The sequence below is a fragment of the Arachis hypogaea genome, chromosome 6 (genome assembly GCF_003086295.3).
Source record: "Arachis hypogaea cultivar Tifrunner chromosome 6, arahy.Tifrunner.gnm2.J5K5, whole genome shotgun sequence".
Lineage (NCBI taxonomy): Eukaryota > Viridiplantae > Streptophyta > Magnoliopsida > Fabales > Fabaceae > Arachis > Arachis hypogaea.
This window is the reverse complement of record NC_092041.1, coordinates 68,752,698-68,824,786: the sequence shown is the minus strand read 5'-3', so window position 1 is coordinate 68,824,786 and position 72,089 is coordinate 68,752,698. Positions and strand designations below refer to the sequence as shown.

The 72,089-nt window shown below is 35.2% G+C and overlaps 2 protein-coding genes, 1 long non-coding RNA gene and 2 other non-coding genes across 16 annotated transcripts; 4 read left to right on the top strand and 1 right to left on the bottom strand.

The window, feature by feature from the left end:
* The first annotated feature begins 17,185 nt into the window (after positions 1–17,185).
* Positions 17,186–17,293, top strand: LOC112700079 (small nucleolar RNA R71). The gene has a single exon (XR_003153001.1). It is a non-coding gene; the product is annotated as a small nucleolar RNA R71 (small nucleolar RNA).
* Positions 17,294–23,727: 6,434 nt separating this feature from the next.
* On the top strand, positions 23,728–23,831 carry LOC112700305 (small nucleolar RNA R71). The gene has a single exon (XR_003153215.1). It is a non-coding gene; the product is annotated as a small nucleolar RNA R71 (small nucleolar RNA).
* A 6,716-nt stretch (positions 23,832–30,547) lies between these two features.
* LOC140173464 (uncharacterized) lies at positions 30,548–44,219 on the bottom strand. The gene is made up of 2 exons (XR_011862353.1): positions 43,909–44,219; positions 30,548–30,903 (listed from the first exon to the last, which is right to left on the bottom strand). It is a non-coding gene; the product is annotated as an uncharacterized lncRNA (long non-coding RNA).
* LOC112696672 (GDSL esterase/lipase At5g03610) lies at positions 41,003–47,779 on the top strand. The gene is made up of 4 exons (XM_025749499.3): positions 41,003–41,275; positions 41,365–41,577; positions 43,901–44,172; positions 47,075–47,779. Exons 1-4 carry the CDS (start codon positions 41,206–41,208, stop codon positions 47,585–47,587), a joined length of 1,068 nt encoding a protein of 355 aa, XP_025605284.1. The 5' UTR covers positions 41,003–41,205; the 3' UTR covers positions 47,588–47,779.
* A 748-nt stretch (positions 47,780–48,527) lies between these two features.
* On the top strand, positions 48,528–54,235 carry LOC112696674 (LRR receptor kinase SERL2-like). 12 transcript variants are annotated; one of them, XM_072197048.1, is made up of 12 exons: positions 48,528–48,927; positions 49,335–49,403; positions 49,944–50,076; positions 50,214–50,285; positions 50,479–50,576; positions 50,691–50,728; positions 50,818–50,985; positions 51,326–51,388; positions 51,765–51,849; positions 53,235–53,337; positions 53,438–53,527; positions 53,789–54,176. In XM_072197048.1, the coding sequence occupies exons 1-8, from the start codon at positions 48,918–48,920 to the stop codon at positions 51,356–51,358; spliced, it is 621 nt and encodes a 206-aa protein (XP_072053149.1). In that variant the 5' UTR covers positions 48,528–48,917; the 3' UTR covers positions 51,359–51,388; positions 51,765–51,849; positions 53,235–53,337; positions 53,438–53,527; positions 53,789–54,176. The 12 variants fall into 12 exon arrangements, with proteins under 12 accessions (XP_072053149.1, XP_072053151.1, XP_072053153.1 ...); XM_072197050.1 differs by having other exon boundaries at positions 50,818–50,998; XM_072197052.1 differs by lacking the exon at positions 53,789–54,176 and adding an exon at positions 51,131–51,154 and having other exon boundaries at positions 50,818–50,998; positions 53,438–53,660.
* The last annotated feature ends 17,854 nt before the right edge of the window (positions 54,236–72,089 follow it).

Genomic DNA, 72,089 nt, shown 5'->3' with positions numbered 1-72,089 from the left:
CTTAGAGTTGGACTGTGGGGGCTTTGGTTGACTCTGCAGTGAGAGAAGCTTTTCATGCTTTCTCTCCCTTGTTACAAAAGGAGAACCTTGTGTCTTATAGTTTGCAATGTCTGCAAACCACAAAGCTTCCTGAACAGCAAACAATTGCTCATCCAGAAAGGTTTCAGAGATCTCAGTAGGAGGGAGGGATGCTCCTGCTACTGGTTCTATCTGGGACAGGTGATCAGCTACTTGATTCTCTGTTCCTTTTCTGTCTCTTATTTCTATATCAAACTCTTGCAGAAGCAACACCCATCTTATGAGCCTGGGCTTTGAATCCTGCTTTGTGAGTAGATATTTAAGAGCAGCATGGTCAGTGTACACAATCACTTTTGATCCTACTAAGTAGGATCTAAACTTGTCAATGGCATAAACCACTGCAAGTAATTCTTTTTCTGTGGTTGTGTAATTTTTCTGGGCATCATTTAAAACACTGCTAGCATAATAAATGACATGCAGAAGCTTGTTGTGCCTCTGTCCTAATACTGCACCAATGGTATGGTCACTGGCATCACACATTAGTTCAAAGGGTAATGTCCAATCTGGTGCAGAAATAACTGGTGCTGTGACCAGCTTAGCTTTCAGGGTTTCAAACGCCTGCAGACACTTTGTGTCAAACACAAATGGCGTGTTAGCAGCTAGCAGATTGCTCAGAGGTTTTGCAATTTTTGAAAAATCCTTTATAAACCTCCTATAGAATCCTGCATGCCCCAGAAAGCTTCTGATTGCCTTAACATTGGCAGGTGGTGGTAATTTTTCAATTACTTCAACTTTAGCTTGATCCACCTCTATTCCCTTGTTTGAAATTTTATGCCCAAGGACAATCCCTTCAGTTACCATAAAGTGACATTTTTCCCACTTTAAAACTAGGTTGGTCTCTTGGCATCTTTTCAGAACAAGTGCTAAATGGTTAAGGCAGGAGCTGAATGAGTCTCCAAATACTGAAAAGTCATCCATGAAGACTTCCAGAAACTTCTCTACCATATCAGAGAAGATAGAGAGCATGCACCTTTGAAAGGTTGCAGGTGCATTGCACAAGCCAAATGGCATCCTTCTGTATGCAAATACTCCAGATGGGCATGTGAATGCCGTTTTCTCTTGATCCTGGGGATCTACTGCAATTTGATTATAACCTGAATATCCATCCAGGAAGCAGTAGTATTCATGACCTGCTAGTCTTTCTAGCATCTGGTCTATGAATGGTAAAGGAAAATGATCATTTCTGGTGGCTGTATTGAGCCTTCTATAATCAATACACATACGCCACCCTGTAACTGTTCTTGTAGGAACCAGTTCATTTTTTTCATTATGAACCACTGTCATGCCTCCCTTCTTAGGGACGACTTGTACAGGGCTTACCCAGGGGCTGTCAGAAATAGGATAAATAATCCCAGCTTCTAGTAATTTAGTGACCTCCTTCTGCACAACTTCCTTCATGGCTGGATTCAGCCGCCTTTGTGGTTGGACCACTGGCTTGGCGTCACCCTCCAATAGGATCTTGTGCATGCATCTGGCTGGGCTAATCCCCTTAAGATCACTGATGGACCACCCAAGAGCCGTCTTGTGTGTCCTTAGCACTTGAATTAGTGCTTCCTCTTCCTGTGGCTCTAAGGTAGAGCTTATGATTACAGGAAAGGTATCACCTTCTCCTAGAAATGCATATTTCAGGGATGGTGGTAATGGTTTGAGCTCAGGTTTAGGAGGTTTCTCCTCTTCCTGAGGGATTTTCAGAGGTTCTATTATTCTCTCTGATTCCTCCAAATCAGGCTGAACATCTTTAAAGATGTCTTCTAGCTCTGATTCGAGACTCTCAGCCATACTGACCTCTCTTACCAGAGAGTCAATGATATCAATACTCATGCAGTCATCTGGGGTGTCTGGATATTGCATGGCTTTGGCAACATTCAACTTGAACTCCTCCTCATTGACTCTCAAGGTTACTTCCCCTTTTTGGACGTCAATGAGGGTTCGGCCAGTTGCTAGGAAAGGTCTTCCTAGAATGAGAGTTGCACTCTTGTGCTCCTCCATTTCCAGCACCACAAAGTCAGTAGGAAAGGCAAATGGCCCAACCTTGACAATCATGTCCTCAATCACGCCTGATGGGTATTTAATGGAGCCATCAGCAAGTTGAAGACATATCCTAGTTGGTTTTATTTCTTCAGTTAAACCAAGCCTTCTGATAGTAGATGCAGGTATTAGGTTGATACTTGCCCCAAGATCACATAAAGCTTGCTTGGTACAAGTACCCTCTAATGTGCATGGTATCATAAAGCTCCCAGGATCTTTAAGCTTCTCAGGTAAGCTTTTCAGAATGACTGCACTGCATTCTTCAGTGAGGTAAACTTTTTCAGTTTCCCTCCAATCCTTCTTATGACTTAAGATCTCTTTCATGAACTTAGCATAAGAGGGTATTTGCTCAAGTGCTTCTGCAAACGGAATCTTTATTTCAAGAGTCCTGAGATAGTCTGCAAAGCGGGCAAATTGCTTATCCTGTTCCGCTTGGCGGAGTTTTTGAGGATAAGGCATTTTGGCTTTGTATTCCTCAACCTTAGTTGCTGCAGGTTTATTACCTACAGGAGTGGGTTGGGAAGCCTTTTTAGAAGGGTTGTCATCAGCACTTGTATGTGACTGATCCCCCACTGGCATTTGAATGCCAGGGGTGGAAGCTGGAGTGGCGTTAGACGCCACCTCCTTGTTTGTTACTGGCGTTTGAACGCCAGAACCATGTTCCCTTTGGGCGTTCAACGCCGGATTCATGCTTGTTTCTGGCGTTGAACGCCAGGAATTAGCATGGTCTGGGCGTTCAGCGCCAGCATCATTCCTCTCTGGGCTCTGATTGTCCTCAGAGGGATTTTGAGTAAACATCTGTTCATTTCTTGGCTTCCTGCTGCTTTGAAGTGAGGTATTTAATGTTTTCCCACTTCTTAATTGAACTGCTTGGCATTCTTCTGCTATTTGTTTTGACAGTTGCTTTTCTGTCTGCTTTAATTGCACTTCTATATTCCTGTTAGCCATTCTTGTTTCCTGTAATATTTCTTTGAATTCGGCTAGCTGCTGAGTTAGAAAGTCTAATTGCTGATTAATTTCATTAGCCTGATCCACCGGACTGAGTTCAGCAGTTACTGTTTTAGCTTCTTCTTTCATGGAAGATTCACTGCTTAGATACAGATGCTGATTTCTGGCAACTGTGTCAATAAGCTCTTGAGCTTCTTCAATTGTTTTTCTTATATGTATAGATCCACCAGCTGAGTGGTCTAGAGAAATCTGAGCTTTTTCTGTAAGCCCATAGTAAAAGATGTCTAATTGCACCCATTCTGAAAACATTTCAGAGGGGCATTTTCTTAGCATCTCTCTGTATCTCTCCCAGGCATCATAAAAGGATTCATTATCTCCTTGTTTGAAGCCTTGGATGCTTAGCCTTAGCTGTGTCATCCGTTTTGGAGGGAAATAATGATTCAGGAATTTTTCTCACAGCTGTTTCCATGTTTTTATGCTGTTCTTAGGCTGGTTATTTAACCACCTCTTAGCTTGATCTTTTACAGCAAATGGAAACAGTAATAATCTGTAGACATCCTGATCTACTTTCTTATCATGTACTGTATCAGCAATTTGCAGAAATTGTGCCAGAAATTCTGTAGGTTCTTCATGTGGAAGACCAGAGTACTGGCAGTTTTGTTGCACCATGATAATGAGCTGAGGATTCAGCTCAAAGCTACTAACTCCAATGGAGGGTATACAGATACTACTTCCATATGAGCAGTAGTGGGGTTAGCATATGACCCCAGAGTCCTCTTGGACTGTTCATTCCTACTTGCTTCCATATTGGATTACAAGAGATAATTTATATGTTGATTTTATTTATTTTATAAAAGTGGAATAAATAAAAACAAAATATATAAAAAGAAGTTAAAAATAATTTTTTCTTCTTTTTTTTTTTGAAAATTTTTCGAAAAAATTGAAATTAAAATCTGAAATTTATATCAAAAAAATTTCGAAAAAGTAGTTCAAAATTAGTTAGAAAATATAAATTTTTTTTTTTAATTTTGAATTTTATGATGAAAGAGAAAAACACACAAAAGGCACAAGACTTAAAATTTTTAGATCTAATGCTCCTTATTTTCGAAAATTTTTGGAGGAAAAACACCAAGGAACACCAAACTTAAAAATTTTAAGATCAAGACACAAGAAAAACTCAAGAACACCTTGAAGATTCACAAGAACACCAAAAACAAAAGGAAGAACACCAAACTTAAAATTTTTAGAAAACCAAGACAAATTTTCAAAAATTAAAGAAAACTTAACAAGAAAACACCAAACTTAAAGTTTGGCACAAGATTCAATAAAAGAAAAATTATTTTTGAAAAAGATTCCAAAGAAGATACCCAATTATGAAGAACAACTACTAAAGCTCCAGCAAAATGGGCAGCAACTTCAGAGTTGATTTTAAAAATGTATTATATTTATGGATATAAGTAAAAATTTTTGAAAGTTACTGTTTTGAAAAAGCACAAAAAAACAAGAAAAGACACAAAACAAGAAAAACTCAAGATCAAACAAGCAAAATAAACAAGAACAACTTGAAGATCAATGAAGAACACAGACACTAAAACGAAAATTTTAAATAAAAATATAAAATATAAAATTGACACCAAACTTAAGATAAGACACTAGACTCAAAGAGATATTAAAAATTAATAAAGAAAAATAATATTTTTGAAAAGAAAATAAAAGACTCTGACCCAATTACCAAAATCTTCCTAATCTAAGAAATAAAATAAACCTTTAGTTGTTCAAACTCGAACAATCCCTGGCAACGGCGCCAAAAACTTGGTGCACGAATTTGCAATCCGCACAACTAACCAGCAAGTGCACTGGGTCGTCCAAGTAATACCTTACGTGAGTAAGGGTCGAATCCCACGGAGATTGTTGGTTTGAAGCAAGCTATGTTTATCTTATTATTCTTAGTTAGGATACTAACAACAGTGTTTTTCAAGTTCAGTGAAGAAAGGAAAAAGGGCATAAAATAAATACTTATTATGCAGTAATGGAGAATGTGTTGGAGTTTTGGAGATGCTTTGTCTGATTTATTCCTGTAATGTAATATTCCATCCATGGAAAAGTGCAAAGTTCCCTCCATGGCAAGCTGTATGTAGGGTGTCACCGTTGTCAATGGCTACTTCCCATCCTCTCAGTGAAAACGTTCCTATGCTCTGTCACAGTACGGCTAATCATCTGTCGGTTCTCAATCAGGTTGGAATAGAATCCATTGATTCTTTTGCGTCTGTCACTAACGCCCAGCCTTCAGGAGTTTGAAGCTTGTCACAGTCATTCAATCCCAGAATCCAACTCGGAATACCACGGACAAGGTTTAGACTTTCCGGATTCTCATGAATGCCGCCATCAATCTAGCTTATACCACGAAGATTCTGATTAAAGAATCTAAGAGAAGCTCATTCAATCTGATGTAGAACGGAGGTGGTTGTCAGGCACACGTTCATGGATTGAGGAAGGTGATGAGTGTCACGGATCATCACCTCCTTCATAATTAAGCGCGAATGAACATCTTAGATAGGAACACACACGTTTGAATGGAGAAATAGAAACAATTGCATTAATTCATCGAGACGCTGCAGAGCTCCTCACCCCCAACAATGGAGTTTAGAGACTCATGCCGTCAAAAAGTATGTAATTCAGATCTGAAAATGTCATGAGGTACAAGATAAGTCTCTAAAAGTTGTTTAAATAGTAAACTAGTAACCTAGGTTTATAGAAAATGAGTAAACTAAGATAATTGGTGCAGAAATCCACTTCTGGGGCCCACTTGGTGTGTGCTGGGGCTGAGACTAAAGCTATCCACGAGTAGAGGCCTTTCTTGGCGTTAAACTCCAGGTTATGACGTGTTTTGGGCGTTCAACTCCGGATCATGACGTTTTTCTGGCGTTTAACTCCAGACAGCAGCATGAACTTGGCGTTCAACGCCAAGTTACGTCGTCTATCTTCGCGCAAAGTATGGACTATTATATATTGCTGGAAAGCCCTGGATGTCTACTTTCTAACGCCGTTGAGAGAGCGCCAATTGGACTCCTGTAGCTCCAGAAAATTCATTTCGAGTGCAGGGAGGTCAGGATCCAACAGCATCAGCAGTCCTTTTTCAGCCTAAATCAGATTTTTGCTCAACTCCCTCAATTTCAGCCAGAAAATATCTGAAATCACAGAAAAACACACAAACTCATAGTAAAGTCCAGAAATATGATTTTTGCCTAAAAACTAATAATATTCTACTAAAAACTAATTAAAACATACTAAAATCTACATGAAATTACCCCCAAAAAGCGTATAAAATATCCGCTCATCAAACTCTTTTTGATAATTCAATACAATTGTGGTAGGACTTAACCCCTATTGCCCTAACTATTGTGCTTACACATGTCTCTTGGGAATTGATTTGTTTGAACTAAGCATTTTTATTCACCTTAGGTAGTTGCATTTAGATAGGACTCATATAGTTTAGTTGCATTCAATAAATGTCATACCCCTTAGTTCCTTCTTATTTTAGCATGAGGACATGCTATGGTCTAAGTGTGGGGAGGTTGATAAACCCCAATTTGACGGTTTATCTTGTATTGAATTTAGAGTATTTTGATAACCTTTTGTCACATTTAGCCTATGAATTGGCATGGTTTTGTTATCTCTCCCATATTTATGCTTAAGTGTAAAAACATGCTTTTTAAGCCTTATTTTGATGAATTCTAATTCCTCTTTGATTCCATAGGATGCCTTGATATGTTTGCTAGTAATATCAGGTTAAAATAGGCTAGGCATGGATCAAAGGAAGCAAGGAAGGAAGCATACAAGTGGAGAGAAGCATAAAAAGTCAAAGAAGCAAAGTCAGCCAAGCACGCGCACGCGCACAAGGCGCTTGCGCGCACATCGCAGAATCGGCCAGGGATGCGCACGCATACCGTACGCGCACGCGCCGATGACCGCACATGACTTCATTAATTCAATACGTGCCTGGCGATTTGAGGGGGTTTCTGAACCCATTTTTGGCGCCAATTGCTAGGAGAAAGGAATAAAAGGATGAAGGATTAAGGGAAAGGCATGAGGGAATCATATAGCATAATTAGGATTAGTTTAGAGTTAGTTTTAGAGAGAGAAGCTCTCACTTCTCTCTAAAATTAGGATTAGGTTTAGGTTAATCTTTCTTCTTAGATCTAGGTTTAATTCATGCTTTGATTCACTTTTCCTTTATCAATTCTTAATCTTCTCCTCCTCTTCTTTCTAGTTATGTGCTTTAATAATTGTAATTCTTCATTTTGTTTTGGATAGATTGTTGTTCCTTTGTTTTCTTTCAATAATGCAATTTGAGGTAATTCATGATAATTGTGATTTCCTTGATTGTTGTTGTTAATTCTTTGCAATAAATGTTGTTAGATTCTATTCTTGTTGTCAATTTACTTTGCTTTTCTTTTGTACCTTCCAAGTGTTTGATGAAATGCTTGGTTGGATTTTAGTGTAGGTTTTGTTCCTCTTGGCCTAGGTAGAGTGATTAGTGACTCTTGAGTTATCTAATTCCTTTGTTGATTGATAATTAGAAGTTGCTAATTGATTTGAATGCCTCTAAAGCTAGTCTTTCCTCTAGGAGTTGATTAGGACTTGAGGAATCAAATTGATTCATCCACTTGACTTTCCTCCATGGTTAGAGGTTAACTAAGTGGGAGCAATGCACAATTTGCCATCACAATTGAGGAGGATAACTAGGATAGGACTTCTAGTTCTCATATCTTGCCAAGAGCTTTGTTAGTTGTTAGTTTATTTCCTTTGCCATTTATAATTCTTGTCTATAATCTCAAAAACCCCAAAATAACTCACAACCAATAACAAGACACTTTATTGTAAATCCTAGGGAGAACGACCCGAGGTTCAATACTTCGGTTTATAAATTTTAGGGGTTTCTACTAGTGACAAACAACTTTTTGTATGAAAGGATTATTGTTTGGTTTAGAAACTATACTTTACAACGAGATTTCATTAGCGAAATTCTAAACCGTCAAAAATCCAATCATCAAGAGGCCACAGCCAAACTCTAAGTTTGGTGTTGAATCCCCATATCCAAACTCTAAGTTTGGTGTTGGGAGTCTACAATATTGACCTGATCACCTGTGAGGCTCCATGAGAGCCCACTGTCAAGCTATTGACATTAAAGAAGCGCTTATTGGGAGGCAACCTAATTTTTATTTATCTAATTTTATTATTTTTTCTTTTATAGTTCTTTAATGTTTTATTAGGTTCATGATCATGTGGAGTCATGAAAAAAATACTAAAATTAAAAACAGAATCAAAAACAGCAAAAGAAAAATCACACCCTGGAGGAAGGACTTACTGGCGTTCAAACGCCAGTAAGGAGCATCTCGCTAGCGTTCAACGCCAGAACAGAGCATGGATCTGGCGTTGAACGCCAGAAGCAAGCAGCATCCTTGCGTTTGAATGCCAGGAATATACCCTGAGGAGAGTTGGTACTGAACGCCAAAAACAAGCATGGAACAGGCGTTCAACGCTAGAAACATGCTGCAATTGGGCGTTGAACGCCCAACATAAACATCACTTCGGCGTTTAAATGCCAGAATTGTATACAAAGGCGTTTTACATGCCTAATTAGTGTAGGGATGTAAATCCTTGACACCTCAGGATCTATGGACCCCACAGGATCATCTCAGGATCTGTGGACACCACAGGATCCCCACCTACCTCAACTCACCCTCTCTCCTCTTCTTCACATTCATTCTCTCTTCCCCATAAATACTCTTCCCCAAAAACCCTTCACCAATCAACTCAATCTCTCTTCCCAATTACCCACCTTCACCACTCACATCCTTCCACTCTTCCCCAGAAACCCCACCTACCTTCAAAATTCAAAATCACCTTCCTACCCAACCCACCCAATATGGCCGAACTTTAACCCCTCTCCCTCCACTATAAATATCACTCCATTCTTCTTCATTGTCACACAACATAACCCTCTCTTATCCACCTTGGCCGAAACACAACCTTCTCTCCCTCTCCTCCATATCCTCTTCTTCTTCATCTATTCTTTCTTCTCTTGCACGAGGGCGAGCAATATTTTAAGTTTGGTGTGGTAAAAGCATAGCTTTTTGTTTTTCCATAACCATTAATGGCACCTAAGGCCGAAGAAACCTCTAGAAAAGGGAAAGGGAAGACAAAAGCTTCCACCTCCGAGTCATGGGAGATGGAGAGATTCATCTCTAAAGCTCATCAAGACCAGTTTTATGATGTTGTGGCTAAGAAGGAGGTGACCCCTGAGGTCCCTTTCAAGCTCAAGAGAAATGAGTTTTCGGAGATCCGACATGAAATCCAAAGAAGAAGTTGGGAAGTTCTGACCAACCCCATTCAACAAGTCAGAATCTTGATGGTTCAAGAGTTCTATGCCAATGCATGGATCACTAGAAACCATGATCAAAGTATGAACCCAAATCCAAAGAACTATCTTACAATGGTTCGGGGGAAATACTTAGATTTTAATCCGGAAAATGTGAGGTTGGCATTCAACTTGCCCATGATGCAAGGAGATGCACATCCCTACACAAGAAGGGTCAACTTTGATCAAAGGTTGGACCAAGTCCTTATGGACATATGTGTTGAAGGAGCTCAATGGAAAACAGACTCCAAAAGCAAGCCGATTCAATTAAGAAGACTAGACCTCAAGCCTGTGGCTAGAGGATGGTTGGAGTTCATCCAACGCTCCATCATCCCCACTAGCAACCGATCTGAAGTTACTGTGGATCGGGCCATCATGATTCATAGCATCATGAATGGAGAGGAAGTAGAAGTTCATGAAGTCATCTCCCTTGAATTCTACAAAATAGCCGAAAAGTCCTCTACCTTGGCAAGGCTGGCTTTTCCTCATCTTATTTGCCATCTATGTTACTCAGCTGAAGTCATCATAGAAGGAGACATCCCCATTGAGGAGGACAAGCCCATCACTAAGAAAAGGATGGAGCAAACAAGAGAGCCCACTCATGGAACCCTAGAGACGCATGAGGAAGCTCATCACCAAGAAATCCCGGAGATGCCTCAAGGGATGCACTTTCCTCCCAACAACTATTGGGAACAACTCAACACTTCTCTAGAAGACTTGAGTTACAATATCGATCAATTAAGGGTGGAACATCAAGAACACTCCTTCAATCTCCATGAAATTAGAGAAGATCAAAGAGTAATGAGGGAGGAGCAACAAAGGCAAGGAAGAGACATAGAAGAGCTCAAGGACATCATTAGTTCTTCAAGAAGAAAGCGCCACCATCACTAAGGTAGACTCATTCCTTGTTCTTATTTTTTCTGTTTTTCGTTTTCTATGCTATATGTGTATTTATGTTTTGTGTCTCTACTTCATGATCATTAGTATGTAGTAACTATGTTTTAAGGCTATGAATAATTCCATAAATCCTTCACCTCTCTTAAATGAAAAATGTTTCTAATTCAAAAGAACAAGAAGTACATAAATTTCGAAATTATCCTTGAATTTAGTTTAATTATATTGATGTGGTGACAATACTTTTGTTTTCTGAATGAATGCTTGAACAGTGCATAATTTTGATCTTGTCGTTTATGAATGTTAAAATTGTTGGCTCTTGAAAGAATGATGAACAAAGAGAATGTTATTGACAATCTGAAAAATCATGAAAATTGATTCTTGAAGCAAGAAAAAGCAGTGAAAAAGCAAAAGCTTGGGAAAAAAATTTTGGCAAAAAAAATTAGAAAGAAAAAGAAAAAGCAAGCAGAAAAAGCCAATAGCTCTTAAAACCAAAAGGCAAGGGTAAAAAGGATCCAAGGCTTTGAGCATCAATGGATAGGAGGGCTAGTGCGCGTAAATTGTGATCATCAACAATGACTCCAATGACTTGGTGCTCTCAAACTTGAATCACACTTTGTCACAACTTCGCACAACTAACCAGCAAGTGCACTGGGTCGTCCAAGTAATAAACCTTACGTGAGTAAGGGTCGATCCCACAGAGATTGTTGGTATAAAGCAAGCTATTGTCATCTTGTAAATCTCAGTTAGGCGGATTTTCAATGGTTATAAAGGGTTCAAATTTAATAATAAATAAGGCATAAAATAAGATAGAGATACTTATGTAATTCAATGGTGTGAATTTCAGGAATGGCCGCCAATAATTCTAGCTTATACCACGAAGATTCTGATCAAGGAATCCAAGAGATATACGCTTGTTCTAAGGTAGAACAAAAGTGGTTGTCAATCATGCGTTCATACGGATGGATGATGATGAGTGTCACAGATCATCACATCCATCAGGTTGAAGTGCAACAGATATTTTAGAACAAGAATAAGCTGAATTGAATAGAAAATAGTAGTAATTGCATTAAAACTCGAGGTACAGCAGAGCTCCACACCCTTAATCTATGGTGTGTAGAAACTCCACTGTTGAAAATACATAAGTGATCAAGGTTCAGGTATGGCCGAATGGCCAGCCCCCAAAGTCTAAGAACTAAACGTCCAAAGATGGATGCTAAGATAAAAAATGAAACCAAGATGTCTAATACAATAGTAAAATGTCCTATTTATACTAGACTAGCTACTAGGGTTTATAGAAATAAGTAATTAATGCAGAAATTCACTTCCGGGGCCCACCTGGTGTGTGCTTGGGATGAGCTTGAGCTTTACACGTGCAGAGGCTTCTCTTGGAGCTAAAAGCCAAGTTGTAACGTGTTTTTGGCGTTTAACTCTGGTTTATGACGTGTTTCTGGCGTTTGACTCCAGAATGCAGCATGGAACTAGCGTTGAACGCCAGTTTGCGTCATCTAAACTCGAATAAAGTATGGACTATTATATATTGCTGGAAAGCTCTGGATGTCTACATTCCAACGCCGTTAAGAGCACGCCATTTGAAGTTCTGTAGCTCCAGAAAATCTATTTCGAGTGCAGGGAGGTCAGAATCCAACAGCATCAGCAGTCCTTTGTCAGCCTCCTTATCAGAGTTTTGATCAGGTCCCTCAATTTCAGCCAGAAAATACCTGAAATCACAGAAAAATACGAAAACTCATAGTAAAGTCCAGAAATGTGAATTTAGCATAAAAACTAATAAAAACATCCCTACAAGTAGCTAGATCCTACTAAAAACTTCCAAAAAATAATGCCAAAAGCGTATAAATTATCTGCTCATCACAACACCAAACTTAAATTGTTGCTTGTCCCCAAGCAACTGAAAATCAAATAGGATAAAAAGAAGAGAATATACTATAAATCCCAAAATATCAATGAATATTAGTTCTAATTAGATGAGCGGGACTTGTAGCTTTTTGCTTTTGAACAGTTTTGGCATCTCACTTTTTCCTTTGAAGTTCAGAGTGATTGGCTTCTATAGGAACTTAGAGTTCAGATAGTGTTAATTGATTTACCTAGTTAAGTATGTTTATTCTTGAACACAGCTACTTTTATGAGTCTTAGCCGTGGCCCTAAGCACTTTGTTTTCCAGTATTACCACCGGATACATAAATGCCACAGACACGTGACTGTGTGAACTTTTTCAGATTGTGACTCAGCTTTGCTAAAGTCCCCAGTTAGAGGTGTCCAGAGCTCTTAAGCACACTCTTTTTGCTTTGGATCACGACTTTAACCACTCAGTCTCAAGCTTTTCACTTGGACCTACATGCCACAAGCACATGGTTAGGGACAGCTTGATTTAGCCGCTTAGGCCTGGATTTTATTTCCTTGGGCCCTCCTATCCACTGATGCTCAAAATCTTAGATCCTTTTTACCCTTGCCTTTTGGTTTTAAGGGCTATTGGCTTTTTCTGCTTGCTTTTTCTTTTTCTTATATATATTTATATATATATATGTATATATATTTTCGCAAGCTTTTGTTCTTCACTGCTTTTTCTTGCTTCAAGAATCAATTTTATGATTTTTCAGATCATCAACAACATTTTTCTTTTTCATCATTCTTTCAAGACCCAACAATTTTAACATTCATAAACAACAAGATCAAAAATATACACTGTTCAAGCATTCATTCAGAAAACAAAAAGTATTGTCACCACATCAATATAATTAAACTAATTTCAAGGATAAATTAAAAACTCATGTACTTCTTATTCTTTTGAGTTAGAAACATTTTTCATTTAAGAGAGGTGAAGGATTCATGGAATTATTCGTAGCCTTAAGACATAGTTACTAGACACTAATGATCATGTAGTAAAGACACAAACATAGATAAACATGAAGCTTAAAAACCGAAAAACAAAGAAATAAGAACAAGGAATGAGTCCACCTTAGTGATGGTGGCGCCTTCTTCTTGAAGGACCAATGATGTCCTTGAGCTCTTCTATGTCTCTTCCTTGCCTTTGTTGCTCCTCCCTCATTGCTCTTTGATCTTCTCTAATCTCATGGAGAATGATGGAGTGCTCTTGGTGTTCCACCCTTAGTTGGTACATGTTATAACTCAAGTCTTCTAGAGAAGTGTTGAGTTGTTCCCAATAGTTGCTGGGAGGAAAGTACATCCCTTGAGGCATCTCAAGGATTCCTTGATGATGAGCTTCCTCATGCATCTCTTGAGATCCATAGATGGCCTCTCTTGTTTGCTCCATCCTTTTCTTAGTGATGGGCTTGTCCTCTTCAATGAGGATGTCTCCTTCTATGATAACTCCAGTTGGGTAGCATAGATGGCAAATAAGATGAGGAAAAGCTAGCGTTGCCATGGTGGATGACTTTTCGGCTATTTTGTAGAATTCAAGAGAGATGACTTCATGAACTTCTACTTTATCTCCAATCATGATGCTATGGATCATGATGGCCCGATCCACAGTAACTTCAGATCGGTTGCTAGTGGGGATGATGGAGTGTTGGATGAACTCCAACCATCCTCTAGCCACAGGCTTAAGGTCCAGTCTTCTCAATTGAACTGGCTTGCCTCTTGAGTCTCTTTTCCATTGAGCTCCTTCCACATATATGTCCATAAGGACTTGGTCCGACCTTTGATCAAAGTTGACCCTTCTAGTGTAGGGGCGTGCATCTTCTTGCATCATAGGCAAGTTGAATGCCAACCTCACATTTTCCGGACTGAAATCTAAGTATTTTCCCCGAACCATTGTAAGATAATTCTTTGGATTCGGGTTCATACTTTGATCATGGTTTCTAGTGATCCATGCATTGGCATAGAACTCTTGAACCATTAAGATTCTGACTTGTTGAATGGGGTTGGTAAGAACTTCCCAACCTCTTTTTTGAATCTCATGTCGAATCTCCAGATACTCATTTTTCTTGAGCTTGAAAGGGACCTCAGAGATCACCTTCTTCTTGGCCACAACTTCATAGAAGTGGTCTTGATGGGCTTTAGAGATGAATCTCTCCATCTCCCATGACTCGGAGGTGGAAGCTTTTGTCTTCCCTTTCCCTTTTCTAGAGGTTTCTCCAGCCTTAGGTGCCATAAGTGGTTATGGAAAAACAAAAAAGCTATGCTTTTGCCAGACCAAATTTAGAATATTGCTCGCCCTCGAGCAAAAGAAGAAAGAAGAGAAGAAGAAGAAGATGAGGATATGGAGGAAAGGGAGAGGTGTGTGGTTTCGGCTAAGGTGAGGAAGAGAGGGTTGTGGTGTGTGAAAATGAAGAAGGATAGAGAGGTTTATATAGTGAAAGGAGAGGGAGTTGGTTTGGCCATTTAGGGTGGGTTTGGGTGGGAAAGAGATTTTAAATTACGAAGGTATGTGGGGTTTATGGGGAAGAGTGGATGGATGTGAGTGGTGAAGAGGTGATGGGGAAGAGAGATTTGAGGTGATTGGTGAAGGGTTTTGGGGAAGAGTGTTTTATTGGATTGTGTGAAAAAGAGAGAGAAGGTGAGTTGAGGTAGGTAGGGATCCTGTGGGGTCCACAGATCCTGAGAGGATCTTGTGGGGTTCACAAATCCTGAGGTGTCAAGGATATACATTCCTGCACCAATGAGGTGTATAAAATGCCCTCTGGATGCAATCCTGGCATTTAACGCCAGATTGATGCTTGTTTCTGGCGTTAAACGCCAGTTCTAAGCTTGTTTTGGGCGTTCAACGCCAGTCTGTAGCATGTTTCTGGCGTTGAACGCCAGCTTTCCTCAGGGTGCAATCCTGGTGTTTAAACGCCAGATTGCTGCATGTTTCTGGCTTTCAACGCCAGATCCATGCTTTGTTCTGGCGTTGAACGCCAGCCAGATGCTCCTTACTGGGGTTTAGATGCCAGTAAGCCCTTCCTCCAGGGTGTGCTGTTTCTTCTGCTGTTTTTTATTTTGTTTTTAATTTTAGTATTTGTTTTGTGTCTCCACATGATCATGCACCTAATAAAACATAAAAGAACAATAAAAATAAAAATTGAATTAGATAAATAAAAATTGGGTTGCCTCCCAATAAGCGCTTCTTTAATGTCACTAGCTTGACAGTGGGCTCTCATGGAGCCTCACAGGTGATCAAGTCAATGTTGTGGACTCCCAACACCAAACTTAGAGTTTGAATATGGGGGTTTAACACCAAACTTAGAGTTTGGTTGTGGCCTCCCAATACCAAACTTAGAGTTTGATTGTGGGGGCTTTGTTTAACTCTGTATTGAGAGAAGCTTTTCATGCTTCCTCTCCATGGTTGCAGAAGAAGATCATTGAGCTTTAAACACAAGGTAGTCCCCATTTAATTGAAGAACTAGCTCTCCTCTGTCAACATTAATCACAGCTCCTGCTGTGGCTAGGAAGGGTCTTCCAAGGATGATGCATTCATCCTCCTCCTTCCTAATGTCTAAGATTATGAAATCAGCAGGGATGTAGAGACCTTTAACCTTTGCTAACACGTCCTCTACTAATCCATAAGCTTGTCTTTGTGATCCGTCCGCCATCTCTAATGAGAATGTGGCAGGATGTACTTCAATTATCCCCAGCTTTTCCATTACAGAGAGTGGCATAAGATTTATGCCTGACCCTAGGTCACACAGAGCCTTCTCAAAGGTCATGGTGCCTATGGTACATGGTATTAAGAATTTACCAGGATCTTGTTTCTTTTGAGGTAACGTTTGCTGAACCCATGTATCTAGTTCACTAATGAGCAAGGGAGATTCACCTTCCCAAGTCTCATTACCAAACAACTTGGCATTCAGCTTCATGATGGCTCCTAGATATTGAGCAACTTGCTCTCCAGTTACGTCTTCATCCTCTTCAGAGGAAGAATAGTTTTCAGAGCTCATGAATGGCAGAAGGAGGTTTAAAGGAATCTCTATGACCTCTATATGAGCCTCAGATTCCTTTAGGTCCTCAATAGGGAACTACTTCCTGTCTGGGGGATGTCCCATGAGGTCTTCCTCATTGGGATTCACGTCTTCCCCTTCCTCTTTAGGTTCGGCCATGTTGATTATATCAATGGCCTTGCACTCTCTTTTTGGATTCTCTTCTGTATTGCTGGGAGAGTACTAGGAGGAGTGTCAGTGATTTTCTTACTCAGCTGGCCCACTTGTGCCTCCAAATTTCTGATGGAGGACCTTATTTCACTCATGAAACTTAAAGTGGCCTTAGACAGATCAGATACTATGTTTGCTAAGATAGAGGTGCTCTGCTCAGGATTCTCTGTCTGTTACTAAGAAAATGATGGATAAGGCTTGCTATTGCTGAGCCTATTTCTTCCACCATTATTAAACCCTTGTTGAGGCTTTTGTTGATCCTTCCATGAGAAATTTGGATGATTTCTCCATGATGAATTATAGGTGTTTCTATAAGGTTCACCCATGTAATTTACCTCTGCTATTGCAGGGTTCTCAGGATCATAAGCTTCTTCTTCAGAAGATGCCTCTTTAGTACTGTTTGATGCATTTTGCCATCCATTCAAACTTTGAGAAATCATGTTGACTTGCTGAGTCACATTTTGTTCTGAGCCAATATGGCATTTAGAGCATCAATTTCAAGAACTCCCTTCCTCTGAGGCGTCCCATTATTCACAAAATTCCTCTCAGAAGTGTATATGAACTGGTTATTTGCAACCATGTCAATGAGTTTTTGAGCTTCTGCAGGCGTTTTCTTTAGGTGAATGGATCCACCTGCAGAATGGTCCAGTGACATCTTAGAGAATTCAGATAGACCATAATAGAATATATCCAAAATGGTCCATTCTGAAAGCATGTCAGAAGGACACCTTTTGGTCAACTGTTTGTATCTTTCCCAAACTTCATAGAGGGATTCACCTTCTTTTTGTTTGAAAGTCTAAACATCCACTCTAAGCTTGCTCAACAAGGGATAGAATAATAAAAGGGATAGAATGCTTATGCAGATTCATTGGTGGGAATTTCAGATAAGTGGATGGAGATGCTGTAGAGCCCAAGGACGCCTGCTCTCCTATTGCTTCTACTCAATCCTTCTTACTCCTTTCCATGGCAAGCTTTGTATAGGGGTTCACCATCAACTGTGGCTACTTTCTTCCTCTCGGGAAAATGATCCTATGCGGTTGTCAGTCGCACGGCTAATCGTCTGGAGGCATCACCCATGGCTGATGGCTACATCCCATCCTCGCAGTGAAAACTAATGCTCACGCACTCTGTCACAGTACGGCTAATCACCGGTTGGTTCCCGCTCCTACTGGAATAGAATCCCTCTTTTGCGTCTGTCACTAACGCCCAGCAGGTTACAAGTTTGAAGCACGTCACAGTCATTCATTACCGGAATCCTACTCGGAATACCACAGACAAGGTTAGACTTTCCGGATTCCCAGGATCCTACTCGGAATACCACAGACAAGGTGAGACTTTCCGGATCCTCATAAATGCCGCCATCTATCTAGCTTATACCACGAAGATTCTGTTGGGGAATCTAAGAGATACGCATTCAAGCTCTGTTTCATGTAGAACGGAAGTGGTTGTCAATCACGCGCGTTCATGAGTGAGAATGATAATGAGGGTAATCTGACTCATAACATTCATCATGTTCTTGGGTATGAATGAATATCTTGGAATAAGAATAAGAGAGATTTGAATAAAAGATAATAGAATTTCATTAATACTTGAGGTACAGCAGAGCTCCACACCCTTAATCTATGGTGTGCAGAAACTCCACCGTTGAAAATACATAAGTAAAAGAGGTTCAGGCATGGCCGAATGGCCAGCCCTCTCTAACGTGATCAATGATCTCTTAGGATGAAGGATAAAACAAAACTGAGACCAAAGATGAGACCAAAGATGAAACGTGGTCAAAAGACATCTAATACAATAGTTAAATGTTCTATTTATACTAGACTAGCTCCTAGGGTTTACATGAGTAAGTAATTGATGCATAAATTCACTTCCGGGGCCCACTTGGTGTATGCTTGGGCTGAGCTTGATTAATCCACGAGCTGAGGCATTTCTTGGAGTTGAACTCCGAGTTATGACGTGTTTTGGGCGTTCAACTCCAGATCATGACGTTTTTCTGGCGTTTAACTCCAGACAGCAGCATGTACTTGGCGTTCAACGCCAAGTTACGTCATCATTCTTCGAATAAAGTGTGGACTATTATATATTGGTGGAAAGCCCTGGATGTCTACTTTCCAACTCCATTAAGAGCGCGCCAATTGGAGTTCTGTAGCTCCAGAAAATCCATTTTGAGTGCAGGGAGGTCAGATTCCAACAGCATCAGCAGTCCTTTTGTCAGCCTTCTTCAGAGTTTTGCTCAAATCCCTCAATTTCAGTCAGAATTTACCTGAAATCACAGAAAAACACACAAACTCATAGTAAAGTCCAGAAATGTGAATTTATCATAAAAACTAGTGAAAACATCCCTAAAAGTAGCTTAAACTTACTAAAAACTATATAAAAACAATGCCAAAAAGCGTATAAATTATCCGCTCATCACAACACCAAACTTAAATTGTTGCTTGTCCCCAAGCAACTGAAAATCAATTAGGATAAAAAGAAGAGAATATACTATAAAGTCCAAAATATCAATGAATATTAATTTAACTAGATGAGCGGGACTTGTAGCTTTTTGCTTCTGAACAGTTTTGGCATCTCACTTTCTCCTTTGTAGTTTAGAGTGATTGGCATCTCTAGGAACTTAGAATTTTGGATAGTGTTATTGACTTTCCTAGTTAAGCATGTTGATTCTTGAACACAGCTACTTTATGAGTCTTGGCCTTGGCCCTAAGCACTTTGTCTTCCAGTATTACCACCGGATACACAAATGCCACAGACACATAACTGGGTGAACCTTTTCAGATTGTGACTCAGCTTTGCTAAAGTCCCCAGTTAGTGGTGTCCAGAGCTCTTAAGCACACTCTTTTGCTTTGGATCACGACTTTAACCATTCAGTCTCAAGCTTTTCACTTGGACCTTCATGACACAAGCACATGGTTAGGGACAGCTTGATTTAGCCGCTTAGGCCTGGATTTAATTTCCTTGGGCCCTCCTATCCATTAATGCTCAAAGCCTCGGATCCTTGCCTTAAAATTTTCGCCATACATTTTTTTTTCACTGCTTTTTCTTGCTTCAAGAATCAATTTCATGATGTTTTTCAGATCATCAATAACATTTCTCTTTGTTCATCATTCTTTCAAGAACCAACAATTTTAACACTCATAAACAACAAGATCAAAAATATGCACTGTTCAAGCATTCATTCAGAAAACAAAAATTATTGCCACCACATCAATATAATTAAATTAAATTCACTAATAATTTCGAAAATTATGTACTTCTTGTTCTTTTGAATTAAAACATTTTTCATTTAAGAAAGGTGAAAGACTAATGGATTTTATTCATAGCTTTAAGGCATGGTTACACACTAATGATCATGAAGTAGAGACACAAAACATAGATAAACATAATACTTAAAAACCGAAAACAGAAAGAAAATAAAGAACAAGGAATGAATCCACCTCTAGTGGCGTCTTCTTCTTGAAGGACCAATGATGTTCTTCAATTCTTCTATGTCCCTTCCTTGCCTTTGTTGCTCCTCCCTCATTGCTCTTTGATCTTCTCTTATTTCTTGGAGAGTGAGGGCGTGTTCATGATGTTCCACCCTTAGTTGTTCAACATTATGGCTCAAATCCTCTAAAGAGGTACTGAGTTGCTCCCAATAGTTGTTGGGAGGGAAGTGCATTCCTTGAGGCATTTGTTGATGATGAACTTCCTCATGTTCTTCTTGGGGGCCGTGAGGAACTTCCCTTGTTTGCTCCATCCTCTTCTTTGTGATGGGCTTGTCTTCTTCAATGGAGACATCTCCATCTATGATAACTCCAGCTGAGTAGCATAAATGGCATATAAGATGGGGGAAGGCTAGCCGTGCCATGTATGAAGGCTTGTCAGCTATTTTGTAGAGTTCATTGGAGATGACTTCATGAACTTCCACTTCCTCTCCAATCATGATGCTATGAATCATGATGGCCCGATCCACAGTAACTTCAGATCGGTTGCTTGTAGGGATGATGGATCTTTGGATGAACTCCAACCATCCTCTAGCTACAGGCTTGAGGTCCAGTCTTTTTAGTTGGACCGGTTTGCCTTTGGAGTCTATTCTCCATTGGGCGCCTTCCACACAAATGTCCATTAGGACTTGGTCCAACCTTTGATTAAAGTTGACCCTTCTTGTGTAGGGGCGTTCATCACCTTGCATCATGGGTAGGTAAAACGCCAACCTCACATTTTCCGGGCTAAAATCTAAGTATTTCCCCCGAACCATTGTGATATAGTTCTTTGGATTCGGGTTCATACTTTGATCATGGTTTCTAGTGATCCATGCATTGGCATAGAACTCTTGAACCATCAATATTCCAACTTGTTGCATGGGGTTGGTTATGACTTCCCACCCTCTTCTTTGAATTTCATGTTGGATTTCCGGATAATCATTCTTTTTGAGTTTGAAGGGACCTCGGGGATCACCTTCTTCTTTGCCACAACATCATAGAAGTGGTCTTGATGGCTCTTGGAGATGAATCTCTCCTTCTCCCATGACTCGGAAGTGGAAGCTTTTGCCTTTCCTTTTCCTTTTCTTGAGGATACTCCGGTCTTGGGTGCCATTGATGGTGAATGAAAAATAAAAAGCTTAGGCTTTTTACCACACCAAACTTAAAATTTTGCTCGCCCTCGAGCAAGAAAGAAAAGAAAAGTAGAAGAAGAAGAAGAGACTTGGGAAGAGAGGGAGAGAATTGGTTCGGCTATATGAGAGAAGAAGGGGTTTGTGTTGTGTGAAAATGAAGAAGAAAGGAGAGGTATTTATAGGGAGAGGGAGGGTGGGAGTTCGGCCATTCTGGGTGGGAAAGGGTGGGAAATTGAATTTGAATGTAATGGAGGTAGGTGGGGTTTATGGGGAAGAGTGGGTTGATGTGAATGGTGAATGGGGTAATTGGGAAGAGGAATTGAGGTGATTGGTGAAGGTTTTTGGGAAGTGTGACATTGAAAATGAGATTTGGATTAGGAGAGTGTGATTAGGATTAAAAGAAAAGGTAGGTGGGGATCCTGTGGGGTCCACAGATCCTGAGGTGAAAAGAAATACCATTCCTTCACCATATAGGCGTGTAAATTGCCTTCATGCATCATTCTGGCGTTCAAACGCCCATTGGTGCATGTTCTGGGCGTTAAACGCCCATGTAATGCATGTTTCTGGCGTTGAACGCCAGTTTCATGCTTGTTTCTGGCGTTCAGCGCCAGATTGTCCTCTGTGTGCGCATCCTGGCGTTAAACGCCAGGATGTAGCTTGTTTTGGGCGTTCAGCGCCAGAAAGATGCTCTGTTCTGGCGTTGAACGCCAGCCAGATGCATCTTACTGGCGTTGAACGCCAGTCTGCGCTGCCTCCAGGGTGAAAAATTTTTTCTTCTGTTTTTTTGACTCTGTTTTTAATTTCTTTGATTTTTTTCGTGACTCCTCATGATCATGTACCTAATTCAACACAAAAATTACACTAAAACAAAATAAAATAAAATTAGATTAATAAAATTGGGTTGCCTCCCAACAAGCGCTTCTTTAATGTCAATAGCTTGACAGTGGCTCTCATGGAGCTACGAGGTGATCAGGTCAATTTAGTGTGTTGTCTCCACACCAAACTTAGAGTTTGGATATGGAATTTGAACACCAAACTTAGAGTTTGGTTGTGGCCTCACAACACCAAACTTAGAGTTTGACTGTGTGGGCTCTTCTTGACCTTGAACTGAGAGAAGCTCTTCATGCTTACTCTCTTTTGTCACAGAGGGATGGCCATGTGCTTGAAACACAAGGTAGTCCCCATTCAATTGAAGGACTAACTCTCCTCTGTTGACATCTATCACAGCTTCTGCTGTGGCTAGGAAAGGTCTTCCTAGGATGATGGATTCATCATCTTCCTTCCTAGTGTCTAGGATTATGAAATCAGCAGGGATGTAAAGGCCTTCAACCTTTACTAGCACGTCCTCTACTATTCCATAGGCTTGTCTCAAAGACTTATCTGCCAATTGTAATGAGAACAAGGCAGGTTGTACCTCAATGATCCCCAGCTTCTCCATTACAGAGAGTGGCATCAGATTTATCCCTGATCCCAGATCACATAGAGCTTTTTCAAAGCTCATGGTGCCAATGGTGCAAGGTATTAAGAACTTGCCAAGATCTTGTTTCTTTTGAGGTAAAGTTTTCTGAATCCAAGTATCTAGTTCACTAATGAGCAGGGGAGGTTCACTTTCCCAAATCTCATTACCAAACAGCTTGGCATTCAGCTTCATGATAGCTCCTAAGTATTGAGCAACTTGCTCTCCAGTCACATCTTCATCCTCTTCAGAGGATGAATATTCTTCAGAGCTCATGAATGGCAGAAGGAGATTTAATGGAATCTCTATGGTCTCTAGATGAGCCTCAGATTCCTCTAGATCCTTAATAGGAAACTCCTTCTTGCTTGATGGACGTCCCAGGAGGTCTTCCTCACTGGGATTTTCGTCCTCCTCCTCTTTAGTGCATTCGGCCACTTTGATTAAATCAATGGCTTTGCACTCTCCTTTTGGATTCTCTTCTGTGTTGCTTGGGCGAATACTGGGAGGAGTTTCAATAACTTTCTTACTCAGCTGGCCCACTTGTGCCTCCAAATTTCTAATGGAGGATCTTGTTTCATTCATGAAACTGAAAGTGGCCTTTGACAGATCAGAGACTATATTGGCTAAATTAGAAGTGTTTTGTTCAGAATTCTCTGTCTGTTGCTGAGAAGATGATGGATATGGCTTACTATTGTTCAGCCTATTGCGTCCACCATTATTAAAGCCTTGTTGAGGCTTTTGTTGATCCTTCCAGGAGAAATTTGGATGATTTCTCCATGATGGGTTATAGGTGTTTCCATATGGTTCACCCATGTAATTAACCTCTGCCATGGCAGTGTTCTCAGGATCATAAGCTTCTTCAGAAGCTGCCTCTCTAGTACTGTTGGATGCATGTTGCAATCCATTCAGATTTTGAGAGATCATGTTGACCTGCTGAGTCAACACTTTGTTCTGAGCCAATATGGCATTCAGAGCATCAATTTCAAGAACTCCTTTCTTCTGAGGTACCCCATTATTCACGGAATTCCTCTCAGAGGTATACATGAACTGGTTGTTTGCAACCATGTCAATGAGTTCTTGAGCCTCTTCAGGCGTTTTCTTCAGGTGAATAGATCCACCTGCAGAATGGTCCAGTGACATTTTCGAAAATTCAGAGAGACCATAATAGAATATATCTAACATGGTCCATTCTGAAAACATGTCAGATGGACATCTTTTGGTGAGCTGCTTGTATCTTTCCCAAGCTTCATAGAGGGATTCACCATCTTTTTGTTTGAAGGTTTGAACATCCACTCTCAGCTTGCTCAGCTTTTGAGGAGGAAAGAATTTATCCAAGAAGGCAGTGACCAGCTTATCCCAGGAGTCCAGGCTATCCTTAGGTTGTGAATCCAACCATATTCTAGCTCTGTCTCTTACAGCAAAAGGGAAAAGCATGAGTCTGTAGACTTCAGGATCAACTCCATTTGTCTTTACAGTCTCACAGATCTGCAAGAACTCAGTTAAGAACTGATAAGGATCTTCAGATGGAAGTCCATAAAACTTGCAGTTTTGTTGCATTAATGCAACTAGTTGAGGCTTAAGCTCAAAGTTATTGGCTCCAATGGCAGGAATGGAGATGCTTCTTCCATCAAACTTGGACGTTGGCTTTGTGAAGTCACCAAGCATTCTCCTTGCATTATTATTATTATTTTCGGCTGCCATGTCCTTCTCTTGTTCGAAAATTTCTGAAAGGTTGTTTCTGGATTGTTGTAATTTAGCTTCTCTTAATTTTCTCTTCAGAGTCCTTTCAGGTTCTGGATCAATTTCAACAAGAGTGCCTTTTTCCCTGTTCCTGCTCATATGAAAGAGAAGAAACACGAAAAGAAAGAGGAATCCTCTATGTCACAGTATAGAGATTCCTTTATGTTAGTAGAAGAAGAAAGGGGTTAGAAGAATGGAGATGGGGATTCGGATTTTTGGATGAAGAGAGGTCAAGAGAAGTGTTAGTAATTAAATAATTAAATAGAAGAAGAAAAGAGAAGGAAGATTTCGAAAATAATTTTTGAAAACAGGTTAGTGATTTTCGAAAATTAAAGACAAAATATAATTAAAATTAAAATTTAAAACAAAAAAAAATTTTGAAAAAGAGAGGGAGAATTTTCGAAAATTAGAGAAGGATAAGTAGTTAGGTGGTTTTGAAAAAGATAAGAAACAAACAAAAAGTTAGTTGGTTGATTGAAAAAGATTTGAAGTCAAAATTTGAAAAAAGATAAGAAGATAAGAAGTTAGATAAGATATTTTGAAATCAAATTTTGAAAAAGATAAAATAAAAGATAAAAAGAAATATTTGAAAAAGATATTTGAAAAAGATTTAATTTTTAAAATTACTTAACTAACAAGAAACTACAAGATAGGATTCTAGAATTTAAAGATTGAACCTTTCTTAACAAGAAAGTAACAAACTTCAAATTTTTGAACCAATCACATTAATTGTTAGCTTAATTTTTGAAAATATGATATAAAAGATAAGAAAAAGATTTTTGAAAATTAATTTTTAAAATTTTCGAAAATAAAAAAAAATGAAAAAGATATGATTTTTGAAAAAGATTTTGAAAAGATAAGATTTTTAAAATTGAAATTTTGACTTGACTTGTAAGAAACAACTAATTTTGAAAATTTTTGACCAAGTCAACCCAAAATTTCGAAATTTTGGAGGGAAATAAGGAAAAGATATTTTTTTGATTTTTTGAATTTTTAATTATGAGAGAAAAAAACAACAAAAATATTCAATGCATGAAATTTTTAGATCAAAACAATGAATGCATGCAAGAATGTTATGAATGTCAAGATGAACACCAAGAACACTTTGAAGATCATGATGAACATCAAGAACATAATTTTGAAAAATTTTTTATGCAAAGAAAACATGCAGGACACCAAACTTAGAAATCTTTAATGCATGAAAAATATGAATGCAAAAATGCACATGAAAAACAACAAAGGACACAAAACAAGAAATCATCAAGATCAAACAAGAAGACTTATCAAGAACAACTTGAAGATCATGAAGAACACTATGGATGCATGGGATTTTCGAAAAAAATGCAAGAAAAATTTTAAAAGCATGCAATTGACACCAAACTTAAAAATTAACACAAGACTCAAACAAGAAACACAAAATATTTTTGATTTTTATGATTTTCTAATTTTTTTGTATTTTTATTAATTTTTTGAAAATACTTTTTGGAAAAACGAAAAATAAAAGAAAAATTTTTGAAAAAGATTTTTGAAAAGAAAATTACCTAATCTGAGCAACAAGATGAACCGTCAGTTGTCCATACTCGAACAACCCCCGGCAACGGCGCCAAAAACTTGGTGGACGAAATTGTGATCATATTCATTGTAATTGGATTTTAGAAATTGGCACGAGTGGACACAACTCCGTTCAACTAACCAGCAAGTGTACTGGGTCGCCCAAGTAATAAACCTTACGCGAGTAAGGGTCGATCCCACAGAGATTGTTGGTATGAAGCAAGCTATGGTCACCTTGCAAATCTCAGTTAGGCAGAAAAAAGGGGAATTGTGATTATTGGATTAAATAATAAATAAAAAGGAATAATAAAAGGGATAGAATGCTTATGCAGATTCATTGGTGGGAATTTCAGATAAGTGGATGGAGATGCTGTAGAGCCCAAGGACGCCTGTTCTCCTATTGCTTCTACTCAATCCTTCTTACTCCTTTCCATGGCAAGCTTTGTATAGGGGTTCACCATCAACTGTGGCTACTTTCTTCCTCTCGGGAAAATGATCCTATGCGGTTGTCAGTCGCACGGCTAATCGTCTGGAGGCATCACCCATGGCTGATGGCTACATCCCATCCTCGCAGTGAAAACTAATGCTCACGCACTCTGTCACAGTATGGCTAATCACCGGTTGGTTCCCGCTCCTACTGGAATAGAATCCCTCTTTTGCGTCTGTCACTAACGCCCAGCAGGTTACAAGTTTGAAGCACGTCACAGTCATTCATTACCGGAATCCTACTCGGAATACCACAGACAAGGTTAGACTTTCCGGATTCCCAAGATCCTACTCGGAATACCACAGACAAGGTGAGACTTTCCGGATCCTCATAAATGCCGCCATCTATCTAGCTTATACCACGAAGATTCTGTTGGGGAATCTAAGAGATACGCATTCAAGCTCTGTTTCATGTAGAACGGAAGTGGTTGTCAATCACGCGCGTTCATGAGTGAGAATGATAATGAGGGTAATCTGACTCATAACATTCATCATGTTCTTGGGTACGAATGAATATCTTGGAATAAGAATAAGAGAGATTTGAATAAAAGATAATAGAATTTCATTAATACTTGAGGTACAGCAGAGCTCCACACCCTTAATCTATGGTGTGCAGAAACTCCACCGTTGAAAATACATAAGTAAAAGAGGTTCAGGCATGGCCGAATGGCCAGCCCTCTCTAACGTGATCAATGATCTCTTAGGATGAAGGATAAAACAAAACTGAGACCAAAGATGAGACCAAAGATGAAACGTGGTCAAAAGACATCTAATACAATAGTTAAATGTTCTATTTATACTAGACTAGCTCCTAGGGTTTACATGAGTAAGTAATTGATGCATAAATTCACTTCCGGGGCCCACTTGGTGTATGCTTGGGCTGAGCTTGATTAATCCACGAGCTGAGGCATTTCTTGGAGTTGAACTCCGAGTTATGACGTGTTTTGGGCGTTCAACTCCAGATCATGACGTTTTTCTGGCGTTTAACTCCAGACAGCAGCATGTACTTGGCGTTCAACGCCAAGTTACGTCGTCATTCTTCGAATAAAGTGTGGACTATTATATATTGCTGGAAAGCCCTGGATGTCTACTTTCCAACGCCATTAAGAGCGCGCCAATTGGAGTTCTGTAGCTCCAGAAAATCCATTTTGAGTGCAGGGAGGTCAGATTCCAACAGCATCAGCAGTCCTTTTGTCAGCCTTCTTCATAGTTTTGCTCAAATCCCTCAATTTCAGTCAGAATTTACCTGAAATCACAGAAAAATACACAAACTCATAGTAAAGTCCAGAAATGTGAATTTATCATAAAAACTAGTGAAAACATCCCTAAAAGTAGCTTAAACTTACTAAAAACTATATAAAAACAATGCCAAAAAGCGTATAAATTATCCGCTCATCATTCACCCAGCTATGTGTCTGTGGCATTTATGTATCCGGTGGTAATACTGGAAAACAAAGTGCTTAGGGCCACATCCAAGACTCATAAAAGTAGCTGTGTTCAAGAGTCAACAAACTTAACTAGGAGAATCAATAACATTATCTGAAATTATAAGTTCCTATAGATGCCAATCATTCTAAACTTCAATGGAGAAAGTGAGATGCCAAATCTGTTCAGAAGCAAAAAGCTACAAGTCCCGCTCATCTAATTAGAATTAATATTCATTGATATTTTGGGATTTATAGTATATTCTCTTCTTTTTATCCTAATTGATTGTCAGTTGCTTGGGGACAAGCAACAATTTAAGTTTGGTGTTGTGATGAGCGGATAATTTATACGCTTTTTGGCATTGTTTTTAGATAGTTTTTAGTATAATCTAGCTATTTTTGGGGATGTTTTCATTAGTTTTTATGCTAAATTCATATTTCTGGAATTTACTATGATTTTGTGTGTTTTTCTGTGATTTCAGGTAATTTCTGGCTGAAATTGAGGGACCTGAGCAAAACTCTGATAAAAGGCTGACAAAGGACTGCTCATGCTGTTGGATTCTGACCTCCCTGCACTCGAAATGGATTTTCTGGAGTTACAGAACTTTAAATGGCACGCTCTCAACGGCGTTGGAAAGTAGACATCCAGAGCTTTCCAGCAATATATAATAGTCCATACTTTATTCGTGATTAGATGACGTAAATTGGCGCTCAACGCCAGTTCCATGCTGCATTCTGGAGTCAAACGCCAGAAACACGTCACGAACCAGAGTTGAACGCCAAAAACACGTTACAACTTGGTGTTCAACTCCAAAAGAAGCCTCAGCTCATGTAAAGTTCAAGCTCAGCCCAAGCACACACCAAGTGGGTCCCGGAAGTGGATTTCTGCATCAATTACTTACTTCTGTAAATCTTAGTAGCTAGTCTAGTATAAATAGGACTTTTTACTATTGTATTCAGTGTCTTTTGACCATTCGGTCTTTTGACCATAGGTCCTTCTCGCTATTTTCGAATTCATGTCATATTTTGGGGGCTGGCCATTTGGCCATGCCTGGACCTTCACTTATGTATTTTCAACGGTGGAGTCTCAACATACCATAGATTAAGGGTGTGGAGCTCTGCTGTAACTCGAGTTTCAATGCAATTACTACTATTTTCTATTCAATTCAGTTTATTCCTGTTCTAAGATATTCGTTGCACTTCACCATGATGAATGTGATGATCCGTGACACTCATCATCATTCTCACCTATGAACGCGTGACTGACAACCACTTCCGTTCTACCTTAGACCGAGCGCATATCTCTTGGATTCCTTGACCAGAATCTTCATGGTATAAGCTAGATTGATGGCGGCATTCATGAGAATCCGGAAAGTCTAAACCTTGTCTGTGGTATTCCGAGTTGGATTCAGGGATTGAATGACTGTGACGAGCTTCAAACTCGCGATTGTTGGGCGTGATGACAAACGCAAAAGAATCAAGGGATTCTATTCCAACATGATCGAGAACCGACAGATGATTAGCCATGCCGTGACAAAGCATTTGGACCTTTTTCACTGAGAGGATAGGATGTAGCCATTGACAACGGTGATGCCCTACATACAGCTTGCCATGGAAAGGAGTAAGAAAGATTGGATGAAGGCAGTAGGAAAGCAGAGATTCAGAAGGAGCACAGCATCTTCATACGCCTATCTGAAATTCCCACCAATGATTTACATAAGTATTTCTATCTATATTTTCAGTTTATTTATTATTATTATTCGAAAACTCCATAACCATTTATTATCCGCCTGACTGAGATTTACAAGATGACCATAGCTTGCTTCATACCAACAATCTCTGTTGGATCGACCCTTACTCACGTAAGGTTTATTACTTGGACGACCCAGTGCACTTGCTGGTTAGTTGTGCGAGGTTGTGAAGAAAGTGCTAAGTTATAAACGCGCATACCAAGTTGAAGCCAATATTAAAGATCACAATTTCGTGCACCACTTACCTCTTGTCTGACATTCTCAAAAGGACTTTCATTGGTTGTATGTATCGACTTATTTTCTACGTTGAGAGTGAAGTATGCTCGGTAGCTCCATGTACTTGATCTGTTTGAACTGTTTCTGGCCAACAAAGGTTATTTAGCCAACTTGGTGGTTCATTATTGTTCTCCCCCTGAGTGTCATGTTGGCGGCTAAAGTAAAATTTGGATTCTAAAAAATCACAATCCATGGTCACATGAATACGACAAGTGATTGGATTGTAGCACCTGTACCCCTTTTGGTGTGTAGCATACCCAACGAGAACACATTTTTCTGCACAAGGATCAAGTTTGGTTCTATTGACTTTGGGGATATGGACAAAGACGGAACATTCAAATACTCGAGGTGGTAAGGTTAGAATAAGTGGGATTGGAGTCTGAGTAGTCAAGACTTGTAAGGGTGTTTTGTGGTGGAGAACTTGGGTAGGTAGGCGATTCAATACGTAGGCAGAGGTTACTATAGCTTCTAGCCAAAAGGTTTTTGGAACTTGTGCATCAAAAATCATGGCTCGGGTCATCTCAAGTAACTTATGATTTCGCAGCTTAGCCACACCATTTTGTTGGGGTGTATTTGGGCAGGAAGTTTGATAGATAAGACCATTTTTTATAAAAAAAAAATTGCGCATTGATTGGTTTATAAATTCTCCACCATTATCTGGGCGAAGTACTTGGATTTTCTTGTTTAATTGAGTTTGAATCGTTTGGTGGAATGCAAAGAATTTATCAGGCACTTTCGATTTGTGATTTATAAAATATACCCAAGTCATGCGAGAGAAATCGTCCACAAATAACACAAAATATTAAAAATTATTATGGAAAATAGGAGCTGCACCCCACACATCAGAGTCTATTAGAGAAAAACTGGAATTGACTCTAATGTTGGTTAGAGAAAATGAAACTCTGTGATTTTTTGCACGAGTACAAGTTTTACATTTGAGGGGTTTAGTGCTACTTGTAAAAAGACTAGGAAATAAAAACTTGAGGTACCCAAATGAAGGATGTCCGAGACGCCTGTGCCATAACAAAAGTTGCCTAGTAACAGTTCCGTGAGCAAGCATGACATGACCCTGGTATGCTACTTCATCAACGTAGAAAGGCTTTCTCGCTCAATATCACGCCCAATGATCTCATTCGTAAGAGTGTCCTGTAAAAGACAAAAAGTAGAGTACATGAGTACCACACAATTTAGTTCCTTTGTTACTTGACTAATAGACAATAATTTTGATGATAGTGCAGGGACATAGAGGCAATTTTTTAGTTTCAATTCTTCTGAAAAATTAATGGAGCCTCCTCCTTTAACATCAATTAATTCTCCACTAGCTGTTTCAATATGGGCTTTTGAGGGTGATGAGCGGATAATTTATACGCTTTTTGGCATTGTTTTTAGGTAGTTTTTAGTAAGTTCAAGCTACTTTTAGGGATGTTTTCATTAGTTTTTATGTTAAATTCACATTTCTGGACTTCACTATGAGTTTGTGTGTTTTTCTGTGATTTCAGGTAATTTCTGGCTGAAATTGAGGGACTTGAGCAAAACTCTGAAAAAGGCTGACAAAAGGACTGCTGATGTTGTTGGAATCTGACCTCTCTACACTCAAAATGGATTTTCTGGAGCTACAGAACTCCAAATGATGCGCTCTCAACTGCGTTGGAAAGTAGACATCCAGAGCTTTCCAGAAATATATAATAGTCTATACTTTATTCGGGAATTGACGACATAAAGTGGCGCTCAACGCCAAGTACATGCTGCTGTCTGGAGTCAAACGCCAGAAACACGTCACAACCCGGAGTTGAACGCCAGAAACACGCTATAACTTGGCGTTCAACTCCAAGAAAAGCCTCAGCTCGTGGATAGATCAAGCTCAGCCCAAGCATACACCAAGTGGGCCCCGGAAGTGGATTTATGCATCAATTACTTACTCATGTAAACCCTAGTAGCTAGTTTAGTATAAATAAGACTTTTTACTAGTGTATTAGTAGCCTTTTGACCACGTTTCATCTTTGGTCTCAGTTTTGTTTTATTCTTCATCTTAGGAGGCCATTGATCACGTTTTGGGGAGCTGGCCATTCGGCCATGCCTGAACCTTTCACTTATGTATTTTCAACGGTGGAGTTTCTACACACCATAGATTAAGGGTGTGGAGCTCTGCTGTACCTCAAGTTTCAATACAATTATTATTATTTTCTATTCAATTCTCCTTATTCTTATTCCAAGATATACGTTACACTTCAACTTGATGAATGTGATGATCCGTGACACTCATCATCATTCTCACTTATGAACGCGCGTGACTGACAACCACTTTCATTCTACCTTAGGCCGGGCGCATATCTCTTAGATTCCCCAACAGAATCTTCGTGGTATAAGCTAGATAGATGGCGGCATTCATGGGAATCTAGAAAGTCTAACCTTGTCTGTGGTATTCCGAGTAGGATTCCGGGAATGCGGAAAGTCTAACCTTGTCTGTGGTATTCCGAGTAAGATTCTGGTATTGAATGATTGTGACGAGCTTCAAACTCCTGAAGGCTGGGCGTTAGTGACAGACGCAAAAGAATCAAGGGATTCTATTCCAACCTGATTGAGAACCGACAGATGATTAGCCGTGCTGTGACAGAGCATAGGACCATTTTCACTGAGAGGATGGGATGTAGCCATTGACAACGGTGATGCCCTACATACAGCTTGCCATGGAAAGGAGTAAGAAGGATTGGATGAATGTAATAAGAAAGTAGAGATACAAGAGGAGCACAGCATCTCCATACGCCTATCTGAAATTTCCACTATTGATTTACATAAGTATTTCTATCCTATTTTATTTTTTTTCTGTTCATTATTTATTTTCGAACCTATCATAAATCAATTTAATCTGCCTAACTGAGATTTACAAGGCAACTATAGCTTGTTTCATACCAACAATCTCTATGGGATCGACCCTTACTCACGTAAGGTATTACTTGGATGACCCAGTACACTTGCTGGTTAAGTTGAACGTAGTTGTGATCACATATGCCAAAGAGCCATTAAATAAATCTCATGCAAATACAAAGAGGGCAAATCACAATTTCGTCCACCAGAGGGTATAGTCAAGCTGTTAAAATCATGGAGGTCCTGAGTCATAGTATCGATAGTCCCACAATCGAAAATCTATTAATTTATTTTTTAATTGAATTTTGATTTTAGGTCTCCCTTTCATATTGAGTCATGGCCTGGGCTGAGCAGCCAAGGAGTTAAGTAGTCCTTGCCCTTACCACCGCTGCTGCCTTACCATCGCGACTTGCTTCCTCTCTTCTCACCTCGCCACTACTGTTGGTGACCTCTGGGGTGCTCACAGCGGCAGTTCCCTTACTTTGATTTCTCTATGACTTTGGATTATTTTTCCACCAATCGGGATAACCCACAATCTTAAAACAGTTTTCTTTTATGTGTTTCTTCTTTTTTCTTCCACCAATTACTTTTTTCATCAGAGTTGCCCATAATAGATAATTATCTCCATTTAATTTGAAACCAATTGACAAATTGTCAAATTAGTTTGTGATGATCACATTCCAAGACTGTTGTGTAGCATATTTGTAATTTGTAATGTCAATTTGTCAGAAATAGTTGATTTTGTGTTCTTAGAACCTAACTCTACTCTGATACCATGTTACCATGGTACAAAGAGTTTAGGAAAGAAAAGAAGAATTATTTAAAAAATTATCATTTGTTATATTTTCTCTTGTGATTACAAGATTCTTACCAATATATAGACTAAGAGTATATTAATGAGTATGCTAATTATAAAATAATATCCTAATAAATTACATTGATTTTTTTCTGATTTTATCCTCTAATTATGATATTCTAATACAAACATGTTCATTGAAGTAATTTCGGTATTATCTTATGATCTTTTATTAGTATGCAATTTACCTTTTACATTTATTCAATTAAATAAGATTATAATACATGTTCTTCAAATCTAATATGAGAAGTAATACTATTAAAAAAAAGTAAAAATAACAATTTAAAACAACAATTCATCCTCCTCTTGTTCTTCGTTATTTTGATTATCATGATTACCTAACAAGAATAAAACATTAAATTAGAATATTCTTTCTTATTATCTTTAGTTAGTAAGTAGGAGAAGAAAAAAAAACTCTCATTGAAGTAGTATAAGAAAATATTTATGTGTTTGTAACAAAATTTTGGTGTTGAAATTAAGAAATTTTTGTATTTTTATAGTAATATTTTGGTGTCAAAATTAAGAAATTTCGATATTTTTTTGTTTTTGGTAAGAATTTAATCCAATAAGTATGAACCTACGTCCATTCAACTAAATAAAATTACAACATAATACAAACATGTTCATTCAAGTAATTTCAGTACTATTTTGTGATCTTTTAGTATGCAATTTACTATTTATATCCATTCAATTAAATAAGATTATAATACATGTTTATTCAAGTCTAATATGAGAAGCAATACTCCTAAGAAAAAGTAAGAATAACAATTCAGAATTTCTCCTCTTTCTCTTTGGCTGTGTTTTTGTATAGTTAAATTTCGGTGTCAAAATTAAAAAATTTCAGTGTTATTGTTAAGAAATTTCGTATTATTTTCTAATAAGTTAAACTCCTCATCCTCTTCTTCGTTATCATCATCATCTTCTTCTTTTCTTGTCTCTCATAATTTTTTATTTTACCCTCTTAACAAAAATAAAAATAAAAAAAATCAAACAAAAAAATATATACATATTGCTGCAAAAAATTACCAAAAAATAAAAAAAAAGAAAAAAACACAATAGCTGCATGCAGAGAAGAAGAATGAATGCAAAGAAGAGGAAGGAGTGCAAAGAAAAAAAGAATGCAAAGAAGAAGCGCGCAATGCCGTTGGGAGTTGGAGGGTGTTTACACGCTCTCATTAATGAAACTAATTTTTATTAGGTTTGAACCAATTTGATTGAATTTAATTGTCAAAAAAGTTGGATATATAGCGAAATTGTATAATTTTATACATTAATTAACTTCTAAATTTAACTTATATTTATACTTATTATAATATTTTTAAATTTTAAAAATTATTTTACCAAATGTAATTATTATTTATTCGTACTTATTAAAAATTATTGTTAATTTAATTTATCAACTATAAATGATGCAACTTTTAAAAATTAGTTTTTATAAACTATTTTTAAAAAATAAAAATTTTATCAAAGCAAGCGGCGGTATAAAATTGCTTTACATTTAATAATACACTAAAATTAAATTTTAAAAATAATAATTACATCTAAATGATTTTGGCTCAGTTAATTCACAAAAATTATTAAAAAATAACAAAATTTATTATTTTTAATTAATAATTAGTTAATAATATTTAAAAATATAAATTAAAAATATATTATTAATTAGCTAAAAATACTGAAAGCAAAAACAATACCTTCTGTTAATGCTTAAATTTTTCTCGTAATTCGCAACTCTTAATCAAAAGGAGTTGATTTTATGTCAAATAATGAAATAAAGAAGTCACCAAAAAAATAATGAAATGAAGCAGTCCACGCCCTCGTACCCTTGAAAATTGCGGTGTCCGAAAATTGATCGGACGCGTTCAATTTGTGAATTAGATTCGTATCTAAATTTGGATAACATATTTGATAGGATCGATTAATAGATCTGGAAACAAAATTTGCAAATTCAATCCGCTTATTTGATAGATCCAATGTGGCAAAATTTTTTCCGGGACAGACTTTATATTTCTTTTGTCTTATTTTTAATGCTTGTTTTTCTGTTTTTTATTTTTTCACCAATGCTTATAAACATATCTAAAAACATGCTTGAAATAACGAATTATTAGAGATTTAGGGTATAACACCAAATTATTAGGCTGAGACATTTATTATTTTACTTCAAATTTTCAAGTGTTATATCATTATAATTTGATAAATTCTGAAAATCTCATGTTTGGTCTTTTACTATGAATCTAAGATGTACGGACATTGACACGAACATAGGATATGATACGATACGATACAATACAGGACACATAAATTTTAAAATCTTATAAAATAAAAGGACACGACATATATATAAAATGTATATAAAGTATTCTTTAAGATAAATTATAATAATATTTTATTAATATTAAAATAAAAAAATAATTTTTTAACTATTTTAGTGTCTTCTTTTAATTTTATAAAGTAGTTAAAATATTTTTATTTTAATAGATAATAATATATATTGTTTCTAAATTCATTTTAAGAATACATGTTAAGAATAAGATTGAACATGCTCATACGTAATAGTATTTAGGTGCGTACAAGCGTGTTCGAAAAAGAATTCTTTATTTTTTATTAGGATACGATTGGATACAGCAGACACGTGTGTCGAACGAATATCGATGAGTGTCGTGTTCAATATGTAAACATAACAACTCAGTAAAGTGTCCCTGCTCATAGGTTTCTTACGCTTTTTGAAAAACTATCTATTTAGAGACACTTTATAAAAATAAACAAATTCGATGGTAAGTTCTTAGACGTTAATGAATTAATGTGAGATTTGTAATAAATTTTATGAGATCATTAACAACTTTGTTTTAAATTGATAAATCAAACAACAATAAAATTTTATTTTGCTGGATAAAATCGACTATATAGATAAGATTATGCTCTTCTTTTCACATACTTAAACTACTTTAGACAAGTTTCTATTATCCTTTCAATAATAGGCTTATTGAAATTTCTTCATTATATAAATCTTCATTTCTTATTTTCTCTATATATGTGTGTCGCTCATTCATATCAACATTTTCATTTTTACCACACTTAACTTATGTTCATACTCGCCATTTGCTGCTGAACAATCTGTTCCATATAATATAGCTGGTTAAATAACAATGCGATAATCTTTACCTTTAAGTTGAAGAGGTATCTACCATTTTGTCACATATAAAACTAAACATGCTCCTTTATTTTGACCAATCTACTTAGATAGTATGTTTTATATCCTCTTCATTTTTTCATTTTCCTCTATAATATACCTAATATACTTGAAACTCTTTAATGTGGTAGAATACTTTTTCTAATTTTTACTTATGTATTAGTATTTCTTCTCAGTGGACTAAATTTATATCCATATATTCCATCTTATTGCGATTTATGATGAACAAATTATATACCAAAAAAGTATCTTTTTACAAATCTAACTTCTTATTTGAATCCTCTCTGGATTCTTCCATAAGGACAATGTCATTGGCAAAAGCATGCAACATGGTACAAGCTCCAGAATATACTTAGTAAGTACTTCTTAAATCAATGTGAAAAGATGTGAATTTAGAGATAGATAACCTTTGGTATAGTCCTATAGAAAAAACTCTTCTATTACACCACCTTGAGTTTTTATCCTAATTGTAATTCCATTGTACATATTCTTAATTGCACAAATATATGCAATTCTTATTCTCTTGGTTTATAAAACCTTTCACAAAACTTCTTTTGGTATCCCATCATATGTTTTTTTTCCTGATTGAAAAATACTATATTTAGATTCTTTTTGTTATTCTGATACTTTTCTATCATTCTTCTCAAGAAGTATATAGTTTAAGTGGTGGATCTACTCGGAATAAAAACAAAATGGTTATCGTCTGATACTCATATCTTCTATCTCAAATTTTATTCTATCCTCATGAGTATAATTTTTCTAAAATTTTCATAATTTTATATATTTTTCTTAGATAAAAAAGAGAAGATTTATTTGAATTTGAACTAAAATATAAAATTATGATTTTTAATCTTATCTTTGTTTTTTTATAATTTATTTGAATTAAATAAAAATATCTTTTTATTTATATTTTAAAGTTAATGTATAATAAGAGATAAATGAGGACATTATTTGCTATGAAATGGTTGGGGTGCAGACATTAATATTGTGTTTGAAAGAGAGACTGAGATTGAAAGACAGAAATTGAAAAAAATAGACTGAAATTAAATTAAGTCTTTGTATTATGTTTGGTATAAAATGTATGTACATAATTAAGTTTTGTTTTAATATCCTATTTGATTCAAGATAAATATAAATATAAAATGAGAATATTTACCAAAATATTCTTAGTTATTAAAAAAATATTATTAAAGTTTCGATCCTCGATTTTAGAAATTTCAGTACCTTGTGACTCTACTTTCTAAAAATACTAAAGGAGCAATGCTAGGGGGCCAGCAATTTTTGTGATTGTTAGCCATCAACTAGCCATCAATGATGATTTGATGGTGTGAGATTGGTGTGAGATTTCATCCAATGGCTCACCTTTTTCTGCTGGTTACATGCTGGCCAAAATTCAATAAAACTGCTGGCCCCTAAACTTTTTCGATACTAAAGCATTGGAATTTTATATTTCGAAATTAAAATTTTAATTTCAATCTCTAACTATCAAATACCATATTAAATTCTATTTTTTTAATTCTAATTTCAGCCTCTAAAAACAAAAACTAACTAATTGTGCTATTAATTTTGCCTTATAGAATTATAGTCAATACTAGGGACGCACCTATGTTGTATTATAGGGGCACTTGCCCCACTCTTATTTCAATTTTTTTTTAAAATATACATATATAATAGAGTATTTTACTTGAACAAAATGAAAGGAAGAAATATTTACTCAAATATAATAATGGCAATACCTTAACTTATGTGTCCTGATTTATTATTACGTAAATCGTAGAAAGTTACCACGGTTTTACTATTTATATATAAACCGTGGCAGGTAAACATGATTTATAAATAAGAAAAAATGTACATAAACCACCGTAAGTAACCACGGATTATGCATGAATAAAGTAGGTGAAAATTGTGCTAGGTTCTCACAGTTTATGAGCATAAAATCCCCTAAGTTACCATGGAAACTCACCTGCAGTCGACTTCACATGAAGTTGTTTTTGGATGGATGACACGTGTTACTATTTGGTTTAAAAAACCGGTTTATTTTATACAAATGATTTAATTAAAAAACCAATTGATGATAGCTATGATGTTTGATGTTTCACCGTATCTTATTTTAAAAATAAATTGACTAATTTAAATTGAAAAATTGTAGTTAATTGTTTACTATATAATTTTTTTAACCAAGATTAAATTAAAAATTATTTAAAAATAAAATTATCTAATATATTGGATCAGTTCAATGTTAATCAGATTTTTTATTTATTTATGGACTCAGTAAACTTATTTACGTTTTAATACGATTTAAATTATATTAGTATATTTTTATTTTTTATTTAATTTAATTTTATATAAATAATTAGAATTTTATATTATAAAATTTTTATTAGTTTGTAATTTAAAATTTAAATAGACATAATTTAAATTAATAATTTATAAAATTATATGTATTCGTATTATTGTACTCATATGATTTTTTTTACTATTGTACTCATATGATTAAATTATATTTATTCGATTAAAAAAATAACGATTGTTAATTTTTAACTAACAAATAAATACGCTTATATTATTTTTAAATTAAATTTTTTTAAATAAATGTACTCTTATTATTTTAATTTTTTAATTTAAATAAACATATTAATATTATTTTAAATAAAATTTAAAATTAATATAAGTAGGTTTATTTAAAATTTTAAATTTTAATATTTTAAATAAACATATTCTTATTATTTTAAAATTTTTTAAATTTAAATAAATATAATCATATTATTTTAAATAAGTATATTCTTTTAATTTGAAAATAATATGAATGTATTTAAATAAAAAAATTAACAACCGTTATTTTTTTAAATCGAATAAATATAATTAATCATATGAGTACAGTAATACGAATACATACAATTTTATAAATCATTAATTTAAATTATATCTATTTAAATTTTAAATTATAAACTAATACAAATTTTATAATTTAAAATTCTAATTATTCAAATAAAATTAAATTGAATAAAAATAAAAATATATTAATACAATTCAAATTGTTTTATTATTATTATTATTGTTATTATTGTTATTATTAGTATTATTATTATTATCATTGTTATTATCTTTATTATTATTATTTTTATTTTTATTGTTATTATTGTTATTATCAGTATTATTATTATTGTTATCATCTCACTCATATTTATAGAAATTTTCTCTTCATAAACCGTAACAAAAGTTTTTGCATTTATATATTCCTTCATAAATCGTGGCAAGTAGGAGGATTTTATGGTCAAAATTCTCTCTTCATAATCCGTGGTTACTTACCGCGGTTTATACACATTGCGTCTCATACATAAACCGTGCTTACCTGCCACGATTTATGTATAAATAGTAAAACGTGATAACTTATCACGGTTTACATAATAATGAATCAGAATACGTAAGTAAAGGAATTGTAATCGTTTCTCTCTTTTATTTTATTCAAGTAAATTACCTTATATAATATGTCTCCATTTTAAATTTTAAATGACCCCGTTACAAATAAATTTGGCCCAATTATTTAAAGTCTCAAACCCATTTTATCTTTCTATCATTTTAACTATTAGTTAACCTAATCTTCTCCCATTCTCAAATCCCAGCCGTCACCACTCTTTTATTCTCTTAAACCCTCTTCTTAGTTTCATATTTTCAACTTCCTTTTTTCTATTCATTTTCTAGTAGTGGTGGTTCATCTTCTCTTCATCAAAATATAAATTTTAAATTCTCTATTTTTTTTATATAACTCTCTATGACTCTATGTATCTTTCAATTTCATTGTTTCTCTTTTTTATATTTTCAATTGCAAAGTTTAATTCAAACAATTATAATTTAAGTATTAATCTAATTTTTTTATTCTCGTCATAAATTTATATGTTTTATTTTATTCACAATTTAGTAATTCTTATTATTTATTTGTTTATCTTTTGTTCTATTTTATTATAGGTAACTATGTTGCATGTAAATTTTTAAAGTCAATTGATCAATTTACTAATTTAAAATATATATTTTTTAATTTTAAAAATAGTAATAAAAAATATTTCAAAAAATATCTTTTGCTTTATTTTATTATATGTAATTTTTGAATTTTTTTATTCGAGTAATTAATGTGTATTTTTATTTTTTTAAATTTGAATTAATATATCTTTTTATAGTAATGTATATTATTTTTGTCCCTAACATAAATTTTCTAGATCTGTCAATTGATAAATATATTTTTGAATTTACACATATATTTTCTATTTAAACAAAAATAATGTATAACCCTTTATGTTTTTTCCATATTAAAATTGATTTCCCTCACTAGTCACTATACTTCAAATATGGAGACTCACATTTGCCACTCACTATAAAAGGCATGTCCATGGGTTTATTTCCATCTCCGAGTCTCAGCTAGCACCTACTAACTTTCATCTTTCAAGTATACATAGCACGTACCTCCCTCACTTCTTCCTCTGCTCTTGCCTCTGTTACCTCCCTCAAAACATATTTGACTTTACTTCATCACTACCTCCATACTATGATGGACTTATCACTACACAAGCAACTCTTCCCCCTCCTCTCTCTTCTCTTAATTCTATTTCTTTCAGGTATAAGCAAATAAAAACAAATATACAAAGCATTTATATATGTCGCTATATACTGGTTCCTTTTTTCTTAACTCGTTATTATTCTTTAGGACAAAGGATGCAAGCAGAGGCTAATAATAGCCTTCAAAATCCCCAACTCTGTGAACCAACCAAGAAACTCTTCGTTTTTGGAGACTCATATGCTGACACCGGCAACATCAGAAAAAGTCTCTCCAATTCATGGAAAGACCCCTACGGCATCACCTTTCCCGGCAAGCCAGCCGGTCGATTCTCCGACGGAAGGGTCCTCACCGACTACATTGGTATGTTGTGCTTATTACTTTATCATTATAATATAATTAATGTACGACTTAAACTCACATAACATTATTTTAGGGTAATAAAGTGATAAGCTTAAAGAAAAAAAAAAGAAATCCTTGCAAAAATAACTACAAGTGGTGCTTACTTCTTTTTCAACATATATATGATTGTTGCTTATTATTTTATCTTTAGCTTTCTTTCCCAACAAAAGTTTTGCTTTTTGGTCTGCTTAGCATCATTTAATATAAAGTAAATATATAGTATACTAAATGGCGCTTTAATTTGCTAATGCTAGCATATATTAGTACTCTTTATTATCGATATTAGAACTTGGAAGCTGTGTGATGGTGGGGTTCTTTCTCTGCTGGCTTCCCACTTTTCCTTTTCACGTTCAGTCTCCACTCTATTCCAACGTCGTGCTGTTCTTTCTTTTGCTATGAAAAAAAAATTACCCCATTATATTATTGTGGTTCTTTGTGTCAACTTTTATTTTTCCCTTTTTATTTTTATATATTTGTTATTTTAACTCTGTTTTGATGGTTTACCTAGCACATTCTTTTCTGCGTTACCTATATTTCTCCTTTTCCATAATCATAATGAATTATTAGAAGCATGTACGTTTTCTTTCTTTGCTTTCTCGCGTGACACCAAGCTATTGGACCCAGAACGCTTTTGTCTTATCGTTTCTATTGGAAATCAATTAGTCATCGCTCTTTTTCCCATTGGCGGTCCCCTTTTCAGGTCTTTATTAGTCATCGTGTTTTCGAATTACTATGTCCTCTGATCGTATTTTACCCATACTGACATGATGATTGACAAATAAATTGCTGTTTAAAATGTGCCGTAGGTTTTAATTAGAGTGCGGATTGTTCCTATGGGGAGATTAATATATGGTACAGTAATTGTTAATGACATTAATGATTGTTACGAATATATGATTCTGCACTAACTGCAAATATATTTCTTAGCACTAGTGATACACCTTTGGCTCTTGGGATATCCTTCTTTATTTTTTCATATCCCAAGGTACCTTTAGCTTTTATTATCAGTCGTCCTTTACAGGCTTTACAACATCAATTTCTAAACTAAAGCATTCTAAGGAATGGCGCTGACGTACCCATTAATCCGCGCCCATTAACGATATCAATCTCTCCACTATTATTTTTTAGTTACAAAAACCATAGACATTTGGTTCACATATTTTAAGGGGTGAAAGGTCTGACACAGGCCCTAAATTTCATAAGTTTTGGGATCATCTTTACATATCAAGAGGATTAAAAAATTGGTTTTATAACGATTTCTAAATATTTTTATGTTTAAAACATCTTCACACAAAAAGGTAAATTTTGTAATGGGTAAAGTATTAAATTGTTCCCCTTTATTTGGGTGTAATTCTGTTTTAGTCTTTAAGGTTTAGAATGTCCTATTTGAATTCAAAAAAAGTTTCATTTAATATTAATTTAGTCCCACACAGTGAGGTCAAACTTAAATAATTAACGGAATGTCCTACGTAACAACATATAAGAACAAAATTGATAATCTGAAGAACAAGTACAAGCTTCAGAGCCACAAAATCAACCGTTGATACATCAATACATTTATTTATTATTTTTCTTATAATATAAATAAAATATTTTCTTTAGAACTAAAAAGAATGATAAATAAACGTATTGATGCATCAACGATTGATTTTGTGCCTCTGGAATTTGTACTTGTTCTCCATATTATCCATTTTATTCTTGTACTGTTGTTATGTAGGACATTCTGTTAATTATTCAACTTTGATCTCACTGTGGGACTAAATTGATGCTAAATGAAATTTCTTTAGATTCAAATAGGATACTTTAAATCTTAAAGATCAAAACAGAATTACGCTCAAACATAGCGGACCAATTTAATACTTTATTTTTTTTTATTCATAAGTTTACATTCTCAAACACTGTTCAACCGACGTGTAGCTAAGTTCCAACCATGTTAAATATTTTGTACAACTTTTTTTTAATATGAATTAAAATAAGCTCACAGAAACAAGCTTTACTTCTTCAGTTTTATTACTTTATAACAATCACATCAAAGTATATATTAAAAATTAACTATAAAATTAATTATTAGTATAAAATATATTTTAAAATACGAAATACATATTAAAAATAAATTAAACAATATATATAGATACATAAATATATAATAACTAATTGTCAAACTTGATGATTAATTTTTAATTTATATATTATTTGATTTTATAATATGTATCCTATTTTTATCCTATCTTTAATTGTGTGTGTTACTGTGTTTTTGTGATGGACATGCATGGTTGCGGTGCAGCTAAGTACCTGGGAGTGAAAACACCTGTGCCATACAGATTTCGGAAGCAAATGGCGCAGCAGCTGAAGTACGGCATGAACTTTGCAGTGGGTGGAACTGGCGTATTTGACACGTCTACTCCAGGGCCCAACATGACCACACAGATCCAATTGTTGGAGCAACTCATCCACGACGGACTCTACACCGCTTCTGATCTAACCAACTCCATCGCTCTTGTCTCTGTTGCTGGTAACGACTATAGTCACTACCTTGCCACTCATGCCTCTCCTCAGGTAAACTTACTCTCTCTTGGCGACATTAGCTTCAAAGCCTCCGCCACATAACAAATTATCTTTATATACATATTTTTATAAAATAAATGAGAAATTTTTATTCTATTTTATTTAACAAAATACTAGATGTAGTTTATCGGAATTTATTCTTTTTGATGATCATTTTTAGCATTAATCCTATTCTTTTAGTCTAATAATTTAATAACATACTTCAATTTACACTTTTAATAATTGATGACCAAAATTAATAAATTTTAATGATCCTATAACCCTTCTCGTTTATTTATATTGCGATATATTAATAGATTATTATTTTTTATAAAAAAATTCAAGAACTAGTAATTTTATTTTATATTGGCTATTAATTTTAGTCAATAATCTAATATCTTTAGCTTAATAGTTAAATAATATATTTTTAGCAAATATTTTTAAATATTATTAGCTAATTTTTCCTCAAAAACAATAAATATAGTATTACCTATTTTGTATATTAAGTTTTCAAAAACTACCTAATAGATATTACCATAATTAATTAATTTAAAAAATCCATTTATTTTTATTATAAAAACATTTGAAGATAATTGAATATCAACAGAAAATAGTTGTCTTATTTTACATTCCCTAATTACTATTTATTTTATTTTTTAATTATTGTTGATATAATTAAATAATATTAAATATAATAAATATATAGTCACCAAAAAAAATATAATAAATATATAACTATAAATCTTACATATATAAAATTATAAATATTAAAGTAAATAAAACATTTTTATATTATTATCTCTAAAACATTACTAATCCTTTCTTTTTTCAACATTATTGATGTATTATAAGTTATAACATAAATATAATAAAGCTCATTTAATTTCTAATCACATAACTACTCTTTACGTAAAAGCATTTTTCGTAAAGACAATAGTTATCTACCAAAAAACAATTTAATATATTTAGTTAAATTATTTGACATAATACATATATCTTTAAGTTATTATTTTAATAAAAATATTTTTATATGAATAATTATCCAAAAAATAACTAAGAAATAAAATTCAACAAAAGAAATGCTCCATTCAATTGATATGTGAATACCTTTTACATATTCTGCCTTGTAAGATTCTCTATAGTAATATTTGGTAATTAATAAAATTTAATCTAAAATAATTAATTTTTTTTTATTTTTGATATTATTTAGTTGATTGAGCCCAATTTAATAATTATGATGTACACTTAGGGCTGGAAGTAAGTTAAGGTAGTATATGAGCTAATTCGAATTCGATTTTTAATAGCTCGATATATATATTTCATATGTATATGTATAATATTAAAAGTATAAATTAAATGCATATAGGATATATATATATATATATATATATATTTTAATGATCTTAATTATTTAAAATTTTATATTTATTTTTATATATAATTTTGATGTAGGATATAAATAAAAAATTTATAAATTATTGATAGATAAACAATATATAAAATTGATTTTTTAAAATATATAAGTTATAATTTATTAATATAGAATTATCGATTATGTTCCTATTATTTGAGTCAGTTCGAGCCAGCTAGTAAGTTTTCGATAAGCCGAGTTTGAGCTTAAGAAATAGGTTCAATTGTTAATGAGTCGAGTCGTGAGCCAAGCTCAATTTTTGTGAGTTGAGCTTGAGCTTAGTCTAACTTAACTCAACTCGACTCACTTTCAACCCTATCTACACTGTCACAACTTTAAACACACTCCAACCTTATAGTGTTGACGCTCGAATTTACTTAATCTCTTGAGTTAATACTAAATCAACCTAACATTCAATATTTAAGAAGAGAGCTAAGAACATAAGAGAAATGAAGCTTTGGTAAAAAAAAAATACTTTATTATTCAAGTGTTTGTTACAAATGACTTATACTCTAAAATCTAACTCTCACCCCCTATTTATAGCAATTCACCTCCTCAATGGATAGTTAAGATTAAATCTAATCGGTCCAGATTGATCATACAGAATCTTCACTACAAATATCTATCCTATCACATTTTTTTTAAATATTTCTAGATTATTCTATATATTACTCTTTATACTTCTATATACATCCACACTCTTCTAGAATATTTTATGACCTTTCAGAGTCTTCTAAAACCTTCTAGGATATTTTGCGACCTTCTAGAGCATTCTAAAATATTCCAAAACCATTGAGAGCATTCTCAAACTCTCCAAAAAATTATACAAACACCGCTAAATCTAACATTCTAAAATTTATCGTGACATTCTCCCTTTCCTATTGCACAGACGTCCTTGTCGCATTTTATTTTTGATAGCACTCTAAATATTCTTAAAATTATCACATCCCATTTAGCTTTGGCTATCAAAAATTATTTCCACTTGAAAAAATGAGTTGTATAAAAATTGTTAAAATATCTCTAACTCAACATTCAAAATTTCATAAATATAATATCTATTATTTAAAATATATAACGTCTATAATCGACGTAACAAATTGAGACTATTTATTATTTATTATTTTTTTATTTTCACACTTTGAATTTTTTTATTTTTAATAAATTGAGACCGATTGAATTTGAGATTATTAGATTTCTTTTATAAAATATGCTATGGTGATTTGGGACTAATTTTAGAGTCAATAATATAAGAGTTTGAAGTTTTTATTTAAAAAAAATTATATAATTATAGATATAACAATAGAAAGTTTTGTGGGATTTGATTCTAATAGAATTTGGAAGTAATGATTCTTTGCGTAAAAAGAATTAATTGTATTAAATAAGTCAAGAAAGTAATTTACACTATTTTTTAAGTGAGAGTATTATTAAGTATATATTTTTGTTTATTGTTTAAGGCTTTTTGGTTAACATAATCTGATTTGGGGACACTGGCACTTGTTCCAGGGTCTACCATATTTCGTGGCGTCAGTGGTGAATCAAACAACAAGGAATCTGATGCGGATCAAAGCATTGGGGGTAAAGAAGATCATAGTTGGCAGCCTCCAACCCCTTGGATGCCTCCCTCAGGTCACAGCCTTCTCGTCCTTCCAACAATGCAACGCCTCTTCCAACACCTTGGTGGCTTTCCACAACAACCTCTTGAACCAAGCAGTTACCAATTTGAACCAATCGTGGTCGTCGTCCTTCGCGGTTCTCAACCTCTACGACAGCTTCATGTCCGTCCTAAACCACCCTACGACGCACAACATCCAGAACCAGTTGCGGCCGTGCTGCGTTGGCGTAAACAGCAAGTATTCATGTGGGAGTGTGGATGAGAATAACGTGAAGATGTATAGGGTTTGCGACGATCCCAAATCAGCCTTCTTTTGGGATCTGGTGCACCCCACGCAGGCCGGGTGGCATGCCGTGTATAACAAGTTAAGAACCATGAATGCTCTTCAAGGAATTCAGTTCTAGAATTACATAGATAGAGGAGAACTGACGGACTGCATCCATGCTTGCTTGCGTTGTTGCTTAATTGGTACATGTAAGCTCAATTAAATTAAGTTTAGCTTAGCTTGGCCTGTTCTTTATGTTACGTCAACACATGCGCCCTTTCAGTTGTACTTGTTGATTGTCTCTTCAAGCTAAGTTAGTGTTTTATGTTAATTCTGCAATGTGCAAATAGAATGTTCATCATTTTATTGTTCCAAACTAACAAAATTGATCTAAAATGAATACGTTGTTAAGAGTTATGCACACACTGTACTATAGTGCCATGCTATCTGATCTTCATCGGTACGGTGTCCATAAGGAATGTAAAATTAATAAGGTTAGGTTTGACTAGTCATGAATCTAAAGTCTATATATATTATCACCGTTTGGTTTCATCAATTATTATTAGGATAATTGTGTCATTTGCAGCCTGGGTATACTACATCAAACTTCCAAAACCTATAAGCATAGACATAATGAGCATACTATACATTTTATAAGACTTAAAAGCAAAATCTAAACTAACAATAAGACTTAAACTCAGTTTAGATAAACAGTTTAATTAAGTTCATTTTGAAAAAATTATTTAAACAATAATACTACTAGAATATTAGTTATTACAGACAGATATTTTCGACAGATTTTATCCCATGAAAATACAGACGGAATTTCAGAGAGATTTTTTGTTGAAAAATAAAAAAATGAATTAGCATAAATTACAAACGGAAAAAGAAATCCGTCGATAATTCTGTCGAAAAATTAATTTTTTTCGTGGGAAATGATTATAGACGGAAAATCCGTCTATAATTAAGTGGACAAAATGCTGCGTTTTATTAAATTATTACAGACAGAAAATTCATCTGTAATTTAAAATTTTTCATCTGAAAATTTTAATTTAAACCTAACTTCACCCCGTCCTATCGAGCTCCTTTCACACACATAAAATCACAGATCAAACGAGTTATTCCACTCTCCTTCAACGAGCTTCTCCGTCGCACGAACTTCTTCTTCTTCTTTCCTCACTCACGGCGCCACCGCCGCCACCCTAACCACCACAGCTACCTTCTCCTTCTTCTCCTCTCTTTTAAATACTGAACCAGTAGAACACAGCCCCTGTCTCTCTCGTTCTTTCTCGTTCGCAGAACAAATCAAGCTCAAGCTCTTGTTCTCTTCGTCTCAGGTGAGTTCCAGCACCCCAGCGCCACCTGTAGCAGCGTCTGTCCCCACCACCGCGCCTCTCTCTCTCCTTTATCCCCAATCAGTTTTGGTTCGCATATATTCTCAGCGCCGCAGCCATCATCTCCTCTAATCAATGCTTCCAGGTTTTGGTTTCAAAATTCTTTTCATTTCTGTTAAGTTCAATTAAATTTTGTTTAGTTAGTTTGATTTTAGTAATTAGTTTAGTTAGATTTATTTTCTGATTAGTGAATTTTTAGGTTTTGATTGGATTAGTTTTAGTTAGATTTGTTTTTTTTATTTTAGTAATTAGTTTGATTTAAAATTTGTTGTTGAAACTTTTTTTCTCATGGTTTTTCAATTTTTGGTGTTTCCTTTCACTGCACTATCTTTTTTCTTTTGCTGCTGCTTCTCTCTGCAGTGTGTTAGTGATCCTTCTAAAACAATACAATTAAGAATTATGCTTTACAAGGGTTGAACTTAGTGATCTGCTTAGAGCTCTGTTAGCTGCAATTCTTCTATTCCATATGTCTTACTAATGAATCACCTGCAGTTTTTCTATTGATGATAAAGCCATCAGAAGAAAGCGCAAATTTTTTTACTGATGATAAAGCTAACCAAGGCAAGCTTGTCTCTACTTAAATCCTCCTGCATATATACGATAGAATAATATTCAGTTTGGATAGTAACCAATTTTCAAATAAGTCCATAAAGTTAAAAAAATTGTAATCGTGTGTGTTTTTTTTTTTTTTGTGTGGAGGAAAACATTGTTACTGAATTGAGAATACAGCATGGAACAAAGCAGATTGGTTTCATAGTTATTATGTTCACTTCTTCTGTTGATGATAGAGATTTTTGCTGCTGTTCTTTCTTCTTCTGGCATAAATTATGAAGGTTAACCTTTCTTTAATTTTTATCCCCGCTTCCCTTTTTCATTTTGATCTTTGGTCAAGTTAATTATGCTGAAAATTACTAGGAATGATAGCTGAAAGATTGATGATGATGCTATTCTGTGACTTGTTATTTCCTTTTCTTTTTCGCCTTGAGAATCTTAACTCTTAAGTACTTCCTAATTACCTGTTACATAGTGGCATATTCTCAAGTGAATCAATTGATGGGAGGTTTTAGTTCTTACCCTTCTTTCTGTTTTTTCACTGAACAGTTCTAACTTTGATGGCGATAAAGAATGAATTGAATGATCCTCACAATGTCCTGGAGAATTGGGATAGTAATTCTATTGATCCTTGCAGTTGGAGGATGATTACTTGTAACCTTGATGGCTCTGTTTCAGTATTGTAAGTTTAGATTTTGAAGTGTTTTATGAAAGTAGCAAACAAGTTTCAAGATATTTATATAGGAAAATGAACCAAACAAATTTGAGTAGTTTGAATTATTTTTTCTTTCTTCTAAAGATCTTTTATTTTCATATAAGGGGAATGCCTAGTCAGAACTTGTCTGGTACTCTATCTCCTTGGGTTGGAAACCTTACTAACTTACAATCTATGTAAGTTGTTCGGAATTTTGTTTAAGTCTCTTGTGTAGTTCTTGCTTTGGATGTTGGTTCAGTTCTGAATCAGTTGCCTTTGCTCTTATTGATTGAATGAATCTTTATTTTCAAATTCTTTGGTGCATTGATTTATTATAAACTTATATTCACTCAAAGTAGATGCAGTTACAGTGATGCTTAATTGGTACAGGTTGCTTCAGAACAATGCAATTTCCGATCAGATTGCTACAGCAATTGGAAGCATAGAAAAGCTTCAGACACTTGATCTCTCCAATAACAATTTTAGTGGTGAGATACCGAATTCTTTGGGAGGCCTCAAGAACCTGAATTATTTGTAACTTATATTACAGATTCTAACTGTTCAAAGTATTGTATTTGATACTTATTTTATGTGTCATATAGTTTATATTTCAATAAATGGTGCCTTGTATTTTATTCAGGTAGGTTTTGTTGTTGCCTTTTTCAATTCCTATATTTTTGCTTTCCATGTTTGAGAAGTGGTTTTGTTTTGTTTTATTTTGATTCGTAGGTTTTTTTGAGAGAAGGATATTATGTAGAGAAAACTTTCAAACAGACCGCTGAGATATTGAAACAGAGAGGGATGGGATTAGAGTCACAACTTGATTCTCTGGAAGTCATAATCAAGGACCTTCAAGCAGAGACCATGTTTTTCGGTCAAACAATTGCTGAAGCTGCGGTGCATTTCTAATGTATAATTTGGACTTAAAAGACATTTTTGAACCTGTTGATGCATATTTTTTCTTTATTATTATTATTATTATTATTTTGAAGGATTTATTTTTATTTGATTTGTTAATTTTGTTTTTAATATTTTAAAGCAGGGAAATATGGACCTCTAGTGCAATGTAATGTACATTACTCCTTAGCATATGACATTGAAAGCAAATATATTCTTGTGATATATTTTTAATGGGATTTGATCCGTCTTGTGCTTTCATTATGCATGCATATAAAAGTGTTCATGAAGTTTTCTTAACTGATTGATTTGCTTGTGATGATATTTGATTTTGGTACAGGAGGGTCTTGTGGAGATAAGGGAAGACTTATAGAAGGTTCTTACAAAGGAAAAACTAAATCAGGTATGTTCATGGCTTTTTCTGCTTTATAAGGTCTAAGATTATTTTTAGATGAGACAGACTTGCAATACTACCAAAACTTTTAAATTTGGAGCCATGGTGCAAAGGTTAGTAGTTAACATTCGAAGTTTTGGCTGTAAAATCAGCTTCTTGCCAAATTCAAACTAACCTTACCTACGACACATTCATACTGACCCTTCTCTAGAGTCAGATAACATGAAAGCAAAACTTATATTTTGAGTCTCTTTATCTTGATTGTGGACTGATTTTTGCATCTATTGTTAATTTAAGAAAAGATTCATGAAGTCATCTAACTTGAACCATTCTACCATTGAATAGAGTAGCACAAATAATATGCTTATGTATATTTTTTTTCTAGCATCTTTTATTGATGCATTGGCTCCGGCAAAACTTGAAGGAATTCTCATGAGCCACCCTTCCATTGAAGATGCAGCTGTTGTTCTGTAAGTATACATATATAATTCTTGGTGAATTTTTTGGTGTAGAAAGAATTATTTTTCTACATGTATAGAAATGCAGTGTATGCTATAACTATGCGACAAGTGTCCCACTAAAGGGACAGAATCTGTCTATCTGCATAGGGATACTATAGTATCACGTGATGAGGTTGATAAACAAATATATTATTAGTAGTAATATGTTAACATAATTGTGGGCCTATGGGCTTATAAGTTAATTTCTTTTTTAAAGACAAAAGAATGGTTTTACTGTAAAAGTTGCTAATGTTTTTAGAAAGTTTACTTCTTGGATATTTATTTATGCCATTTTAGTCTCTCTAAAATACTTTTTTCTATTTTTAAATTTTATTAGATTAAAATTAAATTATAAAAAACATAAATATAAAAAATACATTATACAAGAGTATTTGATAACTCAGTGAAATTGTTTATTATTTTAAAAATTTAGTAAGTAAATTATTTGTAAATTAAAGTTAAGACATAATAGATCATATTATAATTTACGCTACAATTTTTATAGTTGTATGTCATTGAGAAGAAGAAAACATTTCATGTAATTTTATATTAGAATGAAAAAAATAATGAAAATGAATTAGGAATTCTTATTTTTTTTTTTTACTTTTTGAGATATTTTTTTTTTGTTTGAAAAGGTAGATAAAGAATCTATTATATATATACCAAAATAAAAATTACTTTGGTGTAATAATTTTGTTCCTAAAATATTTTGTTATATATATCTATCACAAATTTTGTTTACAATTTATTAAGTTTAAAAAATTTATTATCTTAAATAATTATTTTTTATTATATAGATAATATTTAAATAAATATATATATGTTAATTAATTGATTAAATTAACCATGAAGAGAGAGATTTTGTTTCTCGAATTTTATGGTCCTATATATATTACAGAGAGATTTAAGGAAAAAAAAGGAAAAAAAAAATAATCTGTGAGAGTCAGTATGCTTAGACTTTTATTGTATCTACGTATATCTTTATTATAAAATATAAATTCACCTTTTTGTCCAAAAAATTAAAAAGGCTTAATTTACAAGCCCATAATTTTATGCTAACATAATTATTACTAAACCTCATATTATCATAGTTGTTTATAGTTTCATCACATGAAACTATACTGTACCAAGTTTGGAGATAGACTGAATAAAGATAGATTTTGTTTTTTAGTAGGACATTTGTCACAGTTATATCATACACCATATTTTTACACATATAGAATGAGATCCTCTTCTACATAGTAAAATTTACCTTATATGTATCTTTGAAATTAATTAAGCTAGTTATTAGCTAATAATAATTATTGAGTAATAATAAGTAATTAAATGGTTGTTGCACACACATGCATATGTAGGCAAAAAGATGATGTAGCTGGTGAAGTTCCAGTTGCTTTTGTGGTGAGGTCATCAAATGATCCTATTACTGAAGATGCTGTCAAGGACTTTATAGCTAAACAGGTAAATGATTTATACTTGATTAATTTAATTGTATTTGATAAGAAGATAATTAATTAATAAGACAATGCATGACATTTTTTAATTTAATTGTTGTGAACAGGTAGTATTTTACAAGAGGCTATATAAAGTAATTTTCATTGACGCAATTCCAAAATCTTCAATTGGCAAGATATTAAGAAAAGAACTCAAGGCAACCCTGCTATCTAATTAGCTATTTGGCTTAGCTTCATTTGTTTCTTATATATAATAATGATGTCAACGTGATAATTTGTATACTTTATTCTTTATATTAGATTCAATACTATATGATTATTTTAAACCAATTTAATTCAATAATTAGTTCATTTTTTTGTTTAAAGAATATTAAGAATTAAATTTTAATATAATACAACTTTTTTACTGTACATGACTTCTTTAACTATCAAGCATTTTAATAACAATGTTTCCTCAGGTACAAGAACTAGAATTGGAACTTTCATGATTCCACCACCAACATCATTTAACACTTCTACACAGCCTCCATCAAAGAAAAAGAGCCGGCAACCCAAGTTTTCTTCTTCTTGCTTAGCTTCATTTTTCTGTATTTCATTATAAGTGGAAGATGCAAAAAAGGTAGAAGATGCAAAATATAAAGACACTAAAAAAATAGGGGCAGAAAAAAAGTTGTTCTAAGACAGACATTTTGTCTGCCTCTCTACCTATATCTTTCTCGAGACAGGTTTTGTCTCCCGTATTTCTATCCTGGAGACAATCTCCAAATGTGGCCTTAGTCTGTAAGAACAAGTATTTTTTATGATTATCCATTTAGAGATACCATTTATTGCACCTAACTTAAGGGATGTGAACCTTTTTGGTCCTTGGCTGCTTATATCAACAAATTTGAAGTTTTCTGAATTCATTTTTAAAAATGTTACTAGAACATTAGTGATAGAATAGTACTGACTGAATTTTCTTCATGTTGTATGCCTTTAAATTGCATTTGTGATGATTCTCAACGGGTATTTCTTTGGAGAACAGTTTAGAATGAACTTTGGTGGCAACCACTAGAGTGGCATTTATTACGGAGCCCCTGTTTATGATGGTTATGGATATGCATTGCCTCCTCCTCATGATCCAAGCATATATGCTGCTGCCTACGCTGCTTACCCTATCTGAGGCCACCAACAACAAGTAAACTGAATAAATAAAGTGCAACTGCAGGAGTGACTCCTCTCACAAGTCACAACAATAGCATCATGCTTGAATGAGGAAAATTAACTTTTGATTTGTAACTTGTTTGATCTGTTGAAAACTCTGATAAGAACCCCCTCCTAATTGTGGAGTGGAGTTGAATTTTAGCATCCTGAAGTAGCACTTTAGGGATTAATTTAATGATATGATTACATTCATAGGAATATAACTATAATGAGGAACTTGTTTATTGGGATGGTCATCTTATTTTTTTGGAGCATCTTTTTATTGAGACAGTGAAATATTGGCTAATGGTGTTGAAAAATAACAACTAATTTTATAGGTATTATGTAATGAATATTATGTTTATTTATGTGATTTTTTGCTTTCTTTTTTTCAATTTACAGAGTGTTTGATGGAATAAATTTAGAAAACAAATCTAAAGTATTTATTTTACAATGGAAAAATTTAAAAAACATTCTATTTTACCTTACTGACGGATTTATAGACGAATTTTCTGTCTGTATTCAGAGTGTGGGATGATTTTTCAAGGTTTAAATTACAGACAAAAAATCTGTTGAAAAATCCATCTATAATTACAGAAGAAAAATCCGTCGAAAAATCCGTCTGTAATTACAGACAAAAAATCCGTCGAAAAGTTCATTGTCGTCGGGAAATGGATGGAGAATTTACAGAGGAAAAATCCGTCGGTAACTGGTAAAAATCCATCGATAATTTTTCGACGAAAAAAATTCGTCGGTAAATAATTTCCGACGAGACTTTTACAGAAGGACAAAATCTGTCGGTAATTTCATCTGTAACTGAAAATTCGTTTGTAATAAAGACTAAATCTGTCTGTAAATCTGTCTGTATTAATCCATTTTCTAGTTGTGTAGATATTTATATTAAAAGTAAATTATAAAAAAATTATTTTGTATTTTTTTAGTTCTAATAAAAATGCTTATTTTAAAAAAAATAAAAAATTTTTTATTACGAGAAAAGACATTTTTTTAAACTTTTCTATAAACACTTAAATAGCTTCTTAAAAAGTTATACTTTGGTTTTAAAAATTGCACCAGATATTAATATTACTATTTTTCATAAGTCAAAAAATAAAAAAATAACTTTTAAAATTTTCCAAATGACCCCTTATACTAATAACACTCATAACACTCAGAGAACAAAATGAGATGCTCCATGATCTTTATAGATTCAAATTACACTACCAAAAATACGCTGTGTATCGTCGGTGGTAAAGCCATGATACTTGTATTTGCCAAAGCCTTAATTATTTCATCATCATTATCAATGGTGTTCCTGTGTGGTAAGTTTTGTAGAGGTATAGTTCGTCTTATTTAGGGATTGAGTTCTCTTCTGTCTGAAGTGAAGAGGTGTATGCTGGCTTCAAGAAAAAAAAAAGATAATGATGGACACCTACAAAGATACTCTAACACCGAAGTTAATAAGAGTAAAAAATGACATAATATTACTCAGAGTGAGTAGTTTACGTAATTAAAATTTAGTATTTATAGAATGTTATCCTCTTCAGAGAAGCTAAAAAATTTGTCTGATCTTTCAATAACTATTTTAATTTATTTATGAGTGGGTTATTATTAGCGAAATTCTCTTTAACTGAAAATAAATACATTTGTTATTGTATTTAAATTCTAATTTATAGACATAGCTAAAACAACCGGATCATGTGGTAAGACTCAAACTCTTACCAAAGTCCCAAGATCTCTCAGCCTCATTCCTTGGAATTAAAACAGAGTCGTCCAAATAAGATACATATATAAATGTGTTGGTAATAATTATTAAATCAACTTGCAAACTTTTCACCCTTTACCAAAAGATATCGGAAGTTTAAAGAAATTCCAAGTAGACAAAGATGTTGGCTTTTGTTAAGAAATATTCCTATATAGTTGCATAATTTTAAAAGTCAGTTATTAACTAGCCATGGCATATTGCTTTCACCAAGTCACAAGGTTATGAAGACACGAAGAAGATGCCATCAACCAAGTGTTAATTCAAGTTAGTAATTCCATATGTTTCTGTCGCCAATGATTAATGTTAGTTTATTAATTGTATAAATAAGTGGTTCTCTTGCATGAAAATATATTAAGTTGTTAATTTTTTTTGAGCATGTTGTTAGTGAGTTTGAGAAAAACAAAATTAATAGTGTTATTTACATAAATGAATGATCCTAGAGTTGGTTAAATATGAAATTTGTACTTATATTTAATATTATAGCTAGTTTAATCCAATGGCAAGTGTTTGTGAGGTTATGAGATATAGAAGAGTTCTTATAGAATTGTTTCTTTACAGAGTTAGTATGACAAATATTTTTAATGTTTTGTGGTCCAGTCTTAAATTAGATGAAAAATTTGATTATAAAAAATTTTAATATCTACTCATTTGAAGACTCAAAATATATGAAACTTCATTGAACTTGATTTGCAAGGAGCTAATGCTACTAAATATAAGAAAGATCAATTGACTCTATCTTAAATTTATCAAAGTGTAAATTATATAATATTTGACAAAATAACAAATGCCAAAAATGTAAAAGAAACTTGGAACACATTGAAGTTGTCATACAAAAGTGTAGATAAGGCCCAAAAGACAAAGTACAGTCTTTTCAAAAAAATATAAAAGGTACGAGATGTTTATCTTAAAAACTATTGAGCAATAATTTATTCATGTTATAAATTTTACTGATAAGATGAGAGTCTTTGGAGAAGATATGTCCAATAGTAAAGTGGTGGAGAAAATTCATCACACCATGTAAGAACCAAAATAAACGTTTTAATAAAATAATAATTTAATTATCCAAAATAGGTTCAACAATATAGAAGTATTCTTTTAAAAATATAAAGGTGACATTTGAATTCAATGAATATTTCTAAGTGGAAAAATATATCTTTTACAGAGAATTTTTGTAAAAATGCGTACCGGCACTTAAGCCAGTAGTACAGGCTCTAGTCTGACCGGAACCGCGTATTGAGAAAAATAAGATTTTAAAAATTGAATTTATTATTTTGAAAGGACAAAAATAATTTAGAATTGAAAACCAGGCACTAATCTTTAAGGTTTTGGCCCAAAGTGGACCAAACGGACCTAAAACACTAACAGGTTAGACCGGACCCAAGTTGAGCCAAAACTCAACATATATATACCTCACTTAAAAGCCAATTCAGCTCATTTCCACCCACAAATAAGAAAAGGGGCACTGTTGAGTTGAGAGAAGAGAGGAAGGGTTTACTATTCACATTCATGTTGATTCGCTTATAACTTGAACTACGGAGCTCCGATTGATGAGCCGTTTCCGGCTATGCATCGCTCTTTCCGAGCCTGTCATTTCTAACTAAGCCTTTTTGATAGAAACTCGCATCTCCTACTCCATTTTTCTGTTCTAAGTAATTTCGCATTTTTACATTTGGTTTTTGAGTAGATTTTGTGATTTTTTTGTTTAGGGGTGATCTAGCATTGGAATATTGTTGGGTTTTGCTCCTAATCTCGTTGGATAAGGTAATGTCTCATTAAATTCTTGTGTTTAGTTATTTTTGTGAACCCTAGGTTTGATGTTGGTATGTTGTATGATGTTAGATTAAATTTTGGTGTTTGTTGGAGTTGGTTTGAGGCTTTTGGATCAAGCTTGGTGGCTTCATTTGGTGTTTGGTGAATTTTGGAAATCGGCCAAGGTATGATTTCAATTTTCTTTATGTAATATCTAATATTTCTAGACACTTAGGCTAGTGGACCCTTTAGGATAGAATTGAATTAATGATAATTGATGATGATTCTGATGTTGATAAGGGGTATGAGGATTATTGGTGTTAATGATATATTATGATGTTGGTTGATGTTGATGAGTGTTTATGATGATTGTGGTAATATGAATGTTGATAATGATTGCTAATGTTGAGGTTAATGGATGAGAAGTATAAATATTGATGTTGATGACAATTGGTGAATGATGTGAGTTTTATAAGGATAAATTTGAGGAATAAAGATTATGATGGATCTGGTTAATGTTAGATATTATTTGGTGATGATTATTGATGTTGATGAGGATTTGTATTGGTTGTTGATGTTATTGTTGGTTGATGATGATTATGGGTTTTGATGCTATATTGTAGAATACTTGGATGGTGTAGGGAGGTGATATGTTGTTGAGATAAATGAAAGTGTGTGGATATGTGTGGAATGGCTTGAATGCTATTTTGGGTAATGAACTCTTGGTTTAGGGTTGAGGATTTGGTAAATTTGAGGATTTGGGCCAACTTTGGTGGATCATATCTTGAGCTACAGTTTTTGAAATTGATTGAATTTTACATCAAATTAAAGATAATTTAAAGAGCTTTAAAATGGTATAGATTTTGTAAAAATCAAAATTTTGTAGAGAAATATATGATCGTTAGAAGTTGGTGTCAAAAATCTGAATTCTATGATGTTGTAAAAAATTTGAAAATCTGTCATATGTGCCCGCGTACACCTCTGTGCGTATGCACGGAACAGAGTGGGTGTTTCAAGTTGTGCATACGCACAAATTGAGAAATCCTTCTGGTTCGTGTGTACGGACAAGCCCTGTTTTTCACCTAAAACCTTGTTTTTAACTGTTTTACCTTTTTGGCAAGCTTGCAAACTTTCGTAATACTTATTTAAAACACTTTTGCTAGTATTTTAGGCTTTGAATTAAGGGAGAAAATAATAAGTGAATAAAAAGGGGTATCTTAGTTGAGTTTAGAGTCGATGATATAGGTTTTGGAAGGTTTGTGTAATTTCTAGCTTGAATTGGTGAATGTTGAGTTGTGAAATGGGAATGCTTATGATGAATTTGAGAAATTAGAAACTGGTGATGGTTATGATGATTGAGAACTTGGAAAGGAATGATAAATTATTGGATTATATGAGAGTGTGCAGGGCCTATATCCCTGGCGTGGTAGTTTTTCTGTTGCAAGAGTGTGCTAGGCCTATATCCCTGGCGTGGCAGTTTTTCTGCTGCAAGAGTGTGCCAGGCACTATATCCTTGGAATGAATTATGGTGAGACAGTTGTTGTTTCCTTCTCTACTACAATCGTGTGCAGGGCTTATATCCATGGCGTGGTAGATTTTTCTGTTGCATGAGTGTGCAGAGCCTATATCCCTGGCGTGGCAAGAAGGCTACATCTGGGAGGATGTGTCGGGTTGACATTTATAGACCGACAAGTGATATCACAAGCCAATAGGATAGGCATTCATCATATGCATCTTCTCTATGCTTGTTTGCTTTGCTTAACTTTAGTTATGCCTAAATGAATCACATGTCTACTTGCTATTTGTTTACTTACTGTATATGTATATTACTTGTGCTTAGTTGTCTGCATTACTTGTGTTTTCTGCTGGGATTGATGAGGTTCGGTAGGCGCTGGCGATGGAATTGTATGGAGGTTAAGCTGACAAAGGCCATGGGATAGCGGTGCTATGTTAGTTAGAAATCCCTTAAGTTAGAATGCCCTATTTACGGTTTAAGTTAATTATTTGTTTTAAGCTTGGATATCTGTATCGATGTGAAGTTCTAGGATTTCTTTTGGCGTCCCAGAACCTTACATCTTATATACTGGACACTGTTACCATACTGAGAACCTCTAGTTCTCAAACCATATGTTGCTGTTGTTTCTCAGATGCAGGTCGTTGATGAGCGTATAATTTATACGCTTTTTGGCATTATTTTTAGGTAGTTTTTAGTATGATTTAGTTAGTTTTTAGTATATAATTATTAGTTTTTATGAAAAAATCACATTTCTAGACTTTACTATGAGTTTGTGTATTTTTCTGTGATTTTAGGTATTTTCTGGCTGAAATTGAGGGACCTAAGCAAAAATCCGATTCAGAGGCTAAAAAAGGACTACAGATGCTATTGGATTCTGACTTCCCTGCACTCGAAATGGATTTTCTGGAGCTACAGAAGCCCAATTGGCGCGCTTTTAATTGAGTTGGAAAGTAGACATCTTGGGCTTTCCAACAATATATAATAGTCTATACTTTACCCGAGATTTGATGGCCCAAACTGGCGTTCTAAGTCAGCATAAAAATTCTGGCATAAAACGCCCAAACTGGCACCAGAATTGGAGTTAAACGCCCAAACTGGCACCAAAGCTGGTGTTTAACTCCAAGAGAAGCCTATGCACGTAAAAGCTTCAATGCTCAGCCTAAGCACACACCAAGTGGGCCCCGGAAGTGGATTTCTGCATCATTTACTTATTTCTGTAAACCCTAGGTTACTAGTTCTCTATAAATAGGACCTTTTACTATTGTATTTTCATCTTTTGGATCATCTGTGATCTTTTGATCATCTTTGATCTTGGGATCAGATCTTTGAACCTTTTTTCAATTGTTGCATGTTATTTGGGAGGCATGGCCATTCGGCCATGTCTAGACCTTGTTCTTATGTATTTTCAACGGTGGAGTTTCTACACACTATAGATTAAGGTGTGGAGCTCTGCTGTTCCTCATGAATTAATGCAATTACTACTGTTTTCTATTCAATTCAACCTTATTTTTATTCTAATATATCCATTCGCATCTCAACTTGATGAATGTGATGATCAAGTGACACACATCACCATTCTCACTTATGAACGCGTACGTGACAACCACTTCCGTTCTACTTGAAAACAAGCATGAATGCATATCTCTTGGCCTCCTAGTTCATGACATATGGTTGCCTCTCCTTACAACAGAGCTTCCATTCCGTGCAATCAGAGTCTTCGTGGTATAAGCTAGAATCAAATGGGCAGTATTCTTGAGATCCGAAAAGTCTAAACCTTGTCTGTGGTATTCCGAGTAGGATCTGGGATGGGATGACTGTGACGAGCTTCAAACTCGCGACTGTGGGGCGCAGTGACAGTGCGCAAAGAGATCAATGGATCTTATTCCGACACGATCGAGAACCGACAGCTGATTAGCCATGTGGGAAACCGTAGAGGACCATTTTCACTGAGAGGATGGATGGTAGCCATTGACAATGGTGATCTACCTACATACAGCTTGCCATGGAAAGCAGTATGAATGATTGGATGAAGGCAATAGGAAAGCAGAGGCTCAGAGGGAACAAAGCATCTTCATATGCTTATCTGAAATTCTCACCAATAAATTGCATAAGTATTTCTATCCTATTTTATGTTCTATTTCGTTCTTTTAATTATCAAAACCCCCTAACCATTTGAATCCGCCTGACTAAGATTTACAAGATGACCATAGCTTGCTTCAAGCCGACAATTTCCGTAGGATCGACCCTTACTCACATAAGGTATTACTTGGACGACTCAGTGCACTTGCTGGTCAGCTGCACGAAGTTGTGTATCACGATTTTGTGTACCAAGTTTTTGGCGCCATTGCCGGGAATTGTTCAAGTTTGGACAACTGACGGTTCATCTTGTTGCTTAGATTAGGTAATTTTCTTTTTAATTTGTTCTTCATAATTTTTAAGAACGAATTCTAGAGTTTCAGATGATGCTTTTATCATCACAGGAGCTAGTTGATTCCCATCAATTCGGCTGTTGTATGTAATGTCTTGCTAAAGCTTGGCTGGCCATGTCTAATCTTTTTTAGACTGGAGCTTTAGACTAACATTGCATGACTCCTGGAATTCTTATTAAAAATTTTGAGTTTCTTATTTTCTTTTTCAAAATAATTTTCGAAAAAAAACAAAAAAATTAATAAAATCATAAAAACCAAAAATTTTGTGTTTCTTGTTTGAGTCTAGTGTCAATTTTTAATTTTGGTGTCTTGCATGTCTTTCTTTTCTTAAAAAAATTTTTCAAAAAAATATGTTCTTGATGTTCATCTTGACATTCAAAGTGTTCTTGCATACATTCCTTGTTTTGATATTAGTTTTTCATGTTTAATTTCATTCTGTTATTTTTCCCTCTCATAATTTTTTTTTCAAAAAAAAAATTCAAAATTATGTCTTTTCAAGTCAATAATACAGAGAATTGAAGATTCAGAACATACAGCAGAGGAATAACAGAGAAAAAGATGGGCGTTCAAAATGCCTAGTAAGGAAGGATTTCTGGCGTTTAAACGCCAGCCAGGGTACCTGGCTGGGCATTTAACGCCCAAGGAGGTAGCCAAGTGGGCGTTAAACGCCAGAATGGATACCATTCTGGGCATTTAACGCAAGGATAACACCATGGAGGAAATTTTGTTTTCAATCCAAATCTTTCTCAACTTTTCAAATTTTAAAACTAATTTTTCAAAATCTTATCTTTTTCATATCATCTCATATCAATCATATCTTTTTCAAAATCAAATCTTTTTTATTTTTCTTTTAATATTTTTGAAATCCTTGCTAACAATTAATGTTGTGATTCAAAAATTTCAAGTTTGTTACTTTCTTGTTAAGAAAGGTTCAATATTTGAATTTTAGAATCATATCTTTTAATTTCTTGTTAGTCAAGTCATCAATTTTAAAAAACAAATCTTTTTCAATCATATTTTTTCAATCATATCTTTTTAAATCATATCTTTTTCAAAACCACCTAACTACTTATCTCTCTAATTTTCGAAAACCATTAACAACTTTTTCAAAAATCTTTCTAATTAACTAAATGTTTTAAACTCTAATTTTATTTTATTTAAAAATTTTCAAAAACTCCCTCTCTCATCTCTTTCTATTTAATCACTAACACTCCTCATCTCTTAATAATTCGGACCCCCTCCCTCTCTATAAGTTTGAATTTTTCTCTCTACCTCATCCTTTTATTCTTCTTTTCCTCTGACACATCAAGGAATCTCTATACTGTGACATAGAGGATTCCATACTTTCTTTGTTTTCTTCTCTTTCATATGAGTTGGAACAAAGATAAAGGCATTCTTGTTGACGCCGATCCTGAAAATGAAAGGACTCTGAAGAGGGAGCTAAGAGAAGTTAAAGCACAACCTCTGGAGAGGACCTGACAGAAATTTTCGAAAAAGAAGAAGACATGGTAGCCGAAAATAACAACAATGCCAACAATGTAAGGAAGGTGCTTGGTGACTTTACTGCACCAACTCCCGATTTCCATGGGAGAAGCATCTCTATTCCTGCCATTGGAGCAAACAACTTTGAGCTTAAGCCTCAATTAGTTTCTCTGATGCAACAGAATTCCAAGTTTCATGGACTTCCATTGGAAGATCCTCATCAGTTCTTGGCTAAATTTTTGCAAATCTGTGACACGGTTAAGACCAATAGAGTTGATCCCGAGGTCTACAGACTTATACTTTTCCCTTTTGCTGTAAGAGATAGAGCTAGTATATGGTTGAACTCACAACCTAGAGACAGCCTGAACTCTTGGGAAAAGCTGGTCAATGCCTTCTTAGCTAAATTCCTTCCACCTTAAAAGATGAGTAAGCTTAGAGTGGAAGGTCAAACCTTTAAACAAAAGGAAGGTGAATCCCTCTATGAAGCTTGGGAAAGATACAAGCAATTGATTAGAAGGTGTCCTTCTGACATGCTTTCAAAATGGAGCATCATAGGTATCTTCTATAATGGTCTGTCTGAGTTATCCAAGATGTCATTGGACCATTCTGCAGGTGAATCTATTCATCTGAAAAAAACACCTGCAGAAGCCCAGGAACTCATTGAAATGGTTGCAAATAACCAGTTCATGTACACTTCTGAAAGAAATCCTGTGAACAATGGGATAACTCAAAAGAAAGGAGTTCTTGAGATTGATACTCTAAATGCCATATTTGCTCAGAATAAAATATTGACTCAACAAGTCAATATAGTTTCTCAGAATTTGACTGGGTTGCAAGTTGCATCTGGCAGTGCTAAAGAAGCCTCCTCTGAAGGAGAAGCTTATGACCTTGAGAATCCTGCAATGAAAGAGGTGAATTACATGGGAGAACCCTATGGAAACACCTACAATTCTTCATGGAGGAATCACCCAAATTTCTAATGGAAGGATCAACAGAACCCTCAACAAGGCTTCAATAATAATAATGGTGGGAGAAACAAGTTTGGCAATAGCAAACCTTTCCCATCATCTTCTCAGCAACAGACAGAGAATTCTTAGCAGAGTCTCTCTAGCTTAGCAAACATATTCTCTGATCTATCTAAGACCACACTAAGTTTCATGAATGAAACAAGATCCTCTATTAGAAATATGGAGGCACAAGTGGATCAGCTGAGTAAGAAGGTTACTGAAACTCCTCCTAGCACTCTCCAGAGCAATATAGAAGAAAATTCCAAGAGAGAGTGCAAGGCCATAACCATGACCAATATGGCCGAGCCTAGAGAGAGTGAGGAAGGCGTGATTCCCAGTGAGAAAAACCTCATGAGATGTCCTCTGAATGAAAAGGAGTTACCTCCTGAGGAACCAAAGGATTCTGAGGCTCATACAGAGACCATAGAGATTCCATTGAACCTACTTCTGCCATTCATGAGCTCTGATGAGTATTCTTCCTCTGAAGAAGATGAAGACATTACTAAAGAACAAGTTGCTAAGTACCTTGGACCAATCATGAAGCTGAATGCCAAGTTATTTGGTAATGAGACTTGGGAGGATGAATCCCCCTTGCTCATCAATGAACTAAGTGCATTGGCTCAGGTGAAGATACCTCAAAAGAAAGAGGATCCCGGAAGGTTCTTAATACCTTGCACCATTGGCACCATGACCTTTGAGAAGGCTCTGTGTGACCTGGGGTCAGGCATAAACCTCATGCCACTCTCTGTAATGGAAAAACTGGGAATCTTTGAGGTATAAGCTGTAAGAATCTCACTAGAGATGGCAGACAAATCAAAGAAACAGGCTTATGGACTTGTAGAGGATGTCTTGGTAAAGGTTGAAGGCCTTTACATCCCTGCTGACTTCATAATCCTAGATACTGGGAAGGATGAGGATGAATCCATCATCCTTGGCAGACCCTTCTTAGCCACAGCAAAAGTTGTGATTGATGTTGACAGAGGAGAGTTGGTCCTTCAAGTGAATGAGGACTACCTTGTGTTTAAGGCTCAAGGATCTCCTTCTGTACACATGGAGAAGAAGCATGAAAAGCTTCTCTCAATATAGAGTCAACCAAAGCCCCCACATTCAAACTCTAAGTTTGGTGTTGGGAGGCCCCAACCATGCTCTGAATATCTGTGAAGCTCCATGAGAGCTCACTGTCAAGCTATTGACATTAAAGAAGCGCTTATTGGGAGGCAATCCAATTTTTATTTATCTATGTTAAATTTCCATTGTTATGTTTTCTTTAGGTTGATGATCATGAGGAGTCACAAAAACAACTGCAAAAATCAAAGCAAACTCAAAACAGCATTAAAAACAGCACACTCTGGAGGAGGAGCTTACTGGCATTTAAACGCCAGTAAGGGTAGCAGAATGGGCGTTTAACGCCCAGTCTGGCACTATTCTGGGCGTTTAGCGCCAGAAAAGGGCACCAGACTCGCGTTTAACGCCAGAAAAGGGCACCAAGTTGGCGTTCAACGCCAGAAAGGGAAGAAAAGTTGGCGTTTAACGCCAGAAAGGGAAGAAAAACTGGCGTTAAATGCCAGAAATGGGCAGAAACCTGGCGTTTAACGCCAGGATTGGCACTCAGAGGGCGTTTACATGCCAGAATGGTGCAGTAATGAGAAATCCTTGACACCTCAGGATTTGTGGACCCCAGAGGATCCCCACCTACCTCAACTCACTCTCTTTCTTCTTCACACATTCCAATAACACCCTTCCCCAAATACCCTTCACCAATCACCTCTATCTCTCTTCCCTATCACTTCTTCACCACTCACATCCACCCACTCTTTCCCAAAAACCCTACCTACCCCACCTTTCAAAATTCAAAAACTTTTCCTCCCAAATCCAACCCCCAATACACGAACCTACCCCTCTCTCCACTCCTATATAAACCCCTCATCCATCCTTTATTTTCACACATCATACATACCACTTTTCCCCTAAAAGGCCGAGCATTTATTCATCCTTCTTTTCCTCCATTTCTTCTTCTTCTTCGTCCTTCTTTCTTCCTTTGCTCGAGTACGAGCATACCTTTTAAGTTTGGTGTCGAAAAAGTGTTGCTTTTTGTTTTTCCATAATTATTTATGGCACCTATGGCCGGAGAAACCTCTAGAAAGAGGAAAGGAAAGGCAAAAGCTTCCACCTTCGAGTCATGGGAGATGGAGATATTCATCTCAAAGGTCCATCAAGACCACTTCTATGAAGTTATGGCCAAGAACAAGGTGATCTCAAAGGTCCCTTTCATGCTCAAAAGGAATAAGTATTCGTTGATCCGACATGAGATTCGAAGAAGAGGCCCATTCAACAAGTCAGAATCTTAATGGTTCAAGAGTTCTATGCTAATGCATGGATCACCAAGAACCATGATCAAAATATGAACCCGAACCCAAGGAATTGGCTTACAATGGTTCGGGGGAAATACTTAGATTTTAGCCCAGAAAATATAAGGTTGGCATCCAACTTGCCAATGATGCAAGGAGATGCACGCCCCTACACTAGAAGGGTCAACTTTGATCAAAGGTTAGACTAAGTCCTCATGGACATATGTGTAGAAGGAGCTCAATGGAAGAGAGACTCCAAAGGCAAGCCGGTTCAACTAAGAAGGGTTAACCTTAAGCTTGTGGTTAGAGGATGGTTGGAGTTAATCCAACGCTCCATCATTCCTACTAGCAACTGATTCGAAGTAACTGTGGATCGGGCTATCATGATCCGTAGTATCATGATTGGAGAGGAAGTGGAAGTTCATGAGATCATACCTCTAGAACTATACAAGATTGCTGACAAACCTTCCACTTTAGCAAGGTTAGCCTTCCCTCATCTCATTTGTCACCTATGCAATTTAGCTGGAATTGTCATAGAGGAAGACATCCTTATTGAAGAGGACAAGCCCATCACTAAAAAAGGATGGAGCAAACAAGAGAGCTCACTGATGAGCGGATAATTTATATGCTTTTTAGCATTATTTTTAGATAGTTTTTAGTAGGATCTAGCTACTTTTTAGTATATTTTTATTAGTTTTTAAGCAAAATTCACAATTCTGGACTTTACTATGAGTTTGTGTGTTTTTCTGTGATTTCAGGTATTTTCTGGCTGAAATAGAGGGACCTGAGCAAAAATCTGATTCAGAGGCTGAAAAAGGACTGCTGATGTTGTTGGATTCTGACCTCCCTTCACTCGAAATGAATTTTTTAGAGTTACATAAATCTAAATGGCGCACTCTAAATTGTGTTGGAAAGTAGACATTTAGGGCTTTCCAGAAATATATAATAGTCTATACTTTGCTCGAGTTTTGACGATGCAAACTGGCGTTAAAACGCCAACTTCCTGCCCTATTCTGGCGTTAAACGTCAGAAACAGGTTACAAGCTAGAGTTAAACGCCCAAAACAGGCTGCAAATTGGCGTTTACTCCAAGAAAAGTCTCTACACATGAAAGCTTCAATGCTCAGTGCAAGCACATACCAAGTGGGGCCGAAAGTGGATTTCTGCATCATTTACTTGTTTCTGTAACCCTAGTAACTAGATTAGTATAAATAGAACTTTTTACTATTGTATTAGAAATCTTGGATGCTGGGATCTTTTGATCATCTTTGGATCTCTTGATCACATTGGGGGCTGGCCATTCGGCCATGCTTGGACCATCATCACTTATGTATTTTCAACAGTGGAGTTTCTACACACCAAAGATTAAGGTGTGGAACTCTGCTGTTCCTCGAGTATTAATGCAAAGTACTATTATTCTTCTATTCAATTCATGCTTATTCTTATTCTAAGATATTCATTTGTACACAAGAACATGATGAATGTGATGATTATGTGACACTCATCACCATTCTCACTCATGAACGCGTGATTGACAACCACTTCCGTTCTACATGAAAACAAGCTTGAAGGTATATCTCTTGGGTTTCTAATCAATGATCCACATCGACTCCCCTCTGACAATGGGACATCTGAATCTAAGATTAGAATCTTCGTGGTATAGGCTAGGATCCTTTGGCAGCATTCTTGTGATCCGGAAAGTCTAAACCTTGTCTGTGGTATTCCGAGTAGGATCTGAGATCGGATGACTGTGACGAGCTTCAAACTCGCGACTGTAGGGCATAGTGACAGATGCAAAAGGATAGTAAATCCTATTCCTACACGATCGAGAACCAACAACTGATTAGCAATACGATATCTGTGCATGGTATTTTTCATTCAAGACGAGAAATCCGACAGTTGATTAGCCGTACAGAAATCGTAGGATCATCAATGGCGCCATCAAAATGGTACGCTCAATTACAATCTCAACTCTTTATCACAACTTCGCACAACTAACCAGCAAGTGCACTGGGTCGTCCAAGTAATAAACCTTACGCGAGTATGGGTCGATCCCACGGAGATTGTTGGTATGAAGCAAGCTATGGTCATCTTGCAACTCTCAGTCAGGCGGATTCAAATGGTTATGGAGGATTGATAATTAAAAGATGAATAAAATATAAAATAAAGATAGAGATACTTATGCAATTCATTGGTGAGAATTTCAGATAAGCGTATGGAGATGCTTTGTCCTTTCCGTCACTCTGCTTTCCTACTGTCTTCATCCAATCCTTCTTACTCCTTTCCATGGCAAGCTGTATGTTGGGCATCACCGTTGTCAGTGGCTACAGTCCCATCCTCTCAGTGAAAATGTTCAACGCGCTCCGTCCCAGCACGGCTATTCATCTGTCGATTCTCGATCATGTTGGAATAGAATCCAGTGATTCTTTTGCGTCTGTCACTAACGCCCCACAATCACAAGTTTGAAGCTCGTCACAGTCATTCAATCCTTGAATCCTACTCAGAATACCACAGACAATGTTTATACTTTCCGGATTCTCAAGAATGCCGCCATCAATTCTAGCTTATACCACGAAGATTCTGATTAAGGAATCTAAGAGATAAACATTCAAGCCTTGTTTGCATGTAGAACGGAAGTGGTTATCAGGCATGCATTTATTAGTGAGAATGATGATGAGCGTCACATAATCATCACATTCATCATGTTCTTGGGTGCAAATGAATATCTTAGAACAAGAATAAGCTGAATTAAATAGAAGAACAATAGTAATTGCATTAATACTCGAGGTACAGCAGAGCTCCACACCTTAATCTATGGTGTGTAGAAACTCCACCATTGAAAATACATAAGTGATAATGGTGATCATTGGCTTCGGCCCCAGAGAGGGAACCAGAAGAACCAAGATGAAAATACAATAGCAAAAGGTCCTATTTATAGAGAACTAGTAGCTTAGGGTTTACAAAAATGAGTAAATGACATAAAAATCCACTTCTGGGCCCACTTGGTGTGTGCTTGGGCTGAGCATTGAAGCTTTCATGTGTAGAGACTTTTCTTTGAGTTAAACGCCAGCTTTTGTGCCAGTTTGGGCGTTTAACTCCCACTTCTGTGCCAGTTCCGGTATTTAACGCCGGGCAGTCTTGAGCTGAATTGGAACGCCGGTTTGGGCCATCAAATCTCATGCAAAGTATGAACTATTATATATTGCTGGAAAGTCCAGGATGTCTACTTTCCAACGCAATTGAGAGCGCGCCAATTGGTGTTCTGTAACTCCAGAAAATCCACTTTGAGTGCAGGGAGGTCAGAATCCGACAGCATCTGCAGTCCTTTTCAGCCTCTGAATCAGATTTTTGTTCAGGTCCCTCAATTTCAGCCAGAAAATACCTGAAACCATAGAAGAACACACAAACTCATAGTAAAGTCCAGAAAAGTGAATTTTAACTAAAAACTAATAAAAATATAATAAAAACTAACTAAAACATACTAAAAACATACTAAAAACAATGCTAAAAAGCGTATAAATTATCCGCTCATCACAACACCAAACTTAAATTGTTGCTTGTCCCCAAGCAACTGAAAATCAAATAGGATAAAAAGAAGAGAATATACAATGAATTCCAAAAACATCTATGAAGATCAGTATTAATTAGATGAGCGGGGCTTTTAGCTTTTTGCCTCTGAACAGTTTTGGCATCTCACTTTATCCTTTGAAATTCAGAATGATTGGCTTCTATAGGAACTCAGAATCTAGATAGTGTTATTGATTCTCCTAGTTAAGTATGATGATTCTTGAACACAACTACTTTATGAGTCTTGGCCGTGGCCCAAAGCACTCTGTCTTCCAGTATTACCACCGGATACATACATGCCACAGACACATAACTGGGTGAACCTTTTCAGATTGTAACTCAGCTTTGCTAGAGTCCCCAATTAGAGGTGTCCATGGTTCTTAAGCACACTCTTTTTGCCTTGGATCACGACTTTATTTTTACCGTTGCCTTTTGGTTTAAAGGGCTATTGGGTTTTTTCTGCTTGCTTTCTCTCTTTTTTTTTTCGCACATAATCTCTCTTTTTTTTGTATTCACTGCTTTTTCTTGCTTCAAGAATCATTTTTACGATTTTTCAGATCCTCAGTATGATGTCTCCTTTTTTCATCATTCTTTCAAGAGCCAACATTCATGAACAACAAATTCAAAATACATATGCACTGTTCAGGCATACATTCAGAAGTCAAAGTATTTCCACCACATCAAAATAATTAATCTGTTATAAAATTCAGAATTCATGCAATTTTTCTCTTTTTCAATTAAGAACATTTTCCATTTAAGAAAGGTGATGGATTCATAGGACATTCATAACTTTAAGGCATAAAAACTAAGACACTAATGATCATAAGACACAAACATAAATAAAACATAAAGCATAGTTTTCAAAAAAAAAAAGAGAAAAATAAAGAACAAAGAGATTAAAGAACGGGTCCACCTTAGTGATGGCGGCTTGTTCTTCCTCTTGAAGATCTTATGGAGTGCTTGAGCTCCTCAATGTCTCTTCCTTGCCTTTGTTGCTCCTCTCTCATGATTCTTTGATCTTCTCTAATTTCAATGTCTCTTCCTTGCCTTTGGTGCCTCTTTCTGGCGTTAAACGCCCATAATGGTGCCAGACTGGGCGTTAAACGCCCATTTTGCTATCTTCACTGGCATTTAAACGCCAGCAAATTTTCCTCCAGGGTGTGCTATTTTTCTTTCTATTTTTCATGCTATTTTTGCTTTTTCAATTGATTTTGTGACTTCCCATGATCATCAACCTATAAAAAAATATAAAATAACAAAGGAAAATAGATAAATATAACATTGGGTTGCCTCCCAACAAGCACTTCTTTAATGTCAGTAGCTTGACAGTGGGCTCTCATGGAGCCTCACAGATGTTCAGACCAATGTTGGAACCTCCCAACACCAAACTTAGAGTTTGGTTGTGGCCTCCCAACACCAAACTTAGAGTTTGACTGTGGGGGCTCTGTTTGACTCTGTTTTGAGGGAAGCTCTTCATGCTTCCTCTCCATGGTTACAGAGGGGTATCCTTGAGTCTTAAACACAAAGGATTCTTCATTCACTTGAATGATCAATTCTCCTCTGCCAACATCAATCACAGCCTTTGCTGTGGCTAGGAAGGGTCTGCCAAGGATGATGGATTCATCCATGCACTTCCCAGTCTCTAGGACTATGAAATCAATAGGGATGTAATGGTCTTTAACCTTTACCAGAACATCCTCTACAAGTCCATAAGCTTG

Bases quoted from the DNA above. Each gene is read 5' to 3' on its own strand.
- LOC112696672 (XM_025749499.3), top strand. From the start codon at position 41,206: ATGATGGACTTATCACTACACAAGCAACTCTTCCCCCTCCTCTCTCTT. The intron at 41,578-43,900 runs GTATGTTGTGCT...GTTGCGGTGCAG, and splicing joins GGTCCTCACCGACTACATTG to CTAAGTACCTGGGAGTGAAA. The intron at 44,173-47,074 runs GTAAACTTACTC...CACTTGTTCCAG, and splicing joins CCACTCATGCCTCTCCTCAG to GGTCTACCATATTTCGTGGC.
- LOC112696674 (XM_072197047.1), top strand. The intron at 49,404-49,943 runs GCAAGCTTGTCT...TTCACTGAACAG, and splicing joins TGATGATAAAGCTAACCAAG to TTCTAACTTTGATGGCGATA. The intron at 50,077-50,213 runs GTAAGTTTAGAT...TTTTCATATAAG, and splicing joins GATGGCTCTGTTTCAGTATT to GGGAATGCCTAGTCAGAACT.